This window comes from Leucopleurus acutus, assembly GCF_964270905.1.
Source record: "Leucopleurus acutus genome assembly, chromosome: 3".
Classification (NCBI taxonomy): domain Eukaryota; kingdom Metazoa; phylum Chordata; class Mammalia; order Artiodactyla; family Delphinidae; genus Leucopleurus; species Leucopleurus acutus.
The window spans coordinates 75,688,582-75,760,670 of NC_139145.1; the positions used below are offsets into that span (position 1 = coordinate 75,688,582).

Genomic DNA, 72,089 nt, shown 5'->3' on the forward strand with positions numbered 1-72,089 from the left:
TCCCACATGCCACAGAGCGGCTGGGCCCGTGAGCCATGGCCTCTGAGCCTGCGCGTCCGGAGCCTGTGCTCCGCAACGGGAGAGGCCACAGCAGTGAGAAGCCCGCATACCGCAAAAAAATAAATAAATAAAAAACACACAATGCAGTTCAAACTTTTGTTTTCACCTCGGTTTAAGATAAACCCAGACCAGCAGCCAAACTGCAAGCATGCTAAAATTCCCATTTGCCTTAGTTACTAAACACTGTACAAAATTGACATTTGTCAGATCATTTGTGTTGGAGTTAATCTTATTAATGGTGGTATCTAGCACACAAATGGCAATGGATAAGACTATGGGCTTGGAAGTCCAACAGTCCTGAGTTTGCTTCCTGACTCCAACCCTTAACTCAAGTCCAGTGTGACCTTGAATTTGCTACTTTAGTCTAAGTATTAGTTTCCTCACGTATAAAAGAAGGATACTATCTACTTGTAGGGTTGATGTGAGATTTATATAAACTGATATATAGGAAGCACTAGGCACAGTGCCTGACCCACAGTACACTCACTACACGTTAGATGTTGTTGTCATTTTTTTAACAAAATAAAAGAACAAACCATCAGGTATGAGTCATTAAAGGCTATCCTTTACAAGATGCTAATCTTATTTGGGGATATCTAAAAGACTTTTTAAGAAGTTCATCTCTTGCTTCCTTTGGAACAGGCAGGAAAACCCAAATAATTAGCACCATGATCCTAACCTAACCTTTTATAACCTGCAGATTATGACCAAATTATTAGGTCTAATAAATTTGCTTGTATAATTTGGAGTTAACTGTGCTGTGTAAGGTCATGAATGCAAGGTTTGCAGGAACCTACCTGGTGGATCCAAAATGGCGCTGAAAGTCAGCCATAAAATGAACAAAGATCTCAAGCAAAACCGCTGGGAGTCCAGGCAAAGCAGCGCTGCCCCGGGGTGGGGGGGGGCAGAATTTCCTGGGCAGAGCACCTCCCTGGCCCTGGCCTCCTCCCAGGAGTCCCGCCTCTCTGAATACACATTCAAGGACTCAAATCCAGAGCAGCTTCACAACCCATGTACTGTGCGTGGCCCTTGGGTAGGGAGGCACAGGACTTCCAGGCAGGCTTTTAGATCTCCACAATAAAACACCTATAAGCCCCTAGGAGGGCAGAGAGAACTCTTGCTGGACCTCTTCTATAGGAGGAGGGAGCTAGCTTCCACCCATGTGATGAATCACATCACAGCAATCTCCCAACATATGAGGCTGGCACTGATGCTGAATTTTCCTTGTAGCATTTTTCACTATTAGTAAGGGAGCGTGAGTTCTGTGTGCTTCTAGTACTTTAAGTCCTTAGCTCTTCTTTTGTATGTGTCTCCTGTTGAACAATTTTATAGAGAAAAGAAGATTCCCGGTCACTAACTCAATTAAAAACATTTCCCTGGATCAGAAATAGCAGGGAGTGGCACATTATTTCAGAAAGCACAGGGATGGGAGGGAATCCAGTTTTTCTCGGGAACTAAAGAGTTGCCTGAAGTCACCACCCAAAGTCTCTGTTCACTGAATAATAGTCCTAAGTGTGAGGTTCAGAATCTTGTTCAGGAAATCAGACCAGAAGAAAAACAGCAACAACTGGCTCTGAAATTTCCTGGAGATAAAAATGCCAGCTCTGATGAGGGGCGGCCACGTGTAATTCTGCCTGACAACCGTGTGACATGCGAGGCCCTGGCATGCCAAGGCACACACACGCAGCTGCACGCTAAAAGCAGTGACACAGTGGTCGCACCAGGCCCCCAAAGCACTGAGCTGGGCGTCTCGTGCTCGATGGCCTTTGGTCAATTCCACTTTTCCTTGTTTCCTCTCCTCCCCTCCTTTTCCTCCTCCCCGTCATATCCCAGCTCTTTCCAAAGGATTTAATTCCTGCAACTATTTCGTAGGGAGAAAGAGCTTTACTTGGCGACTTTTGGTTTACAGGATCGTTGGTGAACAATCAGTCTGTCTGGCAGGAAGGTACGCCCACAAATATTACAGGGAACCAACTGGCTCTGGGCACTTTTCCAAGCAGCTTCGTTTAAGGCATCAAGATCATAGAAACCCTTGGCTGAAAAGTTAAAGAAAAACAGAGGAGAAAAAAAGAAAAAGAAAATGGGAAAATGGATCAGTTTTCATTCTGGAGAACCATGCTCTACTTTTTATGGAAAGTATTTTCAGGAAATACCTGTTGACTGAGGCTTTTAAACAAATCGTATTACTTTTGCCAAAAAAAAAAAAAGTGCTGCTCGGTCTTTTAAGGGTTGAGAACCGTTAGCTCTGAACTAGAGGTTTTTCAGTCCTCAGATTTTAAAAAGGGGAAGACATTGTTTTATGTGTTGTGATATGCATTCTTCACTAATTATTAACATCTTTGCTTACACATTATTATCTTGCAAATATAACTTTTGGCTTTCTTTCAGTTGACTCTAAATATAAGCTTACAAAAGGAAAAGAACATTTATTTGAATTTTCTTCTCCTATAATCCTTCAGTGGAATGTTTTTAGAGGACATAACTGACAGTTGAGAGTGAATTTGAGATGAATTATATCCTAAAACTTTATCATCTCTTTATGGCCGTAAACTCAGAGATTCTTTAAGTAATTAAAGTGAAGAATGCAAACAGAATAGTTCATCTGATAAAAAAAGCGTCCTTAAGAAAACAACAAAGGCAGCTGAGAGATATATAATCTCCATTGGCAGAGCACAGGAAAAAAGGCATATGGGTTTATTTTAGAGAAACAGTGTGGGATTTAACTTTAATAAACCTTATTTAAATAGAATGGCTTTAGTACATTAAATTGACTATGTCTTAGAATTGCCCAAAATAGGCCCCCCAAAATGTAGCCAGGCATGCAAAAATATATCACATAGTTTTTAAAAAATTATTTTCACAGCATATATTTCTTTACTAAAGCCCAGGCAATACCCATATGACTTCTGTCTAGTGGTTCACACAAACATAGCAAACCTTAGATTCTTTAACAAGCTTACTCATGTTCTTTTTCTTTTATTTTTTTCTCCGTGGGAAATTAAACTCCAGCACAACAGGACAACCTAGTATTTCTCCCTTGGATAAAGGAAGTGTCACTTTCCATGCAGGATATGAATGTGTATACATATATATATATATATATATATATATATATATTTTTTTTTTTTTTTTTTTTTTTTTTTTTTTTGGCGGTACACGGGCCTCTCACTGTCGTGGCCTCGCCCATTGTGGAGCACAGGCTCCAGACGCGCAGGCTCAACGGCCATGGCTCACGGGCCCAGCCGCTCCACGGCATGTGGGATCTTCCCAGACCGGGGCACGAACCCGTGTCCCCTGCATCGGCAGGCGGACTCTCAACCACTGTGCCACCAGGGAAGCCCTGAATGTATATTTTGAGTGCTTTAAAAGCAGTTTAAAAAGGAATGGCACTGACTTTCTCCTTACTCATATGAGTTTTAATATGGACTCAAAAATTCCAGAGTATTCACTGATTCTCAGTTGAAGATGATTCATCACATTTCTAAAAGTTTTAGGGCTTGTACTTTGGATCTGGAGGAAGGGCTATTTGAATCCTATGACTACAGTAAGTCCACGGGATGGAAATGTTCATGAGAATTCTCTTTGCCTAGAGAGGAAGGGCAACTTCGGAAATAACAAAAGCATAGAGCCAAGAGAAAAATTGCAGAAAGTGCAATTATAAGGATCTGCCTTTTCCATCTGTAGCCAATAACAGAATGGCGAACACTCCAGGGCTTCCAAACCAGTCGTTTCTCTCACCTCTTCTAGAATTGTGATAAGCATGCTCAAGCAGAGAAAGTGATAAAGATCAGAAGTGAAGGAAATAGATTTTTGACACCAAATGAGAAATGATGGGAAGACAGTCTCAAAGAGGTGAACAATTTCTTTGTGAGCAAATATTCTAATTTCAGTAGATGGATATTTTCATCTTGAGCTCTTTTCCCACCTTTTTCATGCAGAGTCTTCCTTTAGGCAAGGACTGTGAACAGTTGGGTTCTAGCAGCCTTTAGAACTTTATCATGACAATCTAGATTCCACTCTGTGGGTTGTTAAAAAAAAGTCTCTTTGGGTCACATCTCTAACAAGAGTACTTTGGGCTAACTGATACTAAATGACCTCCAAGGTACCTATGGTTACATAAAGAAAATCAATTAATTGAATGATTCTCTTAAAACCAAGAATAGTTTTCCTTTGAGGGGAATCAGGAGATCAACTGAGAAAATGACAATGGCAGATGATGAGCAAGCTTGTATGGCAAACACACTCTCTGAACTACTTCTTTCTCACCCTAAATGAGTCAGTATAAGGCTCTGTAATGCGACCACACATGGCAGTTTATGAAGTTCCAGTGTCAGCCTGTGCAGTGTTTTACAAAGTATTCATTGCAAAATTTTTAAAATCTGGACATTTCATATAGAAGTCTAGATTTCCAGTTTCTTTTGTATTATTGAAAGGTACATCACAGTAAATTTAAGGCTAAATTTCTTAAGTGTAACACCAGCTGGAACTGGATAGCAGCTGTCTCCTTTAGAAGGGCAGTGTTGGGCTTCCCTGGTGGCGCAATGGTTGAGAGTCCGCCTGCTGATGCAGGGGACACGGGTTCGTGCCCCGGTCTGGGAGGATGCCACATGCCGTGGAGCGGTTGGGCCCGTGAGCCATGGCCGCCGAGCCTGTGCGTCCGGAGCCTGTGCTCCGCAACGGGAGAGGCCACAACAGTGAGAGGTCCGCGTACCGCAAAAAAAAAAAAAGAGAAAGGCAGTGCTCTCCCACTCATAGTCTCCACCTTCCCTTTTTCCACACACGGACAAATTTATTCAATTGTGTATCCTGACTAGCAGACCCTATAAGCATTTCACTTTGGTACCCCCACTCTTTGAACACTAAAACACATTCATATTTGAAAACATGTTTCCAGATGTCCCCAAAGGTTTTTTAAGCTACAAAGTTTTAAAGATTTGTGTTTGATAATATATGAAAGCAACTTTTGGGAAATATAGCAAATACCAGTGAGTCCCTCTCCTTGTACAGTTTGCCAGGATATAGTATCTTTATGTCTCAGCATCTGAAGACGACACTTTGGTCAGGTATTCTGGAACTGTTTTTTCTATTTGGCTGTAGCCAAGACAGTAAATGTTGCTGATTTCAGTTACCTGAACAAGTAATAAAAGAATACCTCTACTCTTTTAAGTTTAGAGGGAAAAGTCTTCCCTTATACACTCAAGTCTTTTTTTCCAAAAACTTACCAGTAATGGTCCCGACTTCTGGCTTTTTCGGTTCTGGTCTCCTTAGCTCTTTAGGCAACAAGTTGTTTTCATTATGCCATTTTTTCAGACATTGTGGCTCATGGATGACAATTGATTTTGTTCCATATTCACGACCACAAATGTAGCAAACAACTGTTGGTGGATGCCTTATCATTGTTGGCTGCAAGTAATACAAAATATCTGTTAGATAAAGTTCAGGTTTGGAAATTATACTTTTAAATTATAATACATTTAAATTAGCTAGAAAAATCAGTAAATTTTTAAAAGAGTCTAACCATTCTGGTGAGTTTAACCTTTCTGGCAGTTAAGAGAATAAACTATACTACCTGGGTGATTGAGGTGGGGGGTAAGGATGTTGGTTTGGGAGGAGGACAGGAAATGAAGAAGAGCTAACCAGAATTTTACATATTGGTACTTTATAAAAGTTATTTTCTCATTGAATAAATAGTGATTGATTGTCTTCTGACTTTTCTCCATGCTGGGAGAATACAAAGATAAATCAGGTATGAATCATCCTCTCAGTACATCAATATGACTGAGGAATAAAGTAATTAATGTCCTAACTGGCACAGAGAGAGTTTTTAACAGACACTGTTGTGCTCTCTCGCATTCCTTCATGTATAAAATTTCTGCTGCACCTGCGAGTCTCTGCCTTTTTTGATCTGCAGTAGACTCCGCTTATAGGCAGGACAACTAATCAATTACACTTGGGAGTTGGTGGATAAAGACCCAGCTTGCTCACTTAGGCTGTTTCCATACAGTGCTCCAGAAGTCCCCAGTGGGACTGTATCACAGTTACTCATTAACACACTATGTAGACTTCCTTCTTTTCCCTGTCTCTCCTCCCACTACTTTCATTGGGGTTCCTGAGATCACCTCCCCCCAGACTACTTGAACTCAAATCCTCTTCTTAACATTTGTTTCTGGGAGAACCAAATCTAAGGAAGAGTTAAGGATATAACCCTTCTGTCTAGGATATAGAGCATTACAAGAAACATTTTTCCCACCTAAACAATGAGAACAAATCAGATAGCCTGCAGAAACATAATTTTTGAGCCTATTAGATACTCAAAGTTGCAAGGTAAACTAATGAACTAAAAGGACTGCCTCAGTTTGAGGGTGGATCAGCAGAAACAAGAGAACAACTCCCACCCTCCAACTTTACATGAATTAGAAACAACATTTGTCTGCCACAGAGATAAGGGCAGGACAGCTGAGTGTGAACCATTCAGAGGTGCAGCATACAGGTCCTGTCTATAGAAACTTTCCCACCCACTGGGTCTTGCACCTAGTAATAGAGGGTGACAGTCCAACACTGGAGAGAGTCAGGAGCATTGAGATCAACGCTTACCAAGTCAGGAACATAGGGCTTGCCTAAAATGTGACGGTAAAGCTGGAGAATTAGGCCATGTGCTAGTCCCAGATAAGAGCAGTATACTGCTGGGGAGGCTTGGGAGCACTAAGAGGGAACCCCCCTCTGTTGCAGGCATGTAGAGTCCACAGGAGTCTAAAGGTGTAGTAGAAGAACCAGGAGGAGACCTTTGGCTCCAGGCCTTACACTAAGTACAAAGCACGGGCAGTTTACCATGGAGGAATTTAAAGCCTATAATGCATTGAACATAACTAAAAATGACATATCTGAGAAGCTCAGAGAAATCCGAGCAAGATGAACAAAAAAACAGAACTAGATATGTACTAGTAAAACTGCTAAGAACCAAAGATAAGCTTGAAAGCTCTCAAACAGAAACAATACATACAAGGGAATAAGGAAACGATAAGAATTTCAGGTGACTTCTCATCAGAAAAAAAAAAAAAAATGAAGAACAGGAAACAAGAGAATGACATTTTAAAAATGCTTAAAGGGAAAAATTATCAAGTCATTTCAAAATTCCATAGTCAGTAAGAATACCTTTCAAAAATGAAGGTGAAATAAAGACTTTTTTATTTTTATTTTTTGGCTGCACCGTGTGGCATACATGCAGAACTTCCCTGACCAGGGATCCAACCCATGCCCCTTGCAGTGGAAGCACAAAGTCTTAACCAGGGACCACCAGGGAAGTCCTAAAGATGTCTTTATCTAGACAAAAGGTGAAAGAATTTCCTCAGCAGAGTTGATTTACAAGAAATGTTAAAAGACATTATAAATGCTGTAGGAAAATATCAGCTAGAATTCTGGTTCTGCAAGAAGGAATGGAAAAACACTATAAAATGCAAATAGGTCAATAAATTAAAACACTCTTTTAAAAAATGTTTCTAATTTTTGTACATATATATGACAAAATCACTTTAGACCATGGGCTCTTTAAAGAAAAATAATAACAAAAGAAAATGGAGTTTATATTCTCTAATGTGTAAAGTTATAGTAAACAAGAGCATAAATTGTAGGGACGAAAAACTGGAAATAGATTGTCATAGAATTCTTATATTTTTCTTGAAGTAATTTTTAAACATAGAATGTGATATGCTATGTTTTAGCCTCTATAATAACCACTAAAGTACAAAGTCATGCCAAGAGGAATAACTAAAAAGTCAATGAGAAGAGAGAATAATTTTTAAAAATTGATGAGTTAACCATCCCCCAAAGAAATATAGGAAAAGAGGAACAGAGGATTAAAAGAAAAGGCAAGGAGAGGACCTTCAAGATGGTGGAGGAGTATGACGTGGAGATCACCTTCCTCCCCACAAATACATCAAAAATACATCTACATGTGGAACAACTCCTACAGAACACCTACTGAATGCTGGCAGAAGAAATCAGACTTCCCAAAAGGCAAGAAGCTCCCTACGTATATGGCTGTGTGGCTGACAGGGTCTTGGTACTCTGGCCAGGTGTCAGGCCTGAGCCTCTGAGGTGGGGAAGCCAAGTTCAGGACATTGTTCCACCAGAGACTTCCCAACCCCAAGTAATATCAAAGGGCAAAAACTCTTCCAGAGATCTCCATCTCAACACTAAGACCCAGCTCCACTCAACGACCAGCAAGCTACAGTGCTAGACAGTCTATGCCAGACAACTAGCAAGACAGGAACACAAACCCACCCATTAGCAGAGAGGCTGCCTAAAATCATAATAAGTTCACAGACAGCCTAAAACACACCACCAGACGTGGTCTTGCCCACTAGAAAGACAAGATCCAGCCTCATCCACCAGAACACATGCACCAGTTCCCACCACCAGGAAGCCTACAAAACCCACTGAACCAACCTTATCCCCTGAGAGCAGACACCAAAAACAACGGGAACTACAAACCTGTAGCATGTGAAAATGAGACCCCGAACACAGTAAGCTAAGCAAAAAGAGAAGACAGAGAAACACAGAGCAGATGAAGGAGCAAGATAAAAACCCACCAGACCTAACAAATGAAGAGGAAATGGGCAGTTTACCTGAAAAAGAATTCAGAGTAATGATAGTAAGGATGAGCCAAAATCTTGGAAATAGAATAGAGAAAATGAACATTTAACAAGGACCTAGAAGAACTAAAGAGCAAACAAACAATGATGAACAACACAATAAATGGAATTTAAAATTCTCTAGAAGGAATCAATAGCAGAATAACTGAGGCAGAAGAACGGATAAGTGACCTGGAAGATAAAATAGTGGAAATAACTACAACAGAGCAGAATAAAGAAAAAAGAATGAAAAGAATTGAGGACAGTTTCAATGACATCTGGGACAACATTAAACACACCAGCATTTGAATTATAGGGGTCCCAGAAGGAGAGAAAAAGAAAGGGATGAGAAAATATTTGAAGAGACTATAGTTGAAAACTTCCCTAATATGGGAAAGGAAATAGTCAGTCAAGTCCAGGAAGCACAGAGCGTCCCATCCAGGATAAATCCAAGGAGAAACACACCAAGACACATATTAATCAAGGTATCAAAAATTAAATACAAAGAAAAAATATTAAAAACAGCAAGGGAAAAACAACAAATAACATACAAGGGAATCCCCATAAGGTTAACAGCTGATCTTTCAGCAGAAACTCTGCAAGCCAGAAGGGAGTGGCAGGATATATTTAAAGTGATGAAAGGGAAAAATTTACAACCAAGGTGACTCTACCAAGCAAGGATCTCATTCAGATTCGACGGAGAAATTAAAACCTTTACAGAGAAGCAAAAGTTAAGAGAATTCAGCACCACCAAACCAGCTTTACAACAAGTGCTAAAGGATCTTCTCTAGGCAGGAAACACAAGAGTAGGAAAAGACCTACAAAAACAAACCCAAAACAATTAAGAAAACGGTAACAGGAACATACATTTGGATAATTACCTTAAGTGCAAATGAATTAAATGCTCCAACCAAAAGACACAGACTGGATGAATGGATACAAGAAGAAGACCAGTATATATGCTGTCTACAAGAGACCCACTTCAGACCTAGGGACACATACAGACTGAAAGTGAGGGGATAGAAAAAGATATTCCATGCAAATGGAAATCAAAGGAAAGCTGAAGTAGCAATTCTCATATCAGACAAAATAGACTTTAAAATAAAGACTATTACAAGAGACAAAGAAGGACACTACATAATGATCAAGGGATCAATCCAAGAAGATATAACAATTGTAAATATTTATGCACCCAACATAGGAGCACCTCCATACGTAAGGCAAATGCTAATGGCCATAAAAGGGGAAATCAACAATAACACAATCATAGTAGGGGACTTTTAACACCCCACTTTCACCAATGGACAGATCTTCCAAAATGACAATAAATAAGGAAACACAAGCTTCAAATGATATATTAACAAGATGGGTTTAATTGATAGTTATAGGACATTCCATTAAAAAACAACAGAATACACTTTCTTCTCAAGTTGTCATGGAACATTCTCCAGGATAGATCATACCTTGGGTCACAAATCAAGCCTTAGTAAATTTTTTTTTTTTTGCAGTACACGGGCCTCTCACTGTTGTGGCCTCTCCCATTGCAGAGCACAGGCTCCGGACGCACAGGCTCAGTGGCCATGGGTCACGGGCCTAGCCACTGCGGCATGTGGGATCTTCCTGGACTGGGGCACAAACCCGTGTCCCCTGCATCGGCAGGCGGACTCTCAACCACTGCGCCACCAGGGAAGCCCAAACCTTGGTAAATTTAAGAACACTGAAACTGTAACAAGTATCTTTTCTGACCACAGTGCTATGAGACTAGATATCAATTAAAGGAAAAAAAAACTGTAAAAAATACAAACACATGGAGGCTAACCAATACACTAATAAATAACAAGAGATCACTGAAGAAATCAAAGAGGAAATAAAAAAATACCTACAAACAAATGACAATGAAAACACAATGGCTCAAAACTTAGGATGGGATGCAGCAAAAGCAGTTCTAAGAGGAAAGTTTATAGCAATACAATCCCACCTCAAGAAACAAGAAACATCTCAAATAAACAACCTAACCTTACACCTAAAGCAATTAGAGAAAGAAGAACAAAAGAACCCCAAAGTTAGCAGAAGGAAAGAAATCATAAAGATCAGATCAGAAATAAATGAAAAAGAAATGAAGGAATGATAGCAAAGATCAATAAAACTAAAAGCTGGTTTTTGAGGACATAAAAAAATACTGATAAACCATTAGCCAGGCTCAGTGAGAAAAAAAGGGAAAAGACTTAAATCAATAGAATTAGAAATGAAAAAGGAGAAGCAACAACTGTCAGTGCAGAAATACAAAGGTTCATGAGAGATAACTACAACCAACTGTATGCCAATAAAATGGAAAACCTGGAAGAAATGGACAAATTCTTAGAAAAGCACAACCTTCCAAGCCTGATCCAGGAAGAAACAGAAAATATAAACAGACCAATCACAAGCATTGAAATTGAAACTGTGGTTAAAACTCTTCCAACAAACAAAAGCCCAGGACCAGATGGCTTCACAGGCAACTTCTATCAAACATTTACAAAAGAGGTAACACCTATCTTTCTCAAATTCTTCCAAAAGTTTGGAGGAACATTCCCAAACTCATTCTACGAGGCCACCTTCACCCTGATACCAAACCAGACAAAGATGTCACAAAAAATGAAAACTACAGGCCAATATCACTGATGAACATAGATGCAAAAATCCTAAAAAAATACTAGCAAACAAAATCCAACAGACATTAAAAGGATCATACACCATGATCAAGTGGGGTTTATCCCAGGAATGCAAGGATTCTTCAATATATGCAAATCAATAAGTGTGATACACCATATTGACAAACAGAAGAATAAAAAGGATAAGATCATCTCAATAGATGCAGAAAAAGTGTTCAACACCCATTTATGATAAAAACTCTCCAGAAAGTAGGCATAGAGGAAACTTACCTCAACATAATAAAGGCCATATATGACAAACCCACAGCCAACATTGTTCTCAATGGTGAAAAACTGAAACCATTTTCCCTGAGATCAGGAAAAAGACAAGGTTACCTACCCTCACCAGTATTATTCCACATAGATTTGGAACTTTTAGCGAGAGCAATCAGAGAAGAAAAAGAAATAAAAGGAATCCAAATCGGCAAAGAAGAAGTAAAGCTGTCACTGTTTGCAGATGACATGATACTATACACAGAGAATCCTGAAGATGCTACCTGAAAACTACTAGAGCTAATCAGTGAAGTTGGTAAAGTAACAGGACACAGAATTAATGCACAGAAATCTCTTGCATTCCTATACACTATTTGAAAGAGAAATTAAGGAAACACTCCCATTTACCATTGCAACAAAAGGAATAAAATACCTAGGAAAAAACCTACCTAAGGAGACAAAAGACCTGCATGCAGAAAACTATAAGACACTGATGAAAGAAATTAGAGATGATACAAACAGATAGAGAGATATACCATGTTCTTGGATTGGAAGAATCAACATTGTGAAAATGACTCTACTACCCAAAGCAATCTATAGATTCAACACAATCCCTATCAAATTACCAATGGCATTTTTCACAGAACTAGAACAAAAAATTTCACAATTTGTATGGAAACACAAAAGACCCCGAATAACCATGCAATCTTGAGAAAGAAAAACTGAGCTGGAGGAATCAGGCTCCCTGACTTCAAACTATAATTCAAAGCTACAATAATCACGACAGTATAGTACTGGCACAAAAACAGAAATATCAATCAGTGGAACAGGATATAAAGCCCAGAGATCAACCATGCACATATGGTCACCTTATCTTTGATAAAGGCAAGAATATACAATGAAGAAAAGAAAGTCTCTTCGATAAGTGGTGCTGGGAAAACTGGACAGCTACATGTAAGAGAATGAAATTAGAACACTCCCTAACACCATACACAAAAATAAACTTAAAATGGATTAAAGACCTAAGTGTAAGGCCAGATACTATAAAACTCTTAGAGGAAAACATAGGCAGAACACTCTATGGCATAAATCACAGCAAGATCCATTTTGACCCATGTCCTAAAGAAATGGGAATAAAAATAAAAATAAATAAATGGGACCTAATGAAACTTAAAAGCTTTGGAACAGCAAAGGAAACCATAAGCAAGACAAAAGACAACCCTTAGAATGGGAGAAAATATTTGCTAATGAAGCAACTGACAAAGGATTAATCTACAAAATATACAAGCAGCACATGCAGCTCAATACCAAAAACACAAACAATCCAATGCAAAAATGGGCAGAAGACCTAAACAGACATTTCTCCAAAGAAGATATACAGATTGCCAACAAACACATGAAAGGATGCTCAACATCACTAATCATTAGAGAAATGCAAATCAAAACTACAACGCGGTATCACCTCACACCAGTCATAATGGCCATCATCAAAAAATCTACAAACAATAAATGCTGGAAAGGGTATGGAGAAAAGGGAACCCTCTTGCACTGTTGGTGGGAATGTAAATTGATATAGCCGCTATGGAGAACAGTATGGAGGTTCCTTAAAAACCTAAAAATACAACTACCATATGACCCAGCAATCCCACTAGTGGGCATATTCCCTGAAAAAAACCATAATTCAAAAAGCATCATGTACCATAATGTTCATTACAGCTCTATTTACAATAGCCAGGACATGGAAGCAACCTAAGTGTCCACTGACAGATGCATGGATAAAGAAGATGTTTATATATCTTATATAAACATATATACAATGGAATATTGTATATATATTCAATATTCCATATATACAATGGAATATTACTCAGCCATAAAAAGAAACAAAATTGAGTTATTTGTATTGAAGTAGATGGACCAAGAGTCTGTCATACAGAGTGAAGTAAGTCAGAAGGAGAAAAACAAATACCATATGCTAACACATATATATGGAATCTAAAAAAAAGATAAAAAAAGGTTCTGAAGAACCTAGGGGACAGGACAGGAATAAAGACACAGATGTAGAGAATGGACTTGAGGACATGGGGAGGGGGAAGGGTGATCTGGAATAAAGTGAGAGAGTGGCATATATACACTACCAAATGTAAAATAGATAGCTAGTGGGAAGCAGCCACATAGCATAGGGAGGTCAGCTCAGTGCTTTCTGTTCACCTAGAGGGGTGGGATAGGGAGGGTGGGAGGGAGGGAGACGCAAGAGGGAGTGTATATGGGGATATATGTGTATGTATAGCTGACTAACTTTGTTATACGGCAGAAACTAACACACCATTGTAAAGCAATTATACTCCAATAAAAATGTTAGAAAAATAAAACCCCACAATGAGGTACCACACCTTACACCATTAAAAATGGCCATCATTAAAAAGTCTACAAATAACAAATGCTGAAGAGGGTGTGGAGAATAGGAACCCTCCTATCCTGTTGGTGGGAATGTAAATTGGTGCAGCCACTATGGAGAACAGTATGGAGGTTCCTCAAAAAACTAAAAATATAGTTGCCATATAATCCAGTAATCCCACTCCTCATCGTATATCCAGAAAAAAACCTCCATAATTTGAAAAGATACATGCACCCCTATGTTCATAACAGCACTATTTTCAATAGCCAAGACACAGAAACTATCTTAATGTTCATCAACAGAAGAATGGATAAAGAAGATGTGGTGTATATATATATATACACACACACACACACACATGCACGTGTGCGCGCATGCACACACACACACACACACACACAATGGAATATTACTCAGCCATAAAGAAGAATGAAATAATGCCATTTGCAGCAACATGGATGGACCTAGATATTATTGTAGTAAGCAAAGTAAGTCAGAAAGAGAAAGACAAATACCATGTGATATCAATTATATGTGGAATCTAAAATACAACACAAATGACCTTATCTACGAAACAGAAACAGACTCACAGACACAGAGAACAGACTTGTGTTTGCCATGGGGGAGAGGGAGTAGAGGAGGGAAGGGTTGGGAGTTTGGGATTAGCAGATGTAAATTATTATATATAAGATGGATAAACAACAAGGTCCTGCTGTATAACACACTATATTCAGTATCCTTTGATAAACCATAGTGGAAAAGGATATGAAAAATAATATATATATGTATAACTAAATCACTTTGCTATACAGCAGACATTAACACATTATAAATCAACTATACTTCAATACAATTTTAAAAAATAAAATAAAAATAAAACTGAAAAATATTTAAAAAATTAAAATAAGAAAAATAAAGGCAGGAGGAATAAGTATGATTAAAACACCAAGGTGGTAGACTTTATTCTATGTATATTTATAACTGGGGTAAATATAAATGGACCAAAGAACACAATTAAAAGGCATGGATTGACAGACTAGATAAAAAAAAAAAAAAGCAAGACCCAATTATATGTTGCTTATAAGAAACACATTTTATGAACATAAAGATAGAAACTGATTACAAGTAAAAGGAAGGGAAAAAATTCATATAAACATGAAGCCAAAGAAAATAGTATGGCTATATTATTAAAATCTAATTAAATTCAGAGGTTGGAAATGTTTCTTCCAGTTGTGAAGATCAGGGAAAGCTTTAAGGAGGTAGCATTAGAAGAATGGGTAAAATTTAGACCACAAGGGCTGGGAAGGATGGAGAAAGATTTTGGAGGCTGAGCAAAGACAGCATGAGCAAAGCCCCATGGACAGAAATCTGAAGGTTAGTACAGAGAATAGCAAATAATTCAGCTTGCCTGACGCTCAGTGTAGCACTGAGAACTAGAATCAAATAGGTAGGTGGTGGCCATGCTGTGAACAACCATGAATGCCAGGCTAAGATCTAGATTTTGTTTTGTAAGTGATAGGAAGCTGTTAGGCAGGGAAATAACCTATAAGTTCACTGCAGGAAAGTCTGTTTGGCTGTATATAAAAGGAGTAGCAGGGCAGCGTATCTTTGAGAGCTTGAGCATTCATGGCTCTGGGGGGTAAGTAAATCATGGGTCCAAGAGAACACCAATGTTTTATTCTAAATAAGAGGGAAGATGGTGATGTCACTTTCAGAAAGGGAGAAATCTGGAAAGACAGGTTGGGGAAGGAGAAAAAAGGGATTCTGTTCTGGACCTGTTGAGTTTGATGTATTAGTGGAGTTTAAACACAAATTAGTCCAGGCAAAATAAGAAACAGAGGCCTGTAATTCAGGATTAGTGGGATTCAGAACTGTTTGCACAGAAAAGAGGTTTAAAACCATAAAAATTCTAGAAGAGGCATATATAGAGAGTGTATGGAGAAAAATTCCCAGGAGAATATCTACAATAAGGAGATCGAGCAAGGGAAATTGCAGTCTAAAAAGATAAAGGTTGAAGTCTGAAGTTAAAGAAACCTGGGCATGGAGAAAAAGACTCCCTTCAGAATTCTGGAAACACTTCTGGTTCAAGAAAGTTGGTGTCATCAACTCTGTCAAATGCTACGGAGAGTAATGGGTGGCTGAGGAAGGCAGGTAGATCTGGTTACCAGTAGGTTAGAAGCCAGTGACGTTGGATAGTTTAGTTCCAAAGGAGTGAAAAGAATAAAAACTAAATTGTTAGGAGTTAAAGATTAGGTCAATAAGAAGAGGAATACACTTTCCAAAAGTTTGCAGAAAGAAAATTTGAGAGGTAAGTAGAGTTAAGAAAGATTTGTTTTTTTGCTGTTTTGGGGATAGGAGTGTTTGGGATGGAGATTAAGAAACTGTAGGCCTGGGAATTCCCGGGCAGTCCAGTGGTTAGGACTCCGAGCCTCCACTGCCGAGGGCCTGGGTTCAATCCCTGGCTGGGAAACTAAGATAAGAGAAAAGGGATAATCAATAGAAAAAGGTCTCTGAGGAGGCAAGAGAAGATTGGGTCAAGGGTGTAACTGGAAATGGGAAGGGGAAAAGGAAGAAAAATAAAACAGGTGGAGTTAGAGAAAGATTACTGTAGAGAAGCGAGGCACTAGTGAAGCTAATATAAAATGAATTTAGTCTTCTAAGTATGAGGCAAAGTGATCTTTAGAGAATGAAGAGATTCTGATTCTGGGAAATAGAATAGTGAAAAATACTGAGATTAAGCACTGTGGGAAACAGTGATTCAATTAGGGAAGAATACTCACAGAATAATGGAAAAGGCCCAGTTAAGTTGAGCTGCAAGAAATTGCAGTGGAATTAAATGACCTTTTTCAATATTTCTGAAGTAGCACTGGGGTGGCATGAAAGCAGAACCAAATTAAGTTGGTTGTGTGGTCTCCACTGGGGAAATAAAACATGGTGAAATGTGTGCATGTTTTAGAATCAGTTTGCTTTGAACTAACTCTTAGGGGTTACATCTGCAGTGGAAAAAGCACAGGGAAAGATCAAAATCAGAAGGAAACAGTTTTATGATTTCTGCATGCCTGAGCAGAAATAACAGATTCTAGATGGGTAAATCCACAATTAATGCAGACCAAGCAAAATGGAAAGTGGAGTTACTTCCGGGATGAGCCAAGTCTTTACAAAAGCACATTGTTTGAGGAAAAATATTTTTATTCTATTTTTCTATACTGACCTATGTCAATATACTACCTTAATCAAAATAATGAAATAGTTCTTTATCCTTCCTTCTTATTAGCCATGTAGCAATGTCTAACACTTGAAAAGTGACTTTATAAATATTTAGGGAATTCAAGACCTAAGAGAAAGAGTAAAGCAGAAGTAATAATCTTCAAAGTATCCAAAAGTTCCTTCTTATTTTTATATGTTTATTTACTTGAAAGATTAATTAGATGCAGGTTTTTGAAGTTTGAAAAAAGAAGTTATTCTTTTTACTTTGAGAATAATGAATTTCTTAAAACTCCATATGGAAAGTATGAGCCAAATGTAGTATTTAACCAAGCGTGTAAGCAAAATAATTGGTATGGGTCATAAATGAAGACATTTCATGTCACATTGTCATAAGGCTTCTTCTGGAAGGAAAAATTAGAAGAAAATAGGCAGACACAGAGGCTAGAAGACAGGCACAAAATAACTTACAGGGATGTGGGAGAAAATTAATACCATAAAAAGGCTAAGATATTCTATATTATATTTTCCAAAGCCTGCCCCATGCTCTATATTTGTGGGTGAACTGCAGTTGAACTTGCAATATACTCCATATTCTTAGGTTTTGAGCATCTCGCTCCTAAGCCACGCTCTAGGGAAGTGTAAGCAACCCAGACACACAGCTGAAGAGAAAAATGCATCCCCATGGGTCTGAACAGAGATAAGAGAACCTCTTTTATTGTTCATTAATTTCACAACTGTCAGTCTGAAACTTCCAGAGAAAGTTGAACAATCTCCAACTTGTGGTTACGGCCACTGCCAAGGTTTTACTCTTTAGCATTTTCAGTGTTTTCAGATGGAAGTGGATGAGTGGGGGATGGAGAGGAGGAACAGGAAGAAGAGACCATGTTCCAGGTGGAAAGGGTAGACGGCCGCTTCTTGGCTAGTGTGCTACTGGGACTCACATAACTGAGCAAGGCGGGTGGCGGAAGGTGTGCCCAGGGGGCTTGTCTACACGGGGCCTGCCAGGGCAAGCCAACTCCAGGAAGTGTAATCAAAGGAGGGCAAAGAGGAAGCCAGTCAGTCTAAAGTTTCTGCAAAGCAAAGGATTAGATCAACAGTTTTGATCTACATAAGCACTACATAAGCACTATTTCTGATGTGAACTGTTTTAGGGGGGCAGCTAAATGCCCCTACACAGCAAGTTTATTAGGGCTCATCACATTTTGCCCTTGTTCTTTCAGTTTCCTGGGAAAGTCTGTTTAGGTTGGATGTAGCCAGAGGCACTTGAACACTTCAGGGGAAGTTTTCATATGTGTATATTTCTTTCAAGTTGAATCCACTAACTTTCATATGTTTTCAATCATTTTTCTGGCCACCATTGGAATTATTATTCTATTTTCCACACAGCATTTTTTTTTCTTTCTGTTAATGTCTCTTCTTTGTCAGGAATGCCTCATGTTCAATCTTTTAGGCCAGGACTGTGCAATGCAAAGGGAAGTGGACATTTAACAACTTTTCTCCTAATCAGTGTAGATGACCTGTCATCCATCCATTCTTTTTTACAATTTGTAATATCACCACTGAATCAAAGGGAAAAGAATAAGGACCAAGGAAAGAGGGTGGTTTAGTGGAGAGCCTTAAGAGAGATGTTGATTGAAGAGGAATGGACATAGTTCCAGAAAACCTGGACTAGGATACCTATTTCAAATAGCTTCACATAGCTTTTGATGACCTCCCTGAGTGCTCAGGCAGAAAGAAAACCATAGTGAACCACACAACTCAATAGGTAACAGAGCTTATAGAAGGAAGTATAGTAATTGGTCAGAAGGAAAAGATATTCCTAACATTAAATACTATTGCATGAACCTTAATGAAAGAGACATTAAAAACTAAAGTGGAAGTTATGACTAATACACTTGGTCATTTCTTATATTAATCCCACAATAAATGCTAAGTAATAATAGTGTGAAATTATAGTTGTGTGATATTATTTTTAGGAGAACATGCATCAGTGATGTAGCTTTTGGGAGCTATGTTGTGAAATATCAATTAGTAATATATATGGAGCCATAAGTCCCTTTGAAAATCTAATGGTTGCAAAGGCCATCTCCTCAGAAAAATGCACATGTACAGAGAACTGTGGATATGATTTGGAATGACTGAGGGACTCCCTAAAACCCATCCATTTACCCCAGGAAGTGAGATGTTGGGCCTTCAGTCAGAGCCAAACCTTTTCTTTCAAATAGATGCTCCTTTGTGTAAGGAGCCATTTGGCACCGTTTAAATGCCTCTAAAAGTACTGAACTGAAGGCTGCAAGAACTTATGACATATACCACCTCTGGCTTTAGGAAGATCTTAAGTTCTGCTTTGTGTAAAACAGTTCCTAATGTACCTGTTGTCTTGACTAAGTATTAATAGTCCCTTCTTTTACTCTCTAAAATGTCCCCGTTTCATCAATAAATTACACAGTTTTGAAAAACATCAATCCATAAAATATAAGCAATCAAGAGATGAAACAAAAACAGCAAACAAAAAAAAGCTCAGAAATATTGAAGCTGTAATCCACATGGAGAAGTATAGATTTATAAGAATGGCAATGAATCCATTTAAACACAGAACTAAGGTAAAATGACTATAGAAATTATGGTTAGGGAAGAGAATAGAAAAGCAACACACCTTGACAAATAAAAATACCTTACTTACAAAAATGGGCAACAGAAGGAGAGGTAGGTACAAAGATGTTAATGGTACTAAATTCTCCACCTTTCATGGCAAACAGTCAATTAAAGCAGTATAAAATTGAAACATGGAGTTAAATTTTTTTTCATATTCTTTAATAACGTATCTTTGTTTTTGAGCATTAGTGGGTCCTTCAGAAACTAACATTCTTTTAGTGAAGAAATATTTTTCTGAAGTTCAGCAATATCATCAGTTTCACTTTGGTTTCTTTTTGTTGAATTCAAGTAAAATTAAATATATTACCTCTATCAATAATAACTTGAATGTGATGATCTCATTTCTATGAAAACCTGCATGTCTATTTATTTATATGTTATTTACATAGATGTCTGGAATGATACTCACTAAGGTCAAACTAAGCTGGGGTAACTGTTATGCTAATTTTATACTTTTATGACAGCTTGAACTTTTATAATGAACTTGCGTCATTTTTATAATAATAATAAAGTAATAAAAAAGAATGTCAACTCCCGAGTCAAAACTTAAGCAGAGATTAGGTAATAAACTCAGTCCTAAAAGGAAAAATCAAGTGGAGCCCCAATTACTTTCTGAAAATTCCTTAAATAACTGATAAAAGATGATATTCAAGGTATTGTATATATTACAGTTTAGTAATGCAACCAATTAGTAACTGGAATTAAAATAACATTAAGAATGAATACACCTCTGCATAGCATAAAAGTACAATGCAAAATGAAAATATTGACAATATCTTAAATTACATTATTCCAATACTATTTTCTTCTGTCAATGGTTTATAGTTGAAAATACATTAGTTAAATGCTTGCATGATGTAACTCAACTGAAGTCCTAGAATTCAGCTCTATTACTTTAAAAAGCAGTAACAAAGGCCTGGAAAAATAATCTGAGGACAGGATTTAGCACGAGTCTGTTTCCACCATAAGATGATCTAAGTATAGCTCTTCCTAATATTTTCATTTTATTCAGGCTTGTTTCCCTAGCTTGGCTGCATTCACCAAAAAGTGAATTCACAAATAACTAGATGGGATTGTAGGGTATGAGCCATCTTATGTTGAAAAGTGACAGCCAAAAAGATGATTTGGGAGATGGATGGACTGAACCATCCCCTTGGGTCCTGTGTCACCCACTGTGGCTGGATTGACAAATCATTGTATGATATTCAGCCTCCCGACTGCTTCCTCACCCTGTGCACTTGACCAAGTTTTGTACAAACTTGGCTGGTCTGATTTGATATCAGGAATTTCTGTGGTTCTCTATGACTACAGAATAAAGTCCAAACACTTCAGACTGATTTCATTCAGGCCCAGCCTAAGCCCCATGAAACAGGTCTGCTAGCCACACCAAACTCAACATTATTCCCCAAGGTAGAGGCCACAGTCCTCTATTTTATTGCCTCCATGGATTTATTCATCTGTTCCTTCCAACAACAAGCATTTAAATTGAGTATACACCTTCACCCTGCTGGAGGTTATGGGGAACCCCAATCCTTAGCTTTCCTTAGTAATGGAGACAAGCATGTAAACTAAATTAGAAGGCAAAATTTATGTGTCATGATACAGAGACAGAGTGCTATAGGAGCCTGAAGTAGGAAGAAAGGGAAGAGTCTTGACCAGAAACCAGTGAAGAGGGTGATAATTGAAATGGGTTTGTTGAATGGGTAGAATTGTACTGATGTGGGCAGAACTCCCTCAAACAAATTGCCCAACAACATGACCTATTCAAAAACTGCTTAACAGTACTGTAGTATGTTAATATGAAAGCTTTAAAGTCCATAGTGGAATAACTGACCAGAGGAAGTGTGAAAGCAGGAATCGGGCTACTCAATACAGGACTAAAACACGAGTATCAGACCTCAAGAATGCAGTCAAAGATCAGCACCTTTTCTAAGGGTCTCCCTGGCTTCCCACCTTGGTCCTGACCCCAGACTCCATCCTCCTGTCATTAGAAGGTAGCCATGCTTCAGTAGCTGGGGAGGGATTTGACAGACAGTACTAGAAGCAAGTACTTCCTACACCAAGAGGGCTGCCTTGGCCATGTGAAGGCATTGTATTATTTGGGAGTCAGGCAGAGACTGGGCAATGAAAAACAGTAATGGAAACTGTCTTGACTGTGTTGAGACCTGAGTTCAAAGATGAGGACCTTTGAGACAGAATCAGATCAAGGAATGGGCCAGATGAGGCAATTTATACTTTTCACATATTAAAACACCTTGATTCTTCCATATTGAAGAAATGTAAACTGGTTCTGTCTGCACTGAAGTAGACAGCACTCCTAAGTGATAATAAAAACTCTAATGCAACTGGAAACATCAATGAACAGATAAACAAAGTGTAATTCCACCCTTCAATGGACTATTACTCGGCAATAAAAAATAACTACTGCTACCCACACCAACATGGATGAAACTCAGAATCATTATGCTGAAAGAAGTCAGACATAAAAAACTACATTTCCGCCTGATTTCATTTATATAACATCTAAACTAAGCTGTAATGGCTAAAAATCAAATCAGGGGTTATGGTGGTGACAGGTATACAAAACTTTCAAAACTCATTGCATTGTATGTGTTTAATGGATGGAGTTTATCGTTTGTATATCATTCCTCAGTGAAGCTGATTAAACACCACTCATGCAGACCTAGTTTAGTGGAGTATTTTTGCACCTCCCTGCTCACGCAATGCAGTCAGTTCAAAGTCAGCAATACACATTGTCAGATGAAATTCCAAAATCAAATAATGTGTTTTAGGGTTACTTTTGCCAGAAACTGGAGAATATTTTTAAGTGATCTAAATTCTAAACCCTTTAATTTGTCACCCAAGAAATTCTCCAGTTGAAAAAAGAAAAAAAAAATACCATGGGAGGAAAAAAAAAAAAAAAGAACTAGAGAAAATTATAAAGTGTTTTATTGAGTTTCTTTTCCAGGACATTAACATTTTTGCCAGAGTAAGTGCAGTGGGTAACAATTCCATTCACATACAATTTCATCCAGAAAATCCAGTTTTAGAATGTCAGGGCCTGAGCCACTGCACCAGGGATGGATAGATTAAAAGCAGGGCTAGCACTCTGTGCCCATGTGTATGGCATCTGGCATTTGAAACATAACTGACACCAGTTTCTCATCTTCTAGTAAGAGAAAGTTCAAGGTCCTTTAGTATATGAGTGTGTGTGTGTGTGTGTGTGTGTGTGTGCACGCGCGTGTGCACACATGCACGAGCATGAGTATGTGTGCACAAAAGACAAGTAAGTTAAGTTAGTCGTTTTCCTCAGTTAATCTCAGGGGTACTGTAAGGCTCCCTTTGTATCGCACTAGTCATTCCACTACATTTTCCCTGGCTTTGCCTTCGCCCTCCTTTCAGCCTCCAATGATCATTTCCAGACTCAATCCCCTCAGGAAGAAAGAAAGCTGAGAGCTTTGCCTCTAAAAGGTCACACGTACAATTACCTCCCTGCTACCAGGGAACAAAGGAAGCCTCGCACATTTGCACATTGTAAGGCCATAGTTACCTGGATTTATTTGCTGTCATTGAAGCAGTTGGCCTGTTCTTTTCGAAGAGGCTATTTTAGTGGGGCTGGGCCAAAGCAGCTATATCAAGATGTAAAAGATGTCTTTTTTATTACCAAATTATGTATGTAAATAAAATGCCTCGCTCTTTCCCCCAGGTAACATGCTTCACACGTTACTTAGAAACAAACAAACACTGCTGAAAGTTTAATGGTCCTTTTTCTTCCTTTTAGGTTGCACCATAACATCCCTGTAACAAAACAGCCACATGCCCTGTGTTCATTTGGGGACATTCATTAACCTAAGAGTCAAAGAGAAATCAAAGAACCCAGAGGTGTGAAAATGTCTTGAAAGGGAAACTGTCCCCGTGGCCTGCACCACCACTTTGAGTAAATTAGAAAAAGATGCCCCACCTTAACACATTTTCAAACCATCTGGTTGTGATCTATCATCTGTAATGACACAGTCACAAGATAACAAAATTTAAATATGGTGGCCGTGGAAAAGAATACACAGGACAATCCTTGCCCTGTCTCAGGACATGGCCTAGAATTGGCCCTATAGGTTGATGTGTACTTTGTTTCTCAGATGGAGCATGACTGGTAAGGAGCCAGTCTGTAAATATCTGAGTTGAATCAGAGATTTTTCAACTTCGTGAAAGCCAATAAAGCACTTGGATTCTAAATATTGACACTGAGGTTGCACTGTGAGTGGAAAGAAACCAGAGACATCTGCTGAAAACACAGCTGAGACTGATTCGGCAGATGAGAATGGCACTAAATGGAAATGCGTTTGGAGGAAACGGCTGTCTCTCAGGAGGTGGTTCTAGTGTAGCCCAGATGCTGTTGCTCAGAAGAATGTTCTGATTACAGGCAATGTGCAAGGCACTATGCTAGGGACAGAACTGGGAATTGGCCCTAACTGTGGGAATGATCGTATTTAAATTCACCACCTTTATTTGGGAACATTTTTTATTTTTTCCTAAGCTCTCTGTCTGAGGCAATAAGTCTAGTTGACAGATCCCTATTTGGTGTGCACAGAGCCCATTCCCCATGAAATTAGTCAAGAAACAGGGGCCGGGGGAGAAAGGGGCTTGCTGAGTGGAGTAAGCATTCTTGACTCCTTTGCCCATTGATATGTTTGAACTCAATCAGACTGATTAGTTCTGAAGACTACTCTCCAGATGGGAAACCTCTCTAGGGTCCTGGACTTTTTGTGGCCTTGTAAAATTCTTGGAAGCTTTGGCTCCCAGATATCTGACCCACAAGAATCGCCTCATTGTTCTGGAGTCTCCCACACGTGATCCAAATGGTGTTTGGCAGCTAGGGTGAGTTACCCTTTGCCCCGGCACGAAGCGTGTGTGCCAGTGGACCCTGTACTCAACTACTACACAACTATGTGGGTCCCCTCTTGGGTCCTTCATGACCCAGGCTGTCCTCTTTACAGCATCTCACCCAGGCTACCCCGTGGAACTATGTCCCCTCTGTTTTACACTCTGGACCTCAGATTGTAAACTGATGGACTCGCCACCATTTCAGCCAATGGACTTCCATGTTTTATTTGACTGGCACAAAGTTCTTAAAAGTTTCCAGTGTGAATATCCTTAGGTGGGACTTACTCTCCAGCATACCACAGGCTCCACCATTCCCTATGGCCCTACATGCAGCTGCCCAAACCCTGAAAGCATATGAGCTTGTGACTTAGAGCAGCTGTTCTTTCACTCCCTCTCCCCACTTATCTCCCCAATAAAAGGTATTTGCCTTACAACTCATTTTTAAGAAATGGTGGTTAATCTGTATTAATATGCCAATAGCTAGACATGGTTTGCTACCTAGCTAGGGGATCTTTGCATTTTAGCTGGGATTTCCTATGGAGTCAGTGCTTTGAGTCAAAGGACTGAATCTCTGGCTCTGGAATTTAAAAAGCAGGGGAGGTATTTTAGGAAACAAATGTGCAGTGGTACATTAGCAATTGTCACACTGAAAATTACCTACTCCCTTTGAGTATAAGCACTTAGGCGCTTTGAACTTGACAGGAGGCTGGAAACCTATCCTTAGGCAAAAGAAAACACTCCATGAAGGGAGGAGGGTCCAACGGCACTTCCACACAGTAACTGTGCATAATCCTTAAGTCATTTACTTGCTAGAGGATTTTTTGCTTCCCTCACTTCTAGCTGGATCCCAGGTTGTCAAAAACAGGGCCAATCCTGCCAGGGTCTGAGGGAATGGTTATGTGACTGTGCAGCTTTTGAATGGGTATCATTCCATCAATAGTGTTCCTCTTTCTGCATGACAAAATTAAACATAAAGAATTTGGGCCATAGCTGCTGTTTTAGATTTTCCACACTCTTGATCTCTTCTATTAGGCCAAATAATTGAAATGTCTGTGGTAAGTGCACAAGGCATGTCGTAGAATGCAGTAAGGTTAGATGGGGAAATATGAGGGAAAGTTTTTCTTCCCTGCACTTGCGGAAAAAAGAGTAAAACCTCTTTTAGAAATCCATGTGCGTATTCCAATATTGAAAACGTCTGATCAAGTAGCAGCTAACAATTACGAGGCACTTTCTATGTGCCAGGCCCTGTACTAAGCACTTAACATGCTTTATCTCAATATTTCTCATAATAATCCCCTGGATAAAATGTAATACCCCCATTTTACAAACCAGGAAACTGAGGTACAGAGCTGTTAGTGAATGGTGAAGTTGCTTTTCACCCAGACAGTGGATCTTCAGACTGCCTGTCACTGCACCGCCACTGTGAAGGGAGCACGGAGGAGATGACAGGTGGCAGTCTGTCAGACACGATCCCAGGTCTTTTGCGGGTATTCTCACATTTAAGCTCTTGCCTGCCAAACTGAGGCTGAGGGAAGTAATTTGTTCAGAGATATGTGATTTTGTTGTGCATCTGTCAACTGATTCCAGGTCTGTTTGATTTCAGCGGCTTCTAGAAACATGGGGCGTAATGTCGTCCGTCGTCGGCAGAGTATCATGCTCTGCCTTATGTGTCCACACTCAACCGTTGCATGAGATTTGAGAGAAACCTGTAAAATTCCTACTTCTGCTCTCTCGACTACCTCAAAAGTTCATTCCTTTGGATTAACATCCTTTCTCCCCAGATCCTCTTTCAAAATGCAAATAGTCCTATGAGAGATTTTTCCATGAAGAATTTTATGAGATTTTCCCGACCCCCTTCCAACAGTATCAAAAGATGGGAGTTGGTAGGAGCAGGGAAGATGCAGAAGGTGTTGAAAGGGAAAGGAGATCCAGGTCACCCAAAGCCATTCCCAAAGTCAGAGTTTTGCCTGTGGCCATTTAAAACACAATTTCAACAAACTTGACTGAGACTGAAAGTGTATAATTAAGTTTCCATTCCCCCAGGCATGTCCTACACACACAGACAAAGTACTAATAGCATTCTAATATATAGGAGTAACTGTGTAGTTCAGTCTCAAACCTCAACAATCGCAGAGTTTGATTGTCTCAAAACCACTGGTATTTCACATTTCTGATGTTTTCAAACAATCCTACCCAAATGTCACATCTGGAAGGATCGTTGTTTGAAATTGTTTTTGGAAATCACTGGATGCCACGTAAAGGAATTTTCCAATCCAGCCTGTCTATTGGCCAACTATTAGAGTCTGCTATTTGTGATCTGGAGTTTTGTTTTGCTCCTTTTAAACAATAAGAAAGACTTGGTCATTCATTTGGAAATGCTCTTAACATTAAAGTATGTTCATGTTCCTGATTTTTTAAAACAAACTATTGGTATTTTGAATATATGTTTGGCATTTTAGCTATTTACTTCCTTGTCCTGACATACAAAGGCTGAAAAATCTAAGTCAAAGAACGAATTCCAAATTAGTTTCTGTTTATGAAAGGAATACAGTTTCTTAGCTGAAGGTTTTTCTTTTTCTTTTTTCTTTTCACATTTGAGATAGAAGCGTTCTTTTCTGATCCCTTGGAAGGATATTGGTTAGAAAGTGAGGTGTTTGAGATATTGATTCAACCTCTTGGCAAATTCTTGTAAGAATGACTTTCCTTGAAGAAAATGGATGTGTCCCTGGTGTCTGGTTCCTGTGATCCTCAGTTTGGCACCAGGCCTGACCTTCATGGTCAGATGGCTCTGGGTCACAGGGTAAAATGAAGCAATGGGGACAAGAAAGGAAAAACCTAAAAATTGTGGCAGACACAGTTTTTCCAGCTGCTATAGTTAGAGAGAAAAAGAGTAAACCATAGGCACTATCTGACCTGGAACTTGGAAGATGGGTTATTTCCCATGACTGGTTTGTCTACAACTTGTATGCTAAAGGGCCCCCAGCTCTGGGGGAAGGCCCAGGATAGAAGTTTTCCAATGAAAAGAAGAAAGATATCATCTTGGATATAGGACAGAAAGGATTCTAACCTTAGGAGATAGTTTTGTTCTTTGGTTGTTGTCTTTTCGTTTTCTTTTCTTATCAGAGTTTTTGGTCCCAATCTCTCCCTTTCCTCTCTGTCTCTTTACCCTCTGCCTCTGATTTCCTGAAGCTTTAGGTTGGGACCAGTGATATCTTTATGTTTTTACCTTTTCTGCTTAAACAAAGGTAGCCTGGATGTGAGAGCTGCTTGGGGACTTTTAATGACAGCATTATGGCATCAGAGTTGGTGCTTGGAGCAGGATTATTGGAAATTTATTGATTTCCTCCATTTATTAGATCCTTCTTCAATTTGTAGGACATCTCTCTTCCTATAAGACAGCCTCACAGAGGTAAATATGTGAAAGAGACAATGGATGTAAGAAGGAGATGAATTACATAATATAAAGGGAAAGCAAGAGGTGAGTCCTAAGTCAAATTCTCTCAATTTCCACCTATTCATAAAGCTGAACTTGTCCTCACATCTAGCAGTGAGAGTCTGTTCATAGGACAATCACCTCCATTTCAAGAGGAACTTTTTCAAGGTTGTGTTGCACTGCCTTTGGTGGAGGTCTAAGAATTTTGGGAGAGATTTTAATTGTTGACCTTGGAATTTAGGTTTCTAAGAACTATGTCTATCCATTCAGTCATTACATAAAGATTTCCTAAGCGTCTATCATTAGAAAATGTGGATGTCTGTGTGTTTGGGGCTGGAAGGAGCGAGATGGGGGTGACATGGAGAAGCAGGCTTAGGAAGACACATGAAATCATTTAAGCTAGAAAAATTATCTGAGGGTACAGCATGTTGTAGTTCTGTTCATTTTAGGCTTGAATAATACCTGAATTTATAATATGTGATCCTCTCTTATCACAGAGGTTACCGTCAGTATTCTTCTTTTCAGAGAAGCAGAAATCCACATATTGGAGTACCAATGCAAGGACCACCTATTTTTGCTTTCATCTTTGGGCTCTGAGAGAGGTAGCTATATTTATTATGGTCTCTCTCATTATGGATATGTAGGACATATGTATAATTATAATTTGAGGCTGATTTTTAAAAATGAATATGTTAGAGTGTAATTTGTACAGATGAGTATTATTCAAATTTTTATATTAGGAAGTAATATATATCAATTTCATCGGTGATGCTGTTGCTCTCACATCAGATGTGTAACTCTCTCTCACCCTCAACACATATTTCACACACGCTATATACACACAGATTCCTTTGGGTTGGTTACTGGAGCCAACACGGCAGAAGGAAATGCTCTTGTTACCTTGAAGTTACGCTTGGTACACCTGAGAGCCGTGGGATCCTAGAATGCTGCCCTGATATTCAGGCATGGTTGGCACCAAGGAAAGATGCAGAAATGGCACATGGAGCTGGATATTAGTGGCCCAGCTGGCAGCATCATCAGGGGCTAGTTTGTGAGGTCGAGCCTGGATTTTATGACATCAGCACTGATGAGTGCTAGTTCAGAGGTGAACTAGGGCCACTGAAGATGGCTAAAAGGATAAGAATCTGCAGAAGGATCACACTGAACTTTTTATCTACCACCTCCAAAGAGCTCCAAGTCATGCTTGTATTTGGGAATTAGAGGCAAACGGTTCTAGGAGCCTGTCTTTATTTCAGAAACTCAGTTTAACTGAAGGCATGAGAGACAAAGGACTAAGTAGACCCTTAAGATTCACTTTCCCCTCTCTCTTTATATGTCTCTCTTTCTCATCTGATAGGCCTGATAAGCTTACCTGGTATTTTTCACTGAGAAAATATCAAATCTAAGCTAACAGACTGTAGCTCCTTCATCTTCCCACTAACAACCTACAACCTTACCTCCACCTGCATTCAACCTCCTCCTGAAATGGAGAACTGTCCCCTCTTGTTAATCCTCTCCCTTTGCACAGGCTGGGATCCCACCTTGGTGCCCATTTCTCCTCCAGGTTTTACATTTGCTCTTATCACCTCTCCTGCTCTCTACTGGATCAATATCCAGAATATTCAAATGTAGTCTACAAGCTCCCATCTTCTAAGGGAACCTCTCTTAAGCTAAGATCTCTATTTCTAGCCTACCCATTATTTCTCTTCTAGTCTCTAAGCCAAACTTCTCAAAACACATCCTATCTTTACCATCCATACAGTCTGCAGCCCCCGTCACGACTCTGAATGTGTCCTCTCCAAGTGTGTCAAACTAAATCCACATTGCCAAATCAAATAGATTTTTTGGCCTTCATCCTACTCCATCCTTCATCCTACCTCTGTGCGTTGCGTACTGTTTTCCACACCCTTATTCTTCACATTTTCTTCCGTCACAACTTTCAGGGAACCGTGCTCTCAAGTTGTTCCTCCAGTGTTTCCAGTCCCTTATTCTCCAGCTCCTTCTCCTCTAACCCCTAAACACTGCAATGCTTCAGGGCTCAGCCCTGGGTTGATTTTTCTAGCCCTATACTCATTCTGATGACTTTAAATATATTTTAACAATGCACAAATGTATACCCCAGCCCAATTCCACTTTGGAGATCCAGACTTATATTTTCAGCCTGACTGACCTACTTAGATATCTCACAAGCATTTTGAATTTGCTATGTCCAGAAGGAAACAATTGGTCTTTATCCCCAAGAGCCTACCCATTTCTCAAGTTTTTCCCATTTTAGAAAGTGACACAAGCAGTGCAGTTGCTCAAGCTAGAAATCTTAGTCATCCTTGACCCCCTTCCTTACTCCTCCACATCCCACCTATTACCAGGTTCTGCCCATTATTCCTCATCTCCATCTCTGCTACCAACACCCTAGGCCAAGCTCTCATCTGCTTTCACCTGGATTCCTGCAGTAGCCAAATAACTGAGGTCCCTATGTCCACTGGGCAGCTGGCGGAAACTGTGCTGTTTCCACAGCTTTATCTTGTGTGTCTGTCCCCTCCCTTCATCACACTCTGGCCACATGTGGACTTTTTAGTTCCATTTTAAGATCTCTCTTACCTCAAGGCCTTCATACACGCTACCTTTAGCCAGCATATCTCCTCATCCTGTCGTTCCCATCCCCTCACATCCTGACGATTGGCTAATGCTTTCGTACCTTTCATGTCTCAGCTAAAATGTCACGAGGTTATCTCTAACCAAGAACCTAAATGTCCACCTCCCACCATTAGACACTGTCACATTACAATTTGAATGTTTGTATTTATTTTTATTTATTTCCTATCATTTCCTCCATAAGACTAAAAACTCCAGGAGATCAAGGACTGTGTCTACCTTTTTTATGACTCTATATTTAGTACTTAGTCCAATGCCTAACAATAAATATTTATTGAATGAACAAACTTCTGTCCTCTTTGTCCTGCTTAATTAACACTTATAAGCCTGGCAGCATAGCCATACCCTTTTGTACCACACATATGCCTCTCTCTTTAGTGACATAAAAAGGTATTGTTCTTTGGAATTAGACAGATCTGGCTCTGACACCATTACCGAGCCCACTGTGTGACTTTGGGCTACTTGCTTAATCTCAGTTTCCCCACCTGGAAAGTAGGGAAGTAATATCTGACATATAGTAATATTACGACCATTAAAATGAGAACATGTATATGAAGTACTGATCATAAAGATATTTAATAAAATTTACTTCCCTTTATTCCATTCCTCCTAATAAAATCCAAATACTTTTTACCTGACACACACACACACACACACACACACACACACACACACACACACACACACACACAACATTTGACTGTGAGAACATCCATCCTACCCTTCTGAGTCTTTCTGATTGTGACCTTCCCACTGAGGGGTTTGCCTTTAGAGAATGAGATATTTAGCTATGGAACAGCACTGATGACATTAAACCAAATATAAAACTGTAGCCCTAAATAATTTGCGTTTGTATTATAAGGGCACGTTCTCAAATATGAAGGTAACACAAAGAGAAAGGCAATAATATTTTTGAGTGTAGAAGACATTACATTAAAAGAAAACACCAGATGGCAGCACCTGATGCTAGAGATGTGTCTGATGGGATTTTAGTTCAAACCTGAGCATCAAGGATGCCAAAGGTAGCTTAAAACTACATTCAGAGAGACAATCTTTTATTAAAAAAAAAGACATTCCCTAAAGAAAAATAATGCCTATTTTGTAATATAGTATAGGGTTTTTAGAAACAGTGTTTCACATGTTACCAGAAAAATACTAAGAAACTAACCCTAAGCATTATGTAACTAATAAAAGGTAATTAAACAAATGCTTCATTTTAGGTTGTAGTTATATTTAATTAGCTCTGTCAATCTGTGTTCCAATTAGACAGAAAGGCCTTAAGTCAAAGAATGAAATACTATCAGCTTATAGAAAAGGGAAATTTTTCCCAAATATTAAATGCAAATATTAAAATGTATTCACTCATATTAAAATAAGAGGCAATAGTGACCTCTATTCTTGTATACTTTTAGCATTACTTAGACCATTGCTTGCTAAAACAGACATCAAAGGGTTGCATTAAATAAATGCAATATTAAAATTTAAAATGATAATCTATAGTTTTCCATATTATGCATCAAATTTCATCTGGAATTAACACTACTTTTAAAACCTTGCTAAATTGGATATTGCTTGTTCAGGCTTTCCTTCTTTTAGAGGCAAAAAGGGGAGTTTGATGTTGCTCTGACACCATATAATGGGAGAGCAACACCCCAGGCAGTCACACCTTTTATTTATTTTTAAATTTTTTTATTTTTAAACATCTTTATTTGAGTATAATTGCTTTACAATGGTGTGTTAGTTTCTGCTGTATAACAGTGAATCAGCTATATGTATACATATGTCCCCATATCTCCTCCCTCTTGCGTCTCCCTCCCACCCTCCCTATCCCACCCCTCTAGGTGGTCACAAAGCACTGAGCTGATCTCCCTGTGCTATGCGGCTGCTTCCCACCAGCTATCTATTTTACATTTGGGAGTGTATATATGTCCATGCCACTCTCTCACTTCGTCCCAGCTTCCCCTTCCCCCTCCCCGTGTCCTCAAGTCCATTCTCTACATCTGCGTCTTTATTCCTGTCCTGCCCCTAGGTTCTTCAGAACCATTTATTTATTTATCTATTTATTTTAGATTCCATACATATGTGTTAGCATGTGGTATTTGTTTTTCTCTTTCTGACTTACTTCACTCTGTATGACAGACTCTAGGTCCTTTTAAATAAAAATCCACATCAACGGTTTTATTCCTCTTACAGTGCTGCTTGGGATCCTTCACAACTTCACTGTGAGATCAGAGAGAGTGAATTCAGCCCTACGTTTTGGATGAGAAGCAACGGAACAATTCAAGCCCATTCAGTGGTGAGAGGGCAAAGCAGAGCTGGCACAGAATGTCCATCGACGACTTGGAGGAGGACTGTCTTAGCGGCGTTTGTTTGTTTAGATTTGATTGACAGGTAACAGGAGCATCTGTGTCATCAGAGAACTGAGCCAATCTATGTAGGAGGAACATTCCGAGCGGAGGGTAATCCACTCTGCCAGCGAAACAGTCACTGTTGCCCAACTGCAATGAGTTGTTTCCAAGTTCTGTGATCATGGTTCTGAAAATATTTTTCTCACCTGAGTTCACTACAAGATTGAGCCCCCTGAGAACACTGGGCAAGATCGCTGATTCTAATCTGAAGTCAGAACAAGGATTCTAGAGGGAAATTGTTCTGATTGACATGAGAAGAGAGGAAGCAAACATCTGAATTGAAAAAAACAATGCATGTGTCTCACAGTCAGCCAAAAGCTGGCCGCCACAGGCAGATGAAATTCTGAAATCTAATAATGCACAAGGCAGTGATCTTTATGGAAATGAATGATTCACTGCACTATCTAAATCTTAAATGATACAAAGATAGAAAAACAGCAATAGACGGGGTCAAAATGCAACCAAAGGAGAAAACTACACTACCCAGGAAAGGCTTTCTGCTGAAAGCACAATGCAGTGGCAAATGTCTTTTCAACGGAAGGGATAAAGTCTGTTGGTTCAAGAGATCTTATGCCTCTCAGAAGACTAGGAGTTTTCTCCATTTTAATGAACCCAAGCTTGCTCCAAATCTGGCAGCTAAAGGGACCCTATGTTGGATGACATTTCTATGCCCTCCACTAAAGCCTGTGTGGTCCCCAAAAGGGCCAGCACATATCTGACGGCAGTGGGTGCCAGTTTCTCACTGACAAGCACCTTTTCAGGTCGGGAGCAGAGTTGGTCACACTCTGACAGAGCCATGTCCTCTAGATGCCCCTGTTCCAAAGGACTCCCTCTACTCTGATCTCAAAGTGCAAGTCACCGACAGCCCTCACTGGCCTCTCTTCCTGACATTCTCCCCTCCAGATGACTGAGTGAGTCAGGGGTGTCCTCTTGTGAAGCCAGGGGCCCAGGCCAGCCTCTCTCAGCAGTTGTGACTGAGTGAGAACACGCTATGCTCAGCCTGCTGGCTCCACTCTTGGGAGCACAAAGTATGTGTTACAGCAACAAGCACGAGAATTCTGACCACACTCTTTCCTATCTTGAGATCTGTAATGAGAACACTTAAAGCAAATGCATACAATCAGGAAACAGGGCTGAAAGTCAGAACACTAACGGAGTTTCAGATTTGTGGCTCTAAGACATGGATTCTTTCGCTCACTGGATCCAGACCCCACACGTTTTGGAAGAAAAGCAACAGCCAGAAGATGAGAAAAACAGTTCATGTTTATGAGACCAGCCTGAAGCCCATGCCACACTTACGAGTTTGGGTTTTCGTTCGGCAAAGAAACTAGCTGTTCTTTTTCAGTTTCATCGGAAAATATGCCCATTAGTCTGACTCTTCAGCTTTAAACCAGTAAGTGAAAGATCTCACTTAAAGATTTCATTTTAAACATAGAAGTTAGGAAAAAGTACCCGACATTTGCCAAAGTAATGCAATAAAAGAAGTAACGAAGAAAAACTGGGTAAAAAATGAAGTATGGCTACCCATCCCCCAATCCCTCTGGTTTAATTTTTGCAATAGCTTGGGTAACCTTAGTTTCCTGAGAACAGTTCGTTTAAAAAACTCCTGCAGGTGGGACATTTCAAGTAGCAAGTCACGGAGAAAAGCCTTTGACCACCTCCTATTTCTCACGACTTGACGTTCTGTAAGGTGTGACACATGGCAGCACAACCACTTCCCTGGCTTCATGGAAGGACAAAACACATGGACCACACTCTATCTTGCATCCTTCCCCAGTCCTGGTTGATGATGAAATTTCAGGTGAAGGCCCAACAACATTTCACCATACAGGTTGGGGATCCCTGGGGTCATGCTTATTTACAACTGCCCAAGTCATGGCCTGGTGTCTGACCCAAACACAGGGTACAGAGCAGCAGTAGAAACTGAGCACTTCCTAGATCCATGAACACACCTAGTTGGCTTTGGGTCTGCACTGGGGTTAATCCCCCAGATACTACAACCATATAAGTGTTAAAAGAAAACATGCTGCATTTTAAAGCATGTTTATTTCTGCAAGTGCTCCAGTGTTTAATTATGCTAAAGTCATTTGGGGTTTTTGACACAGATTTTATTTTAGTACGATAAACTCAGTATAACCAGCATGGCCAAAAATGAATTCCTAAGGTAGATGACTAAAATAAACCAGTAATAAATATTGGCTGTTGGAATGGGAATTATTTCTCTGTAATGTAGACACAGCATTACTGACTCATTTTCAAATACCAGTCTCTCCCAAGGATTATTGGTATGAGGGATCAAGGAAGAAAGAAGTCCATCTCTCTTTTGGGCAGCAGAATGGAAGGAGACTATGAATCCACCAGGCAAGGGTGTTTTTAAATCTACTTTGCCAACAGAGATATAGCCCTGGAGTCTGACAGGGGGTCAACTTAGGCTGCACTGAGGCAGAAATAAGGCATTGAAAGAAACCATCCTAAGAGCTGAGGGAGCTGATTCTGGGGACATTTTTCTCTCATTCCCCTGGAGGCAGAATGTACCCCCAGACCCACCCGGTGCATACCATGTGGCACGAATTACCTTATCAGTCACAGTGGGTACTGCCATGCTCCTTTGCTGCTTGGAATTAGTGGACTCTTTGAGGCCACCTTTACTCCATAATGTCAAATCTTGAACTTTTGGCCCGCTAGGTTGAGCTGTACAACTTCTCTGGTGCACCAGAAAGCTGTCAGGGTCAAAGGTCCGGCTACAATTTGGGCAGGGTAGGAGCTGAGCTTGACTCGGCCCCTCTTGGTTGGACTGTCCAGTTGGAAGGGCCTGAGGCTTCCGCGGTAGTGGCTGGCAGAACTCGCTGGGGAGCCGGTCATTTTCTATTTTCCACTTTTCCAGGCATTTGGGCTGATGTATAGGAAGGGACAGAGTGCCAAATTCTTTACCACAGACGTAGCAGATGAGAGCCCTTGGTCGGGTTGGGATGCCACCAGAAGCTTTCTTGAGAGCAGCAAGATTATCAGAACTGTTGGGGTTTGGTGCCCTGGGCCCCTCACCCTTCGGCCTGCAGCTTCTCTGATGAACAAGAAGCCAATCTGGCAAGAACTTGCGACCACAGGATTCACAGGGCAGCAGCTGAGCCTGGGAACCCTGGAAGGCTGCCTGAAGATTGTAGGATCCACTTCCACTGAGAGGCAGTGGTTTGGAAGGTTCTGGCCTCCTCAGGTGCTTGGGCAACTTGCTGTTTTCAGTACGCCACTTCTCCAAGCACTGGGGCTCGTGAATGCCAAGCGATTGGGACCCAAATTCTCGGCCACAGATATGGCACACCTGGAACCCGGGCCTGCGGGATGGGATCACAGGGGGGCTGGGCTGACTTTCCGACATAATCCTCCTACTGGACCGTTTTAGAAGTATTACAGTTCCAGGTCTATTTTTCTGAGGGTCCGTCTTTATTTTTTCACCAGGATTGACAAGCTCAATTTCTGGCAAAAAGCTAGAAAGGGATGCACTAGATAGAACAGCTTGGTTTATAAGGAAGGTAGGCTCTTTAGAATGGTGGAAAGACTGTTGCAACGTGTTGGAAACCGTTTTCTCCTTTCCTCTTTCCATTAACAAAGAAGTCTTTCTCTAGTGCTTGCTCTGATTTCAGACCAGACATATTTTGGGCTTCTGCTTAGAGAGAAGGTTAGTCAGGTTGGCTGTTCTGGGGTTCCACATTGTAGCCAGTACCTTAGACCCAAAGACAGTGACTCAGAGCTTCATTGCAAGGCAGCAGTCTGGAATGCTGGAAACTCCCCATGAAACCTCAGATGCCTCCAAGATCTGCAGGGGAAACATAAATCAAGAAGTTATTACATACACACACACAGACACACACTTAGATTTTAAGTTGATAAAGAAACGTGTTTTTTTTTTTTTTTTTTTTTTGACCTAGTATCCTCTTTGGCTAGCATAGTAACTAGCACTTAGGATTTGTTCAGTAAATGTTGAAATAAGTACGAAAAAAAATTCCATTATGAATTGCACTGTTACTGTGTTGAAAGTAGTGTTCTGCCCAAAGGAAGATGGACATTAATAGCACATCACAGACATATATGGCACAAACCAAGAGGCATGGTGGTGAGATCATGGAGGAGAGAACCAAGGCCTCTGAAAATGATTAATGAAACTGCAGATCATGTAAAAAGACCTCCTTCCACTACCTTAGGGATTCTTTTTAGTGCCATGGATTCCTTTGTCAGTTCTTTGAAGCCTAGGGACCTCTTCCCAGAATAATAATTTTAAAAGCAAAAAATAAAATTCTTACTAGTACAAGTGAAACTAATTTTATTGAAATAATTTATCAAATGTTTTTAGTTGTGATTTATCTTTTACTTGAGCTATAGTAATATGCTAGAATTTTTGAGTGTCCATGGGCCTAGGGTTAAGAACCGGCAGAAGAAGTAATTCAATAGTGAATAGGAGGATTATCAGGGAAACCATCAGAGAGAGGTAAACTTCTTGTAACCTACCAGGTATCCACTCTTCTTCATCATGGGATGGGAGTATTATTAAATTGTGGCCGTAACTGTCAAGCCAAGATGCAACCCAGGGCTATACTCTTCCTGGCAGTATATCTGTACATCTTTCCTGGGATGAAGATGCTCAGACTTCACTTGATGCTCTTTTTATAGCTATTGTGTTCACGTTCTTGTTTTATATAGATATATCTCTATATAGATATTATCTATCTATCTATGTAACTTCAAAATACCTTTTGTAAAAAACATGGCCAACAATTTTATTAAACCAGAAGAAAGGGCTGATAAGATCTCATTATGGTCAGAAGCCAAAGGAGTTTTTACCTTGGGTAAAGGCATGAGTCAGTTTTATCCCAGGTCTACAATCTAGCTCAAGAAAGGTAATTTTCAAAAGTCTTAGGACCTTCTTCATTTCCTGAAGGATGACCTCACTCTGGATTAGAGGCTCCTATTCACAGAGGGAGAAGCACCTGATCTGAGGCTGGACCCTGCAGACCACAGCAGACACGGCTTCAGGTACAGCAAGGACAGCCGTGCTGGTAATATCAAAACACTGTTTGGGCATTGCGGTTGATAAGGGACAAAAAGAGCTGTGAGATATGCACCCAGTTCCCGTATTTTGGTGCCAAGGAAGGTCTACATCTTTGCAATTAAGGCTATCAAATCAGGTCTGGCACAGAAAAGGAAGTTATTCTTCATTTTGACAGATCCTAGGACAGTGATATTAACACATGTGACAAAAGAATGTGTTGGCCCCAAACAGAATGACCAACACAGAAAATGAAGCTTGAAGGAACAAAATTTATCACTTGATCATCACCATCCAAAGAGAAAATGGCTCTAGAGAACACAAAGAATCCAGTAAAATTATTTCATCAGGTTTTAAACAGCACATGACTGAAATAATCCTCCAAACCACTCTGCTTTTTTGGTTCTGATTTCTTGTTCACCAAGGATCTCCTGGTTCAGTTTCCCATTTTCCTTGATACCAGGAAGCTGAAGACAGCAAAAGTACTTAAGGAGACAGATTGGAAAAATCAATGCGATCAAATGAGCTTATTTCCCTAGACTTGCTTGCAGTCTCCCCCTCTCCCCACACTGCTCCCTGGAGGTGAGAATTCTGAGAAAGCCCCATGACTTGCTCCAACACCTCCTGCATCTTTCCCTAATCATAAAGTAAGAGAACTAATATTTACTGAGTGCCAACTATGCATCAGATATTGTACTAATTTTTATTTACATAATTTCATTTAATTCTCAAATGATTATGAGGCAGGTATTATTATTTTCTTTTTACAAATGAAGAAACTGTGACTCAGAAAAGACAAGTAACTTGCCCAAGACAGTCAGTTTCTAAATGACAGAACTGGGAATCAATTCCAGCTCTCTTTGGCTCCAATGCTTGACTCTTTCCATTATTCATTCTGCCTAAAATTCCACCGGCAGAGCTTCTTAAGTTTTTTATCCCTGTTTTAATGTACGATTCATATGCCCCATGGGAAGGTAACTAAGCTCTCACCTGCTTTTATGCTCCCTTTTAGAAGAAGGAAGAGGTGAAAGGGAGGAGGGGAATAGGGCACAGAAGAGGAGAAATCTCCAAGATGGAAAAAGCAGGTGAGAAACTGAGGTTACTGAAGACAGCGATAGGGATCACTTTATTTTGCTGTGAATGGTTTTCTAGATGAAGTTTTTCCCTGTGTGGTGTGCAATACATAATCCTTTCCTGATCTCACCAGTATCCTTAATAAAAATCTACACTACTAGCTGCAGGTGGTGGGTGAGAGGAATTGGCTGCAGGGTGAAAGTGAAGGCTTCCCAAAGAGGTCAGAGGGCATTCAGTTTGCAGCCCTGTCACTATTTTGATTAGGGATGGATCTTTATGCGTGCAGGTGCTTGTGCACTACAAATATTTTCTCTGCAGCAAAAATGACAAAGCATCATAAAATTCCCATTGAATCATCTTTTCTTTTTTAATCATCCTCTTTCTTCCTCCAGTGTCCTCCTGAAAACTGTCTTATTGTGATTAAATGTATCAATGTATGGAAGATGAGGTAGCTAGAAGCAAGTGAAGTTTTGGGCAACTGGAGAAATTTATGATGTTTTCTACCAGTGATTCTGCTAAGGCAATGTGACAAGGCACAGCATAGTCAGCTGCTCTATCCTATAAGTTAGTTCTAAAAGTGAGAGTGCTGGAAAATACTAAATACATATACGTAAATCACTTAAGAATTTGGCCTGTCACCCAGACACATCGTAAAGCAATGTTGCTAGTTTATAAAGAGAACCACTTTGCAAAGCCAGCCAGTTTCACCCCAAGCATCCATGGAGAAATGTTCACTCCAACTGGCCTGAATTATTCATTTTGACCATATTTGCAAATAGACTGTTTAAAGAATGTCTTGGAAGGCATCACGTTTTATCAATATGATGCCATTTTTCCATGCCCTTTGGTGTTCATGGGAAGGGAGAGACAAACTCACAAAGATGAATATAATAACCATGAAAATCCAAAACTCATCTTAGCATTAGGAGGTGTTTCTCTATAAAAGAGGGGAAAGAACACAAGCAGAAGTGTGATGAAGTCTTTTGAAAAATAATTTAGTTCTTTGAAACAAAATAAACATGGATACATGACATTTTCTCTGTTAGTATAGAATCCAAATTCTTTAAATGGACAAATGAATAAATAAGAAAGGTGGGGTTGGGACTTATGCTGGCTCTGAGTAAAATTATAAAATAGAGGAGGTTTGTCTTCAATATCTTCCATCCACCCCATTCAGTAGCCTCCCCTGCCTGGTACCCTCATATACACTCCAGTCTTCCTTACCAATGAAATCTTGCTTTCAGAAAAGAGCTGATAGACTTTTTTACACCAAGAATTATGATTGATGAGGTAATATCCCTCCCAGAGTCTGGCAGAGACAGCTAGTTCCCTACCAATAGTTACTCTGTGCAAATTCTCTCAAGTTAACAGAGCCCCACTTTCTAGCTGGGCACATGATTTCCCAGCCAAAAGTCTACAGGTTTCTTTGTAGCTAGTGGAAATATTATGTGGCACTTGTAAAAACTCCTATTGAAAAGTAGGGGACACAACCTGCTCCTCTGCCCTTCCTTCATACTGATAACTGATGGCTGGAGCTCTAGCAGCCATCTTGGGCCAGATTACATTCGTGTAACCCTTGACATGACAGAGTAGAGATGTTGATGAACTTCGGTCCCTGATAATATTAGAGCCATCATAGAAGCTCTGGAGTGTCTTCCTTGGGCCTTATTTACATAAGAGAAATAAATGTTTATTTGTATCTCAGCCAATTTTTAAGAGTCTTTTACTCATGTGAAAACCTAACACTGAGTTATAGTTTAATAGTTGTCATTATCTAGGCACAAAATGAATTCTAATAGTGACATTTCAAATTTCAGGACCTTTTTTTGATGAGGAAAAAAATTGAGAGGTTTTATGAGGCAAAACTGACTTATTAAATATACAGTTTTTCCTAAAAATCAGAAATAAAAAAGCTTGAAACTTTAAATACTGAGCCAATGGTTCTTAAGAAACTGATTCACAATACCTCTTTTCCTGGAATTTTTTTTTTTTAAGAAAAAAATTAATTGACATTTTGCTTCAGAAGGATAGAATCCTATTTTTTTCCATGAGATTTTGAAAGAGCTAGGAGGCATCATTGTTGTGCCAGTTATTAATGCACTGCCTCTGTATTCCATACTCTCTTTCCTATATCCATCTTTGTGATGCTGGCACTGAGACTCTGCACACCCCATTTCTGCTTTGCCAGCCAGCCTTGCATTATGATTTACCAATACTGGTAATGGGGGAAGAATGTGAGGTTAGAGGAGAGAGAAGACTTGTGTCTTTTTAAAGGGTTTCCTGCCTGCTTTTGGTTCTTGTGAGTATCACCCCAGCAATACTTCTTTATCTCAGCAAAAGCAGTTCTTTCCTGTAGCAGTAGCTGAAACCAGTTTACAGTTTTTGCAACATTTGCAAATCAGATTGATTTCCCCTCCCCCAGCAGAAAGCACCATCAGCCAGTCTGCTCTTCCTCTTTGGAAATCGGATTTTCAGCTCCATAGGGTGCTTCTTCTAAGTTGCTAAGTCGTAATAATTCAAACCTTTGCCCTCTGATCCTTCAGCCCTAGGACTGGTAGCTGCCACCTCCCTTATACAATAGTTCTCTCTTTTTACTTTGCTAGTTACCTAGGTAACAACTTCATTCCTGGTTAACAACTCTTTATATTCTCTCTGTTTAAATAACTGGTATGGTTTCTGTCTCTTGACTGATACAGCCACTCTCAGAATATAAGCAATAAAAATCTGTGATATTCAAGCTGCATATTACCTTACTATTGCAATAAACTCAAATGAATTACTTCATAGCAACTTAGAAAATAATATGATGCTTAATATTCAACCCCCAACTCATTCAGACCACTGAAAACATATCTTTATAATGTTTACACCATCACTAGCCTTCAAGAGCTAGAAAATGTTGCTCTTCCATTGTGATCAACTGAATTATATCATAAGGGGAAACCTGCCATTTTAGGCATATTCATATTCTTCTTAATTTTATATGATACTCTTCCTGTACTGACTACCCAGCCATATGGTCACCGCAGCCACAGAGGGAGTCAGAGTAAGGTAATCCCATTCATAGATCAGAGATGACCAGGAAGTGTTGAGGGGAGCTGGTCCAGTCACCCTGGTTGGTTCTCTCACTCCCTTCTGGGTAGCTCCTGGGCCAGTAGCATTTGCAGTCCTCAGTGATTCTGATATGCATGGACAAAAGAGCAACTGGGAACTGGAGGTGGCTGGGCTTGGGAAAGACAGGAGCAGTGTTTGAAAGGTAAAAAATGGAAACACTTTCAGAAAAGCCATTTAGCCTGAGGCATGACTTCTAGGGAATCTGGGTGTCCATACTGACATTCCCAGGCTGATTTTGAATAGCTAATGCAAAATTCCCCCTTCCTTGTCTCTCCTTCACTGTGAAGAATTTTAAACCAAGATATAAGTTCTTTCACTTTTATTCCATCTAATTGTCAGGTGTAGACATAATAGTCTATGGTGTTAGGAAAGCTATGAAAACCAAAAATGGGAGAAATGCACCTTTATGCTTCTAAGTAGAGCCTTCTGCAAGGGCATTTTATGTTAAGGCTCATAATATCACCCTATGAAAGCTATTATTAGACCGAGCCTGTAATTTTCACTCTATATTGAGTATCCAAATCACAGAGTACTCAAGAGTCATAAATGCCACACAGGTATGACTGTGTAATTGTAATATTGACATTTGGAGTGATGGAGAACTGGTTATGGAAACCACCAGGATAGTCGCGTTAGAGGCCTATAATGTATAGAAATTCAAAGGATAGACAAAAAACTGGGAGAGTCAGCCATTGAATAACAAACAAATCTACATGCCATATTTTCTGACATCTGGGATAGTTCGATTCCAATAAAATAACTCTATTCCAATAGCTCTTTTTTAAGACTTTAAAGAAATGTTTCATAAGCCAGACCTGGCTCAGAGATATGCCCCTTTTGGCCTGCATAGAGTTAAAAATGTTTGAATTAGTTGCCATTATTTTAAAATTGAGAGATGTGACAGAAAATTGGGATTTTTGGTTTCTTTTGAAAAATTGGAAGATCAGGCCTAGAGCCCATCTTCCAACGTGGCAACATCGAACATAAGCTGGGATATTGAGTTAAGGGCTGAACCTATAGATCGGACAGCCAATCTGCACTCTTGCAAAGTTTCTCATCAGCCCCTTGTTCAATTCAAAATTCACGCTTGGGGCTTCCCTGGTGGCGCAGTGGTTGAGAGTCCACCTGCCGATGCAGGGGACACGGGTTCATAACCCGGACTGGGAAGATCCCACATGCCGCGGAGCGGCTGGGCCCGTGAGCCACGGCCGCTGAGCCTGTGCGTCCGGAGCCTGTGCTGCGCAACGGGTGAGGCCACAACAGTGAGAGGACCATGTACCGAAAGAAAAAAAAAAAAAATTCATGCTTGATTCTCAAACTCAATTGAGTTTGTGACCTTTTGTGATTCTAGCTTTAAAATGCCCTTTTCCTCCATTTTTCTCCTCAGTTAAATATTTGAAAATCACTATAAGGAGCACTTGCCCTCGGAAGACTGAGAACCCAGTTGAAGTCTTTTCTCTGGGAGACAACTACTAAAAACATGACGTACTCATTGGTAAAAACTCAGAAGGGAAACTTCCTAATGAAAGTTGAGTCAGGATGAAATACTTGGTTCAAGGAAGGAGAGAAATATCCAAGGCAAAAAAGAAAAGAACCAGTGACCTGAGAAAGAATTTTCATACATTATTAAAGGGTCATAGGAAATGATGAACCTAATTTCAGAAAGAAAAAAAAAAATTAAGCAGCCTGTGTTTAGATCAGCCACAGGAGAGATGATAGAAGGAAAAAAAAAAAAAGGAAGAAAGAAAGAAAGGAAAAAGAAAAACACAAACAGGCAAGAAATGTGTTTTGGAAACCATCTGAACTTTTTGGAAGCATTCCCATAATTATTTAGTTATCCATTGATATAATAAGAGCTACTCTTCTGTTTTAGTCAGGGCCCTTGATTAACCATTAAATGATTTCCCAAATGAAGAATGTTGGATATCTTAAGTTATTAGATTAAGAAAGAACAGTCAATAAAAAGAACCATAAATAAGCTATTAATAATATAGACTATTGTTACATTTCCAAGATTTGGGCTGGAAATACTTCCTAAGAGACTTATGCTTCCTTGCAGGGATTATAGAATTTGGTGAACTTTTTCTTTCTGCCAAGCTGACCATTTTCTCAAGTACCATCTATGTTAGTTTAAACTGAAAATGTATAAGAACAGCACAGTACAGTAATTCCTTCTCATAAAGAATGAGATATCCAATATCCATTAAGTGTCTAAATTTGATGTATTATGATAAAAAATAATGAGGGAAAAACTACAGATACCCTTGTTTCAGTATTAAATTTTAAAAAGAATTACAAATAGATTCATTGTTTACCAGTTTCCATTATGTGATATGCTTGCACAGAGTTCCTGCCATCTTTACACTCTTGATTTACTGTCTCAGAGAGCTAACTCAGTGCAGTATCTTTGGCAAAGACTTCCAAGCCACAGAGTATTAGTGTCAGAAGTGCAGTTACTAGACTAGTGCCTCCAGGTTAAAACAAACACAATGAAGAATATAGCTGCCTTTGATGGGATCTTCTTGGCCAAGATAGATTGGCATAAGACAGATGGGCCTCGCTGTATTCTGAAGGAACCTTTTTTAACCACATCACCCACCTGTCCTACAAGAGCCTCAAAGTTGTGCCTTAGCTCTACCCACCTCCAGGAGGTCGGTGCCTCCCAAAGCCTGGTTAACACTTAAACTGATCATCATTACCATTCGTTACAGACATCAACACCCTTTGTTAATAATGCGCTTTCCACGCAAAGCTGTTTCTGAGGAAAGTCCCTGGGAAGAAAGTCAAAACCAGGATGGAGCCCAAAAGGCAAGGCTGGGTTTCTGCTGTGTGTAAATGAATGTGCCTCTTATTTCCTGGTACATTTAGCATGTCTTCTCTGGTGGTGACCCTGGAGTCTCGGTCGTTTGGGTACACCCACCAGCTGAAGGCTGTTTCTGAACAGGGGCTTTCTGTTGCTCTTCTCCCCACATCTCTCATCCTCCTATGTAAATAAGTCATTAAAAAGCTATTGTCATTCATTCATCTCTGAATTTTGTGAACAAGGAACTCTTTCACAGGCCAGATGGTTTGAACTTGTCGATGGTTAGAATCCTCCACTACAACCTCTCATTGCTCAGGAAATCTTACAAAGGCTATCCCCTGCTGGAGAAAACCACTGAAAGGAGTCTCTTGGTGTCTAGGAGAAACTTGTTCATTCTCCAGGTCCCCAGAGCCCAGACCAAACATAAAATGTGGTGACAGCTCTTTATTTGCAAACGTTCTTAGTTTGTACTTTAAATTTTTTGTAGTTTAAACTTTACTGAAAACCTCCTTCCACCCCATGCCCAATAAGTGTCAAATAGCAAGGAAGTCAGTGAGAGTATCAACTGCTTTGTTCTCTTTTCCTTTAACAAACAAAAGGAAGATCTGTGTGTATTTTAAGTCACACCTAGGATCGGAAAGATTGGAGTATTTGATTGGAAGAATTCAATTTAAAATCAATTCTGTGAATGCTGTTTTTTACTGTTTCTTGTGTTTTCAGCAGGCTTTTTTTCTCCCACTGCCTGTGCTCTCTTTCTCTTTGTTTCATTGTTCCCATTGTCTGTCTGTCTCCACTTTAAGTCTAGAAGGACAACCCAACACATGAAGGACAAGGTACCATCTGCAAGGGAGTGAAGAATGTGGCATCCTGTGGTTGACCTCACTGCTAATTTGCTCTGAAGACACAGACCAGCTCACCACTAGAAAAGTGTGTCTTATATTTCAACTCCGTTATATTCTGGAGAAAGCAGGATGAGAAGTGACGGGCCCAGTCTAATCACATGAGTTCTCAAAAGCAGAGAACCTTTCCCCCATCTAGTGAAAGAGATGGGACAACTGAAGAAAAAAGGGATTCAAGTAGCCATTGCGGACTTTAAAAGAAGTGGAGGGAAGAGGCTGTGTGCAAGCAATGGGGGTGGCTCTAGAAGCTGGAAGGACAAGGAAACAAACACAGGGTCTTCAAAAAGGGACACAGTCTGCTGACACCTTGATTTTACCCCAGGATACCCATGTTGGACTTCTGACATAGAATGATAAGATAATGGATTGGGGTTCTTTTAAGCTGTTTATTTTATGGTATTTTGCTAAGGCAGTAATAGAAGACTAAAACACCCCAAAAGAAAGAGATCAGCATTGTGAATGGAGCCTTCTGCAAAAATGTTGCTCAACTACTTTTGGCCCCCCTGTGACCCAGAATCTTAATAGTCAGCTCAGGGTCACCCAGCTCTAGTCTCCACTGGAAACCCCGCCAGGGTGACGCCATCCCAGAGGCCTTGCTGAGAAGCCCCAGTCAGCCCTCTACAATGAGAATTATAATTCAATTTACTCTATAGTAACGAAAACATAAATATTCACATAACATTATAGAATGGGTTCCAGTATCTCTCTTCAGCTCTTGTGAGAATCCTCAACCAGTGTGACTGAAGAAATAATCCTTCAGATTTTGCATTCTCCTCTGTGTGGTCTATGTGTCTTTCCCGTACACACTTCAAGCTTGCTCTCCCCTGTCCTCTTTGACTGTATTCTTTGTTTCTGTATCTGCATATTTACAACTGGTAAAGCCTTTATTAACTGTTATCTTCAGAAACTTGACTTTAATACACTCTGCTCTTGGTTAACTGACTATATTTCTTGTCAAAGTGCTGCATGCATAATATTTTCCTTCTCTCCTTTTGACTCTGCCCTCAGGACCTCAGTCAGCCTTCTCTAACAATTGGAGGTGGATGTTTAAACCCTTCCTGGGTGGAAAAGGTTACTTCCAGTTTCGAGTCTGAGCTGAAAACACATTTCCATTTTGTAGAGTCATTTCCTATTTAAAATTGTAGGAATCAGAATATGCCACTTTGACATAAGGATTACTTTGAGCAAATGGGAAGGCAGATGGGTGAGATTATAGGTATATATATGAATGTATGTGTACGAGTGTGAGCATATGTATATGTGAGTGTGTAGATGGTGAGTGGTTAGGTGTGGGTATGTACGTGACTGTGAGTGGATGGGTGTGATATGAGTGTATGGATTGAGGTGTGAATTGTTAGATGTGGTATGTGTATGGATGGAAGTGAATGTGTATATGTACATGGGTGTCAGTGATTGAGGGGGTGTGAATAGGTGTGAGTGGAAGAGTGAGTGTGTATGTGTATGGATGTGTATATATGAGTTTGTAGATGGATGTGAGTGGTTTTGTGTGTGTGTGTGTGTAGATGGGCAGTAAGGTGGGTAGTGGGTAAAGTGAGAAAGGGAAAAGAATGGTGAATAATTTATATAAGTAATTGAGAAGGTATACTGGGAACAAATTATGAAAAGTCTTATAACGAATCGCAAGAATTTTGATTTCCCTATAGGAAATGGGGAACTTTTATAGAGTTTCTTATATATAACATACAACTGAAAAAAGATCATGAGTGAGGAAATCTGGAGAACATCAACATTTAACATCTAAAGACCAGGCAAAGGAAGTTCTTTGGTTTCCTAAAAGGATCCATTGCAGACTTTTACTCTGCAAGTAAACTTTTAGTAGGAAAATAGATCCCTCTGGTTTATTAAATGCAATTTGTACCTAACTTCTTGAGACTATGTATACTACACAGAGCCAGACTTGTATGCTCCTTCCAATTCTGAAATTCTGTTTAATGTTGCTTCAGGCAGTTAGCTCCATGTTCCATCTTATGTTACTAGTAGTAGCTGACATATGTCTAAACATTTTTGCTAAAAATCTTGACAAATACTTCTGGACTAGAAAGTGAACTTCTGCTGTAGAATTTTGCTGCATTTAGACAGCGCTTCAAGAATGAAAGAGTTTATTTACAACAGCATCTTCCCTTTGGACGCTAAATCAATTCCCATGCCTCTTTCTGTGTGTCATGGGCTCATGTCATTAAAATCTTAATCAAGATTTCACTAACACATCTGGGAAATAGAGTCCAAGTTCAAGCAAGCTCTCAAATACACTGGTACAGTCTAATTTGCTAAGTAAAAGCAGAAAAAGTAGCTTACACCCAGAACCCAGTAATACTCTGTTAATCTCCACTTTAAAGTACTTTTGCAATAAACTCAGGTCTATTTTAAACACTTGCTCCAAAATGTCTATCAGCTACAGAATCTTGGGATATGTAACCTCTCTGTGCCTCAATTTCACCTTATGTTTGGTAGGATGATAATACCTTGCAGAGTTATTATGAGGATTAAAAGATAAAATGCTTAACACACTGTCTGGTAGGTGGTATGATATCATAATTGTTATTATATGGTTCTAATAGGTCTTCTGCCCCATATTTTCATAAATAATCCTGCAGGCTGAAAAATGTAATTAGAAGACTAACTATAGATTTTTAAAATTATTCTTCCTTTTAGAAAATATTCTGATGAATTCCAAAATTTTCATTCTGCAGCTAATTCAAATAACATTTTATTCATATTTCATTAAAAGACAATCCAACCTGTAGTCCTTAAAAGGAAAAAAAAATACTGAAAAGTTATGGGAAATATGAGTACATTTTTTAAAATTATCAGATCAAAGCAGTATGAAATATTATAATTATGGTGCTTGTCATACTCAGCCCCTGCTAAGGAAATCTGCCCCACCCCCTCAGCAGATACGTGGCCCTGGGTGGTCATGTTCTGTAGCATATTATTCAACTCCTGATCCCCAACCCAAGCTGATTGTGTCAGAACTTGGGCATTGGACAAGGGCTATCCATCATACACTCACCAGTAGTCTATGACATGAACAGATGAACTGGTTCAATCACAATTCCTCTCTTGGAAAAGATAACAGCAATGGTTGCTAAAGCAGAAAGGACACTGAGAAAGAGTTGTGAAGCTGAAGAACAGCAGCATGAAACATCACAACAAATAAATTATGCCTAAGAAGAAGACAGACTATGTAGAAGAGCTAAATATTTCTCCAAAGAAGACATACACAGATGGCCAAAAGGCACATGAAAAGATGCTCAGCCAAAAGAGCACAAATAATAAATGCTAAAGAGGGTGTGGAGAAAAGGGAACCCTCCTACACCATTGGTGGGAATGTATATTGGTGCAGCCACTGTGGAGAACAGTATGGAGGTTCTCTAAAAAAATAAAAATAGAATTACCATAGGATCCTGCAATACCACTCCTGAGCATACACCCGGAGAAAACTCTAATTTGAAAAGATATGTGTACCCCAGTGATCATAGCAGCATTATTTACAATAGCCAGACATGGAAGCAACCTAAATGTCCACAGATAAATGGATAAAGAAGATGTGGTACATATATACAATGGAATATTACTCAGCCATAAAAAGAAAAAAATTGGGTCATTTGTAGAGACGTGGATGGACCTAGAGAGTGTCATACAGAGTGAAGTACGTCAGAAAGAGAAAAGCTAATAATGTATAATAATGCATATATGTAGAATCTAGAAAAATGGTACAGATGATTTTATTTGCAAAGCAGAAACAGAGACAAAGACATAGAGAACAACTGTATGGATACCAAAGGGGAAAGAGGTGGGGTGGGAGGAATTGGGAGACTGGGATTGACACATATACATTATTGATACTATGTATAAAACAGGCAACTGATGGGAACATACTGTATAGCACAGGGAACTCTACCTAATGCACTGTGGTAACCTAAACAGGAGGGAAGTCCAAAAGGGAGGGGATATCTGTATGTGTATGGCTGATTCATTTTGTTGTGTAGTGGAGGCTAACACAACATTGTAAAGCAACCATACTCCAATAAAAATTAATAAAAAATAAAATAAAATAAAAAAGGAGATGTGGAATATATATACAATGGAATATTACTCAGCCATAAAAAGAATGAAATAATGCCATTTGCAGCAACATGGATGGACCTAGAGATTATCATACTAAGAGAAGTCAGACAAAGACAAATATCATATGATATAACTTGCATGTGGATTCTACAAAAAAATGATACAAATGAACTTATTTACAAAACAGAAATAGACCCACAGACATAGAAAACAAACTCATGGTTACCAAAGGGGAAAGCTGGGGAGGGAGATGGTGGATAAATTAGGAGTTTGGGATTAACAGATATAAACTACTGTATATAAAATAGATAAACAATAAGGACCTACTGCATAGCACAGAGAACTGTATTCAATATCTTATAATAACCTAATGGAAAAGTATCTGAAAAAGAAAAAGAATATATATACTTGTGTGTATATATATATGTATATATATATATATATGTGTGTGTGTGTGTGTATATATATATATATATATATACACACACACACACACACATATCACCTTGCTGTACACCTGAAACTAACACAACATTGTAAATCAACTACACTTCAATTTTTAAAAATTAGAAAAAAAAGTAGAATAGAAGGAGATGGAGTGACTGTGGGTGAAACAGGGTAGAGCATGGGAACAGGCCAATGTTGGAACACTCAGGTGAGCAACCATGAGGGGCTGTCACTACTGCCTGGGTGCAGAAGACATACAATGTTCTTTAGTCTTTATATCTTGCACTATTTCTAGAGAATATCTGCACTCCTGGAGATTTGTGATAATTCTATTAGAAAATGGAAGAAGCTTGTCACAATGTTCCAAATAAGAAATGAGAAATTATATTCAGATGTTACTAGTGTCTGTAATGTCAAATATAAAAGAGGAAGTGGGCCACCTCACAGGTGGAAAAGCAGTGACCAGGTCAGGCTTGCAGAGCTAGATTGTGGATAGGGCTCTTTCTTCACCTCTCCTAAAAAGGAAAGCAGGGTCGGGTCTCTAGTTCCATACAGGCTTTTGAAACAATTCAAGAAAGAGACCTAATGAGTATAGAGCTGAAAAGCCAATGGGGATAATACCTGATTATTAACACTGAATAATCAGCAGAAATAAAAAGAACTTGGTTGAAAATTCCTTTGATTTCCCTCTAGAATTCTGAAGCTTTTATAAAAATTACCTATTCATTATTTTGGTGTTTGGTCTGGAGAACAGAGTCCACTCAACTCTTTGGCTAGGAATTCCCCTGGAACAGGTAGTTCTTGAGCTTCCTGAGGCCTGGCTGTTTGATTCCCCTGTGTTTCCATGCACAAGTATCCTTATAATAAATGCCCTAAGTACACTTGAGTCCACTAAGAAGGCCTGGCTGGAGCTGGATTTATTTAATAATTCATTCAGCCCAGAATGCTGCCTCTGGCAGTGGGGCCTGGAACAGATATTTTGGACATAATTTTTGAGTTCCCATTACCACGACCACCATTAGAGATATTTCCAAATAATGCAACCCTTCCATCTATGAGTTAATAGGCTATTACAGTACGTTTACTTCACGTATGTATCTGTTAGGATTGTGTGTCACTACAAATAAAAAGAATCCTACTCTAGTCACTTAAAGAAAGAGAGGCATATCTTTTTTTTTGGTACGCGGGCCTCTCACTGCCGTGGCCTCTCCCGTTGCGGAGCACAGGCTCCGGACGCGCAGGCCCAGCGGCCATGGCTCACAGGCCCAGCCGCTCCGCGGCATGTGGGATCCTCCTGGACCGGGGCACGAACCCGCGTCCCCTACATCAGCAGGCGGACTCTCAACCACTGCGCCACCAGGGAAGCCCCAAGAGGCATATCTTTTTATCAAAGTAAGAAGTGTTTTTTGAAAAGAAGCAATCAGATTCTCAATAATACCAATGCTTCAGTGATGGTCTTGGCCTTTCCTTCATGGATGCAACTACTGTACCATTACTATGGCATTATTTGAATTATGTGATTCTACTATCTTCATATAGGACAGATGGACCAATCCTAGCTAGGGTCTAGCAGAGCTCTTTTCCTTTGTAGTTTTTCTGTAAAGGTTTGTGGTTATCCTAGCCTCCAGGTGAACTTTTCAGAGAATGCCATCAGCCAAGGTCCATGGGACACCAACAAGAGTCATTGTGAGCATCCTCTTCCTTTCATTCTCCTCCTTTACCTTTCCTGTCCTTTTAGGCCCAGAAGTCCCATTTGCAAAGGCTACTCCACTAAAAGACATATATGGCAATTAACTCCTAGGTGACTAAAAAGGCTTTTCCTTTCTCTCTGTCTTGAGAATTATTTCATTATTCTGGATCCCAGGGTGGGAAGGCGTAGATGAGATGCATTTAGTAAGTCCGCATTTACTTTCAGTGGGCTTTATAAATTTCTTGTTTTCACTTTTTCTGTTCACTGTTCTTTTCTCACAGTTGTCTTCTGAAGCTTCCATTTAAGTGTTGTAACTATTTGTTCATAGTTTTTCTAGTTTTCTGATATTTTGAATACCAGAATCTTATAATACCACAATTATATGGGAGAAATAGAATAAGCTGAACTATCTTAAGACATTATGAAATCACTATTTGAAAATGTATAGATTTTAACTCTGTCTTGTAAATATCATACGGAAGGATGACACAATTTTAGGCTACAAATTTTTGTCTCTCTTGATTAATTATAAAATTCCAGTTACAAAATTAAGATTGAAATAGATTCAGTTACACTATATGTTATTAAATTGTTGGTGAATCACAACCTAACCTATTTTATTTAGTCACACAATGGATAGTGTCCATTTCAGTAATTACAGCTAGAACAGTGTTCCTGTGCTACTTATCAGTAAGCATTTCCTGAGAGTCTCTGTTGAAAAGTTTATTTGGAAACTTCTTGTTACCCATAACCACCCCAATAGTTAAAATAATTAAACTCCACTTGACATGGTATTTGACATAGGAAATAGGCTAACTGAAGAGGAAAATGTGATTTTAATTTTTGTTGATTGAAATGTTATGTGTTTCATATATAATATGGTTCACTTGGAACTGAACAGATAAAGCAATCCAAGATTTATCTTATTTTAATATTGCACAATCATTTGGTATTTTTGAGAGAAAATGCCTTGAAGTGATTCAAATAATATGAAAACTAATTACTTACTACACATTTCTGATTTTAAAAAGAGCCACAATATAAATAATTTTTCACAAACTATATGTATTTCCATCCTTTCAATGAATATATACACTTGGCGAGAGGCTGGAATCTTATTAGTTATATTTATTATCACTTTGGTGAGCACTCTGCTTCTAGTTGCGCGCACACACACACACACCCCTCTATACATTTCTCTCCAAATTCCTTCTAGGACAAGAGAACAGACTGATAAACATTGTCAAAATCTTCATTTGGCAGTGAATCCATGCCAAGATTCCAGTCCATCTAGCATGTATTTGGTAATGATATGCTGGATTGTAACTAGGTCAGATGGTACTAATAAGGACAATTGTTGGCTAAACATTGAATTCTGAGTCTTTCTCCAACCGTGTATTTCTTCTATCTCCAATCCTCAATATTTTTCACTTTGTTCTTTGTTCATTTCACGGTAATTTTACTAAAATAAACTTTGACCACATCTTTCGACTTGGGAGAAGTCATACTGATAGTGAAGGCAGGTGAGATGATCATGAGGATGCCTTCCTTTGCCCCAGCTCTCCAACTAAGTTCTTGATCTTCTTGTGGGCTTGCATGGGAGATGTGGGGTTGGGAGAGGAGAGCAAGAGAAAAGGTAAAAGGGACTAGTAGACAGTCTAAAAAAAGGATTTAGTATTTTTTATCCCTGTATAAGTGTATTTGAATGATTTCACAGAAAAGTAAACATTTTATTTTACCCTAGTCATCTTCTTGTATTTTCTTTCTGCTCACTTTCTCCTCTCCTGTCTTTTTTGCTTTTTGCATCTTAATGCCTCTCCTTTCCCATATGCTTTCACACCTGTCTCCATTCTTCCAGTGATGTTGGAAAACTTCTTGTGATGTTTTGCCTGCCCTCCTAAGTGTACTGCCACGCAGGTGAATGGGGGTGCCTCACCATCCACGTGCTGTTTCAGGCATAATGGGTGAATAACCACTCCCACTGCCTAATCTTTCTTTTTTTCAGAGCAGTCATATTCACCTACTTAAGTTATAAAACAAATCCTATACCTCCCCTGACTAAATGTTCCGTGGTTGTTGCACTATTCTCAAAATAAAATCCAAACTCTTGAACTTCTGTAACCTGGTGTGTCCCTAAGCCTCTGCTTTGGTCTCCATTTACTCTCTCCCACCTGTACTGTGCTTCATCCATGTTCACCTTTTGGTTCCTCAAATAAACCGAACTCGTTCGCACTCTGGGGTAGGTTAGGGGAGAGAGTGAAAAGGAGCTTTGCACATGCTCTTGCCACTGCCTAGAATCTTCCCCGTCTTTGCATAGCTTTCTCATTTCATTTTCCAGATCTCTGTTAAAATATCATTGACTCAAACAGACAGACCCTTCCTGACTACTCTTTCTCAAGTAATTTCTTTGTTTCTTCCTAAAACACAGAAACACACACATACACATGCAACATACAGAAACATGTGTGTGAACACATGCACACATGTACCACTGCCACCACCACTATCACAGTTATGTGCACAGTTATGACAATGCTGTTTATTTCCTTCACAGCTCTTACAGCATGTTTTTACCTTGTTTGTTTACTTGTGTAGTATTCTTTTCCTTCACTTGGATGTAACCTCCATGAACATTAGGGGCTCATTTGCTCTCTACATAGTTAGATGCCCAGCACCTAGTCCAGTGCCAGGCACTTTGTAGGCACTGACAAAATATGTTGAATGTTGAATGAGCTGAGTAAGATTAGTTTAATTTTAACCTAAATTTCTAAACAAGAATCAAGCTCATTAATTAAATAGATGAATAAAAACAGAAAAGGACTTTTGGAAAAAGGATTCAAAGCTAGTTTTGTGGTATTTTCTCAAGTCTTAGGAATATCTGACCATCTGACCCTTGTTTAATATTCCTAACAATGTTAACTCAAGGGATTAGTAATCTGCAGCAATACCTTTTTGGATCCACCTTCTAGAGTAATGAAAATTAAAACAAAAATAAACAAATGGGACCTAATGAAATTAAAAGCTTTTGCACAGCAAAGGAAATAATAAACAAAATGAAAAGACAACCAACAGAATGGGAGAAAATATTTGCAAACGAAGTGAGTGAAAGGGTTTAATCACCAAAATATACAAACAGCTCATGCAGCTCAATATCAAAAAAACAAACAACCCAATCAAAAAATGGGCAGAAGATCTAAATAGACATTTCTCCAAAGAAGACATACGATGGTCAAAAAACACATGAAAAGATGCTCAACATCACTAATTATCAGAGAAATGCAAATCAAAACTACATTGAGGTACCACCTCACCCTGGTCAGAATGGCCATCATCAAATAGTCTACAAACAATAAATGCTGGAGAGGGTGTGGAGAAAAGGGACCCCACCTACACCATTGGTGGGAATGTAAACTGGTACAACCACTATAGAGAACAGTATGCAGGTTCCTTAAAAAACTAAAAATAGAGTTACCATATGATACAGCAATCCCAACCCTGGGCACACATCTGGAGAAAACCATGCTTTGAAAAGATACATGTACCCCAATGTTCATAGCAGCACTATTTACAATAGTCAAGACATGCAAGCAACCTAAATGACTATTGAAAGATGAATGGATAAAGCGAATGTGGTACATATATACAACGGAATATTACTCAGACATATAAAAGAATGAAACAATGCCATTTGCAGCAACACGGATGGACCTAGTGACTATCATACTAAGTGAAGTATGTCAGACAGAGAAACACAAATATATCACTCATATGTGGAATCTAATTTTTAAAAATGATACAAATGCACTCATTTATAAAACAGAAACAGATTAACAGATTTCAAAAACAAAGTCACGGTTACCAAAGGGGAAACGCTGGGGTGGGGTGAGGAATAAACTAGGAGCTTGGGATTAACATATACACCTACTATATATAAAATAGATAACCAACAAGGACCTACTGTATAGCACAGGGAACTCTACCCAATATTTTGTAATAACCTATATGGGTAAAGAATTTGAAAAAGAATGAATATATGTATAACTGAATCACTTTGCTGTACACTTGAAACTAACACAACATTGTAAATAAACTATATTACAATAATTTTTCAAAAAGGGATTATCATTCTAGATTTAGGAGCATAACTACAGTCAGTCACTCATATCTGTGGGTTTTGCATCTGCAGAATCAACCAACATCAGATCAAAAATATTTTTTAAATGTCCAGAAAGTTAAAAAAAAAAAAACTTGAATTTGCCATACACTGGGAACTATTTACATATTATTTACATTGTATTTACAACTATTTACATAGCATTTACTTTGTATTAGGTATTACAAGTAATCTAGAGAGGATTTAAAAGTATACTGGAGGATATGCATAGGCTATATGCAAATATTACACCATTTTGTATAAGGGACTTGAGCATCCATGAATTTTGGTTCCCACAGGAGGTCCTGGATCCAAACGCCCAAGGATACTGAAGGAAGACTGTCTATTTACCAAATTTAAGAGAAAAGAGAATCCAGTCATTGGCTTGGACCAAGCCCTGGACCTTATGGTAAAGGCTGCTCATCAAGTAATGAGCAACGGGCATCTATGGCATAGAGCTCCCCCCAAGAACAGAGCTAGACAAGCACACCAGAGGTAGCCTTATGATTAGGTAGACACATGTATCGGGTGCTGTATGACTAGGTAGAAAACTGAAGGAAAAACACAGAGTTAGGCTTTCCTGAGCTGAGCTTATTCATATATTGTCTTTCTTGACCACATGCATTTTGAATACATATTACTTTCAAAGTTTAATTCTCCTTTGAAGTCATATTTCTTCTGAAGAGAGCCCCCCAAAGTACTGGGCACTCTGAGGAAGAACAGTTTCAAGGCCACAGTTCTTTAAATGTCAATGTATAATTTTGGAAGATATTTTATCAGAATTCCTTGAAGATTAGAACAAGTGTCAACAAACTAGGGCTCACTGGTCAAACCTGGCCAGCCGCCCACCTCTTTTTGTAAATCAGGTTTTACTGGAACAGAGCCATGCTTGTTCATTTATGTATTTGTCTTGACTGCTTTTGCCTATGGGGGCTAAATTATTTACTACGTGGCCATTTACAGGAAAAGTTTCCTAACCCCTGAATTAGAGCATACAAATGAGACTCCATTTTATTTTAACAGTGAAACATCCAATTATTAATCAATGTGAATCTACAAAATAGCACTCAGCGCAACCAGAATCCTGCTAAATTTTGTTTGCAGAGAACTCCATTAGCCTCCTCTTAGAGGCTTCTCTGAAATAAATGTTTGGTTGCACTGCACTGTGGAAATTCTATTTGCAGTTTGTCATCACTTTTGAACTGTTAGCAACTTGCCTCCTTTACATTTTCCTTTCCTGTTGCCCCCAACACTGTGTGTGCCTCCTGCTGTACTTGTATACTGTACTATTTAGAAAAGCTTTCTCTATGTTTTTAAGACTCCATGGGAATCTCCACTGCTGCCTCAGGAAGGGTGCTCTGGAATCATTCACATTCTTCACCACTCACAACTTATTTCTTGAATTGCATATATGCCTGAAAATGTTTCATTCACCAGAGAGTTTGGGGAAATTACTTAAAATAATAATACTGATCAGAAAATCTACACAAGCCTCTTAGATAGCCTCATCCACCAGAGGGCAGACAGCAGAAGCAAGAAGAACTACAATCCTGCAGCCTGTGGATGAAAAACTACATTCACAGAAAGATAGGCAAGATGAAATGGCAGAGGGCTATATACCAGATGAAGGAACAAGATAAAGCCCCAGAAAAACAACTAAATGAAGTGGAGATAGGCAACCTTCCAGAAAAAGAATTCAGAATAATGATAGTGAAGATGATCCAGGACCTCGGAAAAAGAGTGGAGCCAAAGATCGAGAAGATGCAAGAAATGTTTAACAAAGACCTAGAAGAATTAAAGAACAAACAGAGATGAAAAATACAATAACTGAAATGAAAAATACACTAGAAGGAATCAATAGCAGAATAAGTGAGGCAGAAGAACAGATAAGTGACCTGGAAGACAGAATGGTGGAATTCACTGCTGTGGAACAGAATAAAGAAAAAAGAATGAAGACAGCCCAAGAGACCTCTGGGACAACATTAAACACAACAACATTCGTATTATAGGGGTCCCAGTAGGAGAAGAGAGAGAGAAAGGACCCGAGAAAATATTTGGAGAGATTATAGTTGAAAACTTCCCTAACATGGGAAAGGAAATAACCACCCAAGTCCAGGAAGCACAGAGAGTCCCATACAGGATAAACCCAAGGAGAAACATGTAAAGACACATAGGAATCAAATTGGCAAAAATTAAAGACAAAGAAAAATTATTGAAAGCAGCAAGGGAAAAATGACAAATAACATACAAAGGAACTCCTGTAAGGTTAACAGCTGATTTCTCAGCAGAAACTCTACAAGCCAGAAGGGAGTTCCATGATATACTTAAAGTGATGAAAGGGAAGAACCTACAACCAGGATTACTCTACCCGGCAAGGATCTCATTCAGATTCGATGGAGAAATCAAAAGCTTTACAGACAAGCAAAAGCTAAGAGAATTTAGCACCACCAAACCAGCTCTGCATCAAATGCTAAAGGAGCTTCCTTAACTGGGAAACACAAGAGAAGAAAAGGACCTACAAAAACAAAAACAAAACAATTAAGAAAATGGTCATAGGAATATACCTTAAACGTGAATGGATTAAATGCTCCAACCAAAAGACACAGTCTTGCTGAATGGATACAAAAACAAGACCCATATATATGCTGTCTACAAGAGACCCACTTCAGACCTAGGGACACATACAGACTGAAAGTGAGGGGATGGAAAAAGATATTCCACGTGAATGGAAATCAAAAGAAAGCTGGAGTAGCAATACTCATATCCAATAAACTAGACTTTAAAATAAAAAATGTTACAAGAGACAAGGAAGGACACTATATAATGATCAAGGGATCAATCCAAGAAGAAGATATAACAATTATAAATATATATGCACCCAACATAGGAACACCTCGATACATAAGGCAACTACTAACAGCTATAAAAGAGCAAATTGACAGTAACACAATAATAGTGGGGGACTTTAACACCTCACTTACACCAATGGACAGATCATCCAAAATGAAAATAAATAAGGAAACAGAAGCTTTAAATGACACAATAGACCAGATAAATTTAATTGATATTTAGAGGACATTCCATCCCAAAACAGCAGATTACACTTTCTTCTCAAATGCACATGGAACATTCTCCAGGATAGATCACATCTTGGGTCACAAATCAAGCCTCAGTAAATTTAAGAAAATTGAAATCATATCAAGCATCTTTTCTGACCACAACGCTATGAGATTAGAAATAAATTACAGGGAAAAAAAAATTAAAAACACAAACACATGAAGGCTAAACAATACGTTACTAAATAACCAAGAGACCACTGAAGAAATCAAAGAGGAAATGAAAAAATACCTAGAGACAGATGACAATGAAAACACGATGATCCAAAACCTATGGGATGCAGTGTAAGCATTCTAAGAGGGAAGTTTATAGCTATATAAGCCTACCTCAAGAAACAATAAAAATCTCAAATACACAATCTAACCTTACACCTAAAATAACTAGAGAAAGAAGAAAAAACAAAACCCAAAGTTAGCAGAAGGAAATAAATCATAAAGATCAGAGCAGAAATAAATGAAATAGAAACAAAGAAAACAATAGCAAAGTTCAGTAAAACTAAAAGCTGGTCTTTGAAAATATAAACAAAATTGATAAACCATTAGCCAGACTCAACAAGAAAAAAAGGGAGAGGACTCAAATCAATAAAATTAGAAATGAAAAAGGAGAAGTTACAACAGACACCACAGAAATACAAAGCATCCTAAGAGACTACCACAAGCAACTCTATGCCAATAAAATGGATAACGTGGAAGAAATGGACAAATTCTTAGAAAGGTATAACCTTCCAAGACTGAACCAGGAAGAAATAGAAAAATATGAACAGACCAATCACAAGTAATGAAATTGAAACTGTGATTAAAAATCTTCCAACAAACAAAAATCCAGGACCAGATGGCTTCACAGGTGAATTCTATCAAACATTTAGAGAAGAGCTAACACCCATCCTTCTCAAACTCTTCCAAAAAATTGCAGAGGAAGGAATACTCCCAAACTCATTCTATGAGGCCACCATCACCCTGATACAAAACCAGACAAAGATACTACAAAAAGAGAAAATTACAGACCAATATCACTGATGAACATAGATGCAAAAATCCTCAACAAAATACTAGCAAACAGAATCCAACAGCACATTAAAAGGATCATACAGCATGATCAAGTGGGATTTATCCCAGGGATGCAACGATTCTTCAATATACGCAAATCAATCAATGTGATACACTATATTAACAAATTGAAGAATGAAAACCACATGATCATCTCAATAGATGCAGAAAAAGCTTTCAACAAAATTCAACACCCACTTATGATAAAAACTCTCTAGAAAGTGTGCATAGAGGGAAACTACCTCAACATAATAAAGGCCATATATGACAAACCCACAGCAAACATCATTCTCAATGGTGAAAAACTGAAAGCATTTCCTCTAAGATCAGGAACAAGACAAGGATGTCCAATCTTACCACTGTTATTCAACATAGTTTTGGAAGTCCGAGCCACAGCAATCAGAGACGAAAAAGAAATAAAAGAAATACAAATTGGAAAAGAAGAAGTAAAACTGTCACTGTTTGCAGATGACATGATACTATACATAGAGAATCCTAAAAATGCCACCAGAAAACTACTAGAGCTAATCAATGAAGTTGGTAAAGTTGCAGGATACAAAATTAATGCACAGAAATCTCTTGCATTCCTATACACTGATGATGAAAAATCTGAAAGAGAAATTACGAAAACACTTCCATTTACCATTACAACAAAATGAATAAAAAATGTAGGAATAAACCTACCTAGGGAGACAAAAGATTTGTATGCAGAAAACTATAAGACACTGATGAAAGAAATTAAAGATGATAAAAACAGATGGAGAGATATACCATTTTCTTGGATTGGAAGAATCAATATTGTGAAAATGACTGTACTACCCAAAGCAATCTACAGATTCAATGCAATCCCTATCAAATTACCAATGGCATTTTTTACGGAACTAGAACAAAAAATCTTAAAATTTGTATGAAGACACAAAAGACTCCGAATAGTCAAAGCAGTCTTGAGGGAAAAAAATGGAGCAGGAGGAATCAGACTCCCTGACTTCAGAGTATACTACAAGGCCACAGTAATCAAGACAATATAGTACTGGCACAAAAACAGAAACATAGATCAATGGATCAAGATAGAAAGCCCAGAGATAAACCCACACACCTATGGTCAACTAATCTATGACAAAGGAGGCAAGGATATACAAGGGAGAAAAGACAGTCTCTTCAATAAGTGGTCCTGGGAAAACTGGACAGCTACATGTAAAAGAATAAAATTAGAACACTCCCTAATACCATACACAACAATAAACTCAAAATGGATTCGAGACCTAAATATAAGACTGGACACTATAAAACTCTTAGAGGAAAACATAGGAAGAACACTCTATGACATAAATCACAGCAAGATCCTTTTTGACCCACCTCCTAGAGTAATGGAAATAAAAACAAAAATAAACAAATGGGACCTAATGAAACTTCAAAGCTTTTGCACAGCAAAGGAAACCATAAACAAGACGAATAGACAACCCTCAGAATGGGAGAAAATATTTACAAACGAATCATCAGACAAAGGATTAATCTCCAAAATATGTAAACAGCTCATGCAGCTCAATATTAAAGAAACAAACAATCCAATCCAAAAATGGGCAGCAGACCTAAATAGACATTTCTCCAAAGAAGACATACAGATGGCCAAGAAGCACATGAAAAGCTGCCCAACATCAGTAATTATTAGAGAAATGAAAATTAAAACTAAATGAGGTATCACCTCACACCAGTTAGAATGGGCATCATCAGAAAATCTACAAACAACAAATGCTGGAGAGGGTGTGGAGAAAAGGGAACCCTCTTGCACTGTTGGTGGGAATGTAAATTGATACAGACACTATGGAGAACAGTATGGAGGTTCCTTAAAAAACTAAAAATAGAATTACCATATGATCCAGCAATCCCACTACTGGGCATATACCCAGAGAAAACCATAATTCAAAAAGACACATGCACCCCAATGTTCATTGCAGCACTATTTACAATAGCCAGGTCATGGAAGCTACCAAAATGCCCATCAACAGACGAATGGATAAAGAAGTTGTGGTACATATACACAATGGAATATTACTCAGCCATAAAAAGGAACCAAATTGGGTCATTTGTTGAGACGTGGATGTATCTAGAGATGGTCATACAGAGTGAAGTAAGTCAGAAAGAGAAAAACAAATATCGTATATTAACACATGTGTGTGGAACCTAGAAAAAAGGTACAGATAAACCGGTTTGCAGGGCAGAAGTTGAGATACAGATGTAGAAAACAAACGTATGGACACAAAGGGGGGAAAACCACGGGGTGTGGGGATGGTGGAGTGATGAATCGGGTGATTGGAATTGACATGTGTACACTGATGTGTATAAAATTGATGACTAATAAGAACCTGCTGTATAAAAATAAAATAAAATTAAATTTAAAAATTTTAAAAAATGGAATAAAATAATATTCATTTAAATTATATAGATCCAGAGAAGAAACAGCCATATTAAGGTCCAGTTTGTGAACCAAGTTCTCTTAGAAATAATATATAAGATTCAATTTCTAAAACAAGTTGGAAAATGCAACTGACAGAAATGATAGCTTACATTCTCAGGCTCAAAAGAAATGTATATTTATGACGGCGATAGCAAACTTGGAAAGACTGAGGAAATGTTTTTCCTTATTAAACATTTGAGTGCTGATAATTTTCTGTCAATTCATAGGAATGCATAAAAACTTTTAATCTGATGCTTATTTTATCAGGCATAGGGTTTCTTTTCTCTGTAATTGTGAGACATACACTGTTAAACAGGCAATAGAGTAGAGATTATATTAAGTATTGTTTCCTTACAGAAATTATGAACAAAGAAATATTTTCCTCCCACTTTCCTTGCCTAGAACAGTGTCTGGAATACAGTAGACACTCAATAAATTATTGAACAAATGAAAATTAAGTTCAAGCTACATTCTGTGTAAATGGGTTTGAAAAATACATCCCTTTTCCTGGGATTATCATTCTTGATTAAATTTATAACTGTATATTTTTGGCTTTTGCTTATTACAGAATTGCTTAAAGTCAGATTACTGCCTAGGTAAAGATTTGGACAACATACAAGACAGAATGCCCAACCCTATTAAAACTCTTGTGCATGGTTCCACTGGCAAGAAGTCATGGAAGGACTCAACTTGTGTATCTGTTTTGAATATTTGTTTCATTGCATGCAAGCCAAGATGAGCTGGCTTATTAAAAATTAATGATGCCAATAAAGACAAATAAATAGATTAATGTAGCCGAATAGAGTCCAGAAATATGGCTGATTCACATATGTGATCAATTCTTTTTTGACAAAGATGCCAAGACAATTCAATAGAGCGAGGAAAATCTTTTAAACAAATGATGGTGGAACCACTGGATTCATGTAGCAGAAAAATGAATATCAACCATCTACTGTCACCAAACACAAAAATTAACTCGAGGTGGATCATAGAACTACATATAAAAATTAAAACTATAAAGCTTCTAGAAGAAAGTATAGGAAAATACTTTATGACCTCAATATTTTCAAAGAGTTCTTAGACAAAACACAAAAAGCACTAAACATAAAAGAAAAAGAATTTAAAATTTTACTTCATATAAATTAGAAACTTCTACTCTTTAAAAAATACCATTAAGAAAATTAAAAGATAAGCCACAGATTGGGAAGAAATGTTTTCAATACATATATTTGACACATATATGGCAAGCAACCCAATATGGGTTGCCTAATTCGGGCAAAAGCTTTGAATAGATTATTCACAACAGAAAACGTATAAAATATCAACAAGCTCATGAAACAATAGTATATATCATTAGTTGTTGTTTGTCAAGAAAATGCAAAATAAAACCACAGAGATACCACTGTACACACACTAGAATGGATAAAATTTTTTAAATTACCAATACCAAGTGTTAGGATGTGAAAAAACCACAACTCCCATATATGCCTGGTGGGCATGTGAAACATTACAACCACTATGGAGAACCATCTGGCAATTTCTCATAAAGTTAAATATATATCTACCTAATGATATGGACATTCTATCCCTAAATAATTATCCTAGAGAAATGAAAATATATGTCCACAAATAGAATATAAAACAAATGTTCATAACAGCTCTTAACAGTGAAAAACTGGAAACAACATAAATACACATTAACAGGTAAATGGATAAACCAATTATGGCACATTCATACTACAGAATATTACTCCACAATAAAAATGAACAAATTACACACAATGACATAGATCTCTTTCAAACATATTATACTGAATAAAAGAAATCATATGCAAAAGAGAATATACTGAATTATTTCATTTATATGAAATTCTAAACAGGCAAAGCTAATCTGTGACAGAAAGTAGATCAGTGATTACTTGGTGTGTAGATGGGTGGAGAATGAAATACAAAGTTAATGGACATATTCTTATATTTTATCATTGGTGGTAAAATGGATGTAATCACTTGCAAAACTCATCAGATTGTGTACTTAAAATGGGTGCATTTTATTGTATGTGAATTATGTATCAATAAAGATGATATAAAAATAAAAACACATTTAAAACGGGCAAGAAATATGAATAGATACTTAACAAAAAAGAGATGCAAATCTCCAACAAGCTTGTGTAAAAATGCTTAACTTCATTAGTCATGAAGGAAATGCAAATTATAACCACAATGACATATCATTTCATGCTCCTTATAAAGATAAACATATGTCTACCCTATCATCCATCAGTTTTAGTCCTAGGTCTGAACCCAAGATAAATGAAAACATATGTCCACCAAAAGACTTGTGCAAGAATGTTTAAATCAACTTTAGTTATAGGAGACCCAAACTGGAAACAAACCAAATATCAATCAATAGGAAAATAGATAAACAGATGTGGAATAATTCTATACTGCATTAATACTCACCTATAAAAGGAACTGAACTACTTATATACACAGCAACAGGAACAATCTCAAAAACATTCTGCTGAGCCAATGAAGTCAGATACAAGAATACATCCTGTATGATTCTACTCATATAGAATTCATGAACGGCCAAATTATTCTCTAGTAATAGAAATCAGAACAGTGGTTGCCTAAGGAGGGGAGACTGACTGGAAGGGATGTGAGGAAACTTTCTGAGTGATAGAAATGTCCTATGTCTTGATTAAGGTGATGGTTTACATGGTTGTATATATATATCAAATTCATTGTTTTTTTAGGAACTTGAATTTAAACTTAAGATCAGTTACATTTCACTCCATGTGAATTTTATCTCAATTAAAAAAAAACTACCAAGTCAACTGAGTAACTATAGCCTTTATCACCCCTTTTCTTTCATGGATAATCTGGCTTATAAACATATAATTCTGAATTTATGTTAAAAATATATTTTATCAACTTTTCTTAAGAAAATTTTAAAAATCCCTTTAAATGGAATTTGATTCTTTTAGCCATTAAAACATTTAATCCATAGTTCAATTATTGTCAGAATCATCCAATGAAGTAAAACAATATTTATTCATTTGTTAAGTAGTATTTGAGGGGTTTTTTTTAACTTAAGAATTGGTTACTTTTCTTTGGATTCCTTTTCTATAGCAAGGAAATATTACTACATAGTGGTGAGAAGGAAGTGGAAGAGATCAAGATTATTATTGCTAGTTGAAAGGTAAGATTTGAGACAGACAACCAAGAAAGAACACCTTCTGGGAGACTCACCTTGTAACATTTTTTCTTCATCTTTCTATTTTGGCTTTTGTCATGGCCTGCTGAACCCCTCAGTGAGGGAGCTGGTGGAAACAGGAGCAGACTAGCTGGGAGCTCCACGATTCACATCCCCTCTTGCAAGAGTTCATGTAGTATGTGAGGCTGGCTGCCTGGAACAGGAACCCCAGCCTTTGTTGCCAGGATGTATCCTGGCAACCTGTCAACAAAAGGGACAGGACTGAGTTCTATAGTAACAGATTGGAAAACTCCGAAACAAGGGGTGAAGAAACTCAGAAACAGACAGCAAAATAGGTATGGATCTCAACTTTCTTTGAAGTTGACTCTGGGAGTTTTACCAGTGGACTAAACATCACAGAAAGGGAGGCAGATTAATCTAAGTCACAAGGCTCTTCTTGGCAATGGAATGGGGTGGAAACACTTTTTTTTCCTAAGGAAGAAAAAAAATTACTGATTGTCCTATTGATTTTTTCTAGGGTCTTTAAAAAGTATCATCTATATAGGAATGCTTGGCCTCTTCTAAAAGAGGGAGATGGATATTCTCCATGGTTCTCAAAGTGTGCGTTGGTCCAAAATATAATGAAATGCAAGATGCAGAAGATAATTAGTTTATTTTCTAATGTGTCTTAAAATATAGAAAACATTTTTAAAAACTAAGGTCAACATTTAAAAATGTATCTAAAATAAAGATTTTTTAAAACCCTACATATAAAAAGACTCTGAGATATTAAGCTAATCATAGTACAATCCTAAAAACATTATTTTTAAAATTCTATATTAAACCTGATGAGGTAAAAAAGTTTGTTAACATAGGAAAAAGTCCATAATATATTTCTAAACGAAAAAGAGAAGCTACAAAGCAGAATAAATAATATGATCTCATTAAAATGTGCGTGTGTGTGTCTGTGTATGCAAGCACATGCCCACATGCATGAGCTGAAAGAACATATACTAAAATGTTAACAGCAGTTAGCACTGGATGATGAAATTAAGAAACATTTTATTAAATGTTCTTTAGGGCTAGGAATTAGGGGAAATAACTCTAAATTTCAAGATTCCAAAATCCTGGACTTCCCTGGTGGCACAGTAGTTAAGAACCGGCCTGCCAGAATAAAGAAAAAAGAATGAAAAGAATTGAGAACAGTCTCAGAGACCTCTGTGACAACATTATATGCACCAACATTCGAATTATAGGGGTCCCAGGAGAAGAAGAGAAGAAGAAAGGGTCTGAGAAAATATTTGGAGAGATTATAGTCGAAAACGTCCCTAAAGGAAACAGTCAGTCAAGTCCAGGAAGGGCTGAGAGTACCATGCAGGATAAACCCAAAGAGAAACATGCCAAGACACATATTAATCAAACTATCAAAAATTAAATACAAGGAAAAACATTAAAAGCAGCAAGGGAAAAGCAACAAATAACATAAAAGGGAATCCCCATAAGGTTAACAGCTGATCTTTCAGCAGAAACACTGCAAGCCAGAAGGGAGTGGCAGGACATATTTAAAATGATGAGAGGGAAAAACCTACAACCAAGATTACTCTACCCAGCAAGGATGTCATTCAGATTCGATGGAGAAATTAAAACCGTTACAGACAAGCAAAAGTTAAGAGAATTCAGCACTACCAAACCAGTTCTACAACAAATGCTAAAGGAACTTCACTAGGCGGGAAACACAAAAGAAGGAAAAGACCTACAAAAACAAACCCCAAACAATTAAGAAAATGGTAATAAGAACACACATTCAATAATTACCTTAAATGCAAATGGATTAAATGCTCCCGCCAAAAGACATAGAATGGCTGAATGGTTACAAAAACAAGACCTGTATATAGGCTGTCTACAAGAGACCCACTTCAAACCTAGGGACACATACAGACTGAAAGTGAGGGGACGGAAAAAGATATTCCATGCAAATGGAAATCAAAAGAAAGTTGGAATAGCAATTCTCATATCAGACAAAATAGACTTTAAAATAAAGACTACTATAAGAGACAAAGAAGGACACTACATAATGATCAAGGGATCAATCCAAGTAGAAGATATAACAATTGTAAATATTTATGCACCCAACATAGGAGCACTTCAATATATAAGGCAAATGTTAACAGCCATAAAAGAGGAAATCAACAATAACACAATCATAGTAGGGGATTTCAACACCCCACTTTCACCAATGTACAGATCATCCAAAATGAAAATAAATAAGGAAACACAAGCTTTAAATGACACATTAAACAAGATGGACTTAATTGATATTTATAGGACATTCTATCTAAAAACAACAGAATACACTTTCTTCTCAAGTGCTCATGGAATATTCTCCAGGATAGACCATATCATGGGTCACAAAACCTTGGTAAATGTAAGAAAATTGAAATCATATTAAATATCTTTTCTGACCACAATGCTGTGAGATTGGAAATCAATTACAGGAAAAAAACTGTAAAATATACAAACACATGGAAGCTAAACAATACACAACTAAATAACCAAGAGATCACTGCAGAAATCAGAGAGGAAATCAAAAAATACGTAGAAACAAATGACAATGACAACACGATGACCCAAAACCTATGGGATGCAGCAAAAGCTGTTCTAAGCGGGAAGTTAGTAGCAATATGATCCTACCACAAGAAACAAGAAAAATCTCAAATAAACAACCTAAGTCTACACCTAAAGCAATTAGAGAAAGAAGAAAAAAAAAAACCTTAAAGTTAGCAGAAGGAAAGAAATCATAAAGATCAGATCACAAATAAATGAAGAAGAAAGGAAGGAAACAATAGCAAAGATCAACAAAACTAAAAGCTGGTTCTTAGAGAAGATAAATAAAATGGATAAACCATTAGCCAGACTCATCAAGAAAAAAAGGGGGAAGACTCAAATCAACAGAATTAGAAATGAAAAAGGAAAAGTAACAACTGACACTGCAGAAATACAAAGGATCGTGAAAGATTACTACAAGCAAATGTATGCCAATAAAATGGACAACCTGGAAGAAATGGACAAATTCTGAGAAAAGCACAACTTTCTGAGACTGAACCAGGAAGAAATAGAAAATATGAACAGACCAATCACAAGCACTGAAATTGAAACTGTGATTAAAAATCTTCCAACAACAAAAGCCCAGGACCAGATGGCTTCACAGGCAAATTCTAACAAACATTTAGAGAAGAGCTAACACCCATTCTTCTCAAACTCTTCCAAAAAAATTGAAGATAAAGGAACACTCCCAAACTCATTCTACGAGGCCACCATCACCCTGATACCAAACCACACAAAGATGTCACAAAAAAAGAAAACTATAGGCCAATATCTCTGATGAACATAGATGCAAAAATCTTAAACAAAATACTAGCAAACAGAATCCAACAAAACATTAAAAGGATCATAAACCATGATCAAGTGGGATTTATCCCAGGAATGCAAGGATTCTTCAATATATGCAAATCAATCAGTGTGATTCACCATATTAGCAAACAGAAGAATAAAATCCATAAGATCATCTAAGTAGATGCAGAAAAAGCATTCAACAAAATTCAACACCCAGTTATGATAAAGACTCCAGAAAGTAGGCATAGAGGGAACCTACCTCAACATAATAAAGGCCATGTATGACAAACCCACAGCCAACATCATTCTCAATGGTGAAAAACTGAAACCATTTCCTCTAAGATCAGGAACAGGACAAGGTTGCACACTCTCACCACTATTATTCAACATAGTTTTGGAAGTTTTAGCCACAGCAATCAGAGAAGAAAAAGAAAAAAAGGAATCCAAATTGGAAAAGAAGAAGTAAAACTGTCACTGTTTGCAGATGACATGATACTCTGCATAGAGAATCCTAAGGATGCTACCAGAAAACTACTGAAGCTAATCAATGAATTTGGTATAGTAGCAGGATATAAATTAATGCACAGAAATCTCTTGCAGGCCCATACACTAATGATGAATAATCTGAAAGAGAAATTAAGGAAACATTCCCATTTACCATTACAACAAAAAGAATAAAATACCTAGGAATAAGCCTAAGGAGACGAAAGACCTGTATGCAGAAAACTATAAGACACTGTTGAAGAAATTAAAGATGATACAAACAGATAGAGAGATATATCATGTTCTTGGATTGGAAGAATCAACATTGTGAAAATGACTATACTACCCAAAGCAATCTATAGATTCAATGCAATCCCTGTGAAACTACCAATGGCTTTTTCATAGAACTAGAACAAAAAATTTCACAATTTGTATGGAAACACAAAAGACCCTGAATAGCCAAAGCAATCTTGAGAAAGAAAAATGGATCTGGAGGAATCAGGTTCCTGGATTTCAGACTATGCTGCAAAGCTACAGTAATCAAGACAGCATGTACTGGCACAAAAACAGAAATATAGATCAATGGAACAGGATAGAAAGCTCAGAGATAAACCCACGCACATATGGTCACCTTATCTTTGATAAAGGAGGCAAGCGTATACAATGGAGAAAAGACAGCCTCTTCAATAAATGGTGCTGGGAAAACTGGACAGCTACATGTAAAAGAATGAAATTATAAAACTTCCTAACACTGTACATGAAAATAAACTCAAAATGGATTAAAGACCTAAATGTAAGGCCAGACGCTATAAACCTCTTAGACGAAAACATAGGCAGAACACCTATGACATAAATCACAGCAAGATCCTTTTTGACCCACCTCATAGAGTAATGGAAATAAAAACAAAAATAAACAAATGGGACCTAATGAAACTTAAAAGCTTTTGCACAGCAAAGGAAACCATAAACTAGACGAAAAGACAACCCTCAGAATGGGAGAAAGTATTTGCAAACAAAGCAACTGACAAAGGATTAATATCCAAAATATACAGGTAGCTCATGCAGCTCAATATCAAAAAAACAAACAATGCAATCCACAAATGGGCAGAAGACCTAAATAGACATTTCTCCAAAGAAGATATACAGATTGCCAACAAACACATGATAGGATGCTCAACATCACTAATCATTAGAGAAATGCAAATCAAAACTACAATACAGGGGCTTCCCTGATGGTGCAATGGTTTAGGGTCCGCCTGCTGATGCTGGGGACACGGGTTCGTGCCCCGGTCCAGGAGGATCCCACGTGCCGCGGAGTGGCTGGGCCCGTGAGCCATGGCCTGCACGTCCGGAGTCTCTGCTCTGCAAAGAGAGAGGCCACAACAGTGAGAGGCCCGCGTACTGCAAAACAAACAAACAAACTAAACAACAAACTACAATACAGTATCACCTCACACCAGTCAGAATGGCTATCATCAAAAAATCTAGAAACAATAAATGCTGGAGAGGGTGTGGAGAAAAGGGAACCCTCTTGTACTGGTGGTGGGAATGTAAACTGATATAGCCGCTATGGAGAACAGTATGGAGGTTCCTTAAAAAACTAAAAATAAAACTACTATACGACCCAGCAATCCCATTACTGGGCATATACCCTGAGAAAACCATAATTCAAAAAGAGTCATGTACCATAATATTCACTGCATCTTTATTTACAATAGCCAGGATATGGAGCAACCCAAGTGTCCATTGACAGATGAATGGATAAAGAAGATGTGGCACCTATATACAATGGAATATTACTCAGCCATAAAAAGAAACCAAATTGAGTTATTTTTAGTGAAGTTGATCAACCTAGGGACTGTCAT

At 38.4% G+C, this 72,089-nt stretch overlaps 1 protein-coding gene across 3 annotated transcripts; it reads right to left on the minus strand.

The window, feature by feature from the left end:
- Positions 1 to 1,944: 1,944 nt before the first annotated feature.
- Positions 1,945 to 36,825, minus strand: LOC309960292 (zinc finger protein 474-like; the record flags this gene model as incomplete). Of its 3 annotated transcripts, none has more annotated exons than XM_082836970.1 (3): positions 1,945 to 2,096; positions 5,283 to 5,463; positions 35,803 to 36,825. In XM_082836970.1, the coding sequence occupies 3 exons, from the start codon at positions 36,823 to 36,825 to the stop codon at positions 1,945 to 1,947; spliced, it is 1,356 nt and encodes a 451-aa protein (XP_082693096.1). The 3 variants fall into 3 exon arrangements, with proteins under 3 accessions (XP_082693096.1, XP_082693095.1, XP_082693094.1); XM_082836969.1 differs by having other exon boundaries at positions 5,283 to 5,483; positions 35,796 to 36,825; XM_082836968.1 differs by having other exon boundaries at positions 5,283 to 5,483; positions 35,775 to 36,825.
- Between the last annotated feature and the right edge of the window lie 35,264 nt (positions 36,826 to 72,089).